This window comes from Dipteris shenzhenensis, chromosome 33 (assembly GCF_047967505.1).
Source record: "Dipteris shenzhenensis isolate YYH24624 ecotype China chromosome 33, Dip_SZ_1.0, whole genome shotgun sequence".
Taxonomy (NCBI): domain Eukaryota; kingdom Viridiplantae; phylum Streptophyta; class Polypodiopsida; order Gleicheniales; family Dipteridaceae; genus Dipteris; species Dipteris shenzhenensis.
Window position 1 is genome coordinate 16977312 of NC_141628.1, and position 72089 is coordinate 17049400.

The 72089-nt window shown below is 41.6% G+C and overlaps 1 protein-coding gene across 3 annotated transcripts; it reads left to right on the forward strand.

Moving 5' to 3' along the window:
• The first annotated feature begins 8582 nt into the window (after positions 1 to 8582).
• Positions 8583 to 53813, forward strand: LOC147879760 (uncharacterized). 3 transcript variants are annotated; one of them, XM_087372141.1, is made up of 15 exons: positions 8583 to 8950; positions 9288 to 9676; positions 18464 to 18524; positions 18637 to 18723; positions 39720 to 39844; positions 40142 to 40174; positions 41221 to 41316; positions 41420 to 41513; positions 49109 to 49203; positions 49367 to 49507; positions 52381 to 52471; positions 52577 to 52687; positions 52796 to 52956; positions 53050 to 53142; positions 53280 to 53813. In XM_087372141.1, the coding sequence occupies exons 1-13, from the start codon at positions 8669 to 8671 to the stop codon at positions 52910 to 52912; spliced, it is 1722 nt and encodes a 573-aa protein (XP_087228267.1). In that variant the 5' UTR covers positions 8583 to 8668; the 3' UTR covers positions 52913 to 52956; positions 53050 to 53142; positions 53280 to 53813. The 3 variants fall into 3 exon arrangements, with proteins under 3 accessions (XP_087228267.1, XP_087228266.1, XP_087228268.1); XM_087372140.1 differs by having other exon boundaries at positions 52796 to 53142; XM_087372142.1 differs by having other exon boundaries at positions 41420 to 41507; positions 52796 to 53142.
• Positions 53814 to 72089: the final 18276 nt, after the last annotated feature.

Consider the following 72089-nt stretch of genomic DNA (forward strand, 5'->3'; position numbering starts at 1 on the left):
AAGAACATCCAAATAGGATCACACCCTCAATTTCAATCTGCAAAGATAGCTCATACACTTGTGTGGAGATTTGGCCAATGTGTTCACATGGACTTACCAAAATCTTAAGGGAGTCCACCCATCAATAGTTGTTCATAGTACTTCACTAAGACCTAGTGCAAAGCCAGCTTATCAGTATCAAACACTAGAAGAAAAGCTTCAACCAATATATTATGCTAAGATAATGAAGCTATTAGAAGTTGGCCTCATTTCTCTTGTCCAATTGTCTAAATAGTGTTTGCCTATTGTGGTAGTTGTTCCCAAGAGGTTCCCAAGAAGAGATTTAGGGAGTTGAACAACTACTACATCATTTTAGGGAGCTGAACAACAACTTCAGGACAATGATGTGGCCTTAAATCTTGAGCCCAATACAATGGTAGCTATGGTGCTAGAGCCACAACCTCTAGAGCCAATGATGGATGGAGGTCATGGGCATTTAAAGTTTTTAGCAACAATTGAGGAAATCCATAAACAAGGAAGAACATCAATGGGGGATACATAGTAAATGCAATAGGGGATACCACAGTGGTGGAGCCTCATCTAGAGATTGATCCAATTTGTGGCCCTTTTAGACTAGGCCAATGCTTGGTGTGCAATCATTCCATTTTTTTCCTTGTTGGTACATTTTATTCGATAGAACTACTACATCATTTTAAAATTTTGCTTGTTGATACATTTTATTCAATACAACTACTACATCATTTCAATTTTTTTTGCTTATTGTTGGTATATTTCATTCAACACAAATACTACATTAAGTATAATTGGTATAGTTGGTACAGGGCTGCGAAGGCCCGGAGATAGAGAGTGTAGAGGTTAGAAGATCGATTTGCGAGACATGGGGAGGACTCAAAACAAGGACAGATACTACTAAAGGAATGCAAAGAAGGGGGTCTTAGATAGGAAAAGATGATCGAAGCCCAACAGACTTAGATATAAGTCAGGGAATGGTGTGGGTAGGAAAGGGTGACCGAGCCAATCATGACATGCCAGAAGTCTCAGGAAAAAAACATGCATAGGAGGTCTTGGACAAGCTAATCATCAAGGACTCGGTGATCACGAACAATAAGATAATCATGCAGAAGGTTGCTTCACATTTCCAACACATTTTGGGCTCTCTAGAGGTATTAACCACAGAGAAGATTAGAGTGAGGGATAGATGCAGCTCAGCCAAAACCAGAATAGTCTCTTCATTTGATTCCCTTTATCTAGAAAGGTACCTAACCTTAGAAGAATTCAAAGAGGCAGTAGATAATAAGGCCAAGGGGAAAACTCTAAGGGAAGATCGCTTGCCGATAGAATTCTACCAAACCTTTTGGAGCTTTGTGGGACCCTACCTGTTGTTATTGTGAAAGGATCCCTTGAAAGGGGCTTTCTTGACTTTGAGGGGTGCAGAGAGAAGACGTCAAGCCATGCTTAATACCTACTCTATAAGATCTTTGCAAAAGCACTGGTGTTGAGACTTAAGCTGGAAATGTAGAGCTGGATTAGGGAGGAACATAAATGCTTCATCAAAGGCCGACACGTATTGGAGGTAATTAGACTCTAAGGGAAGGGCTATAATTTGCAAAGGCAAAAGGGGAAGACATTTGCTTCTTAAAGTTTGATTTTGATAAGGCCTATGATAGAAGGAAATAGGGGTTCATTCAGAATTCACTCTCAGATATGGGCACAGGGCCAAGGTTCCAAAAGTTCATAGAGATTCTTCTGACACAAGCCAAAGCCAAGGTTGAAATTAATGGCCAAACCTCTAAAGCCTCCTCTCTGGAAAAGTCAATTAGGCAGAGCTGTCCTCTATCACCTCTTCTTTTTGCAATAGGAGCAGATGCTTTGGGCTGGCTTATACAGGGAGCAGTAGACAAGGGTAGGATCAAGGGCATTTAGCTCCTACCAAGTGGGTGAAAAATCATGAGTCAACAATTTTCAGATGATACCAACCTCACCCCCCAGAATGATACAGAGTTAGTACGGTAGTTATCCAGTGTTTGGACACTTACTACGAGGCTTTTGGCTCAAAGATCAACCTTAGTAAGACATGGATTTTTGGTACAAAGCACCCACCTCCAGACTTACTCCTCGAGAAGGTCTAAAAATGCATATAGGAAGGGGAAGTATTTTGAGTATTAGGCATACCCATGGGGTTTAGATTCTCAAACAAAGATAGATGGGATTGGGTAGTGTAGTAGATTAAAGGAAAGATGGAAAAGTGACAGGGCCTTCAACCCACGCTTACAAGCAGGAAGCTTGTGTTAAAGCAATATATTTACCTGACATTATCTATTTCATATCTTGCTAGTTACCCTCTAGGAAGGCCAAGGTTGATCAAATCAATGTGCTCTTTAGAACCTTTTGTGGGGAGGAGATTTGGATCATAGATAAGTGGTTAAGGTTCAATGGAGATTTTACACTATGCCCAAATAGTTTGGTGAGCTGGGAATAGTAGATAGTGAGAAATCTTCAATAAGTTTCATGGAACAATGGATCTTAAAGGCCCTCCTCAACCCGAATATGACATGGGTCGAGTTGGTTAGGTGGAATATAACCAAGGTCAAACCGACGTGGTGCAAACACTGGAAGTCCTTGCGTAAAGGAGTTGCTATTTTTGGAAATGGACATTTTAGGACTAAGGGGTTGGATCTTTGGAAAGGTATTGGGAAAGCCTGTGAGGACCTTTGACATGCTTTGGTGTGGAAAGGTTTCTCTCAAAGGATAGGCACGTTTTATAGCAAGGACTCGCTTTGGTTCTCAGCAATTTGGAGGGATGCACCAATTAGAGGAGCACTTCATCTTAACAAGAAGGGAATCAGAATATGGCAAGACTTGTGGGACAGGGCTACAAGGATAATCAATCTTTGATACGTGAATACAACGATGTAATTCTCATCCAAGAGAGACTGGATCTTTGGGATAGAGACACCCTCACCTAGATGGGGGGGAGGCTCAACCCTTCCTTTAGAGATTTCACGTGGATAGGTACAAACAAGATCCTCCTTGTACTCGTTCTTCCAGAAGGATAGGAAGAGTTGGTGGCCATTGTCAATAGAAGGTGCAGGGGAGCGATGCACCTAAATGGTGGTTTAATAGATTTGAGAGAATCTAGGGCAAAACCATCCCCAAAACACTAATGTTTACTGTGGTTAAATTTTTCTGAGGCAGTCAGGACAGCCAAAAAAGCTAGATCCATTGGTATTGGGGATGGAAAGTGTTGCAGATGCAAGCAAGCTTTGGAGGATATGTCCCATTTACTCATGAATTGCCCCCTCTCCATGTCCGTTTAGAACTTGGTTTGTAACTAGGTGTTTGATTTCCCTTTTAACTATGCTTATCTCCTTCTAGGGATTATTCAAATAGGTAAAGGAGAACTGGGTGGAAATTTGTAGTCAACCCCTTTGGTGTATTTGGTTTCAAAGATGTTCTAATCTCTTTTGAAATGAGTTTGATCATGCATGCTAAGTATACAGACTTAGAACGTGAACATCTTGCACAAGCTTTCCAACTAGCTTCACGAGTGTCTAGAAAAAGAAGTGGCAATGGACAACACCCAGGACAATATGATAGCCCAAACTTTGAATCTACTATCTAAGTTATTCTCGACAAAACAAGAGCTGAAAAGCGGTCTGATGATGAGCAAACCAAGAAGAACCAAGAACGAACCCATGCTAGCCCAAGGAGACAGAGCGTGGGAGGAATCTTCAAGCTAGGCGGGGTGGACTCTGGACAGCCAGAGCCAAGAAAACACCAATCAAGTATAAGAGACAAGGTCATCACAGGTAGGTGCAGAAAGAAGCGGCTACTCAGAAAGAAAGCACAGCTAAAGATAGGAGCGAAGGCATATCAACACCTCAACCAATTATTAGAATAGAAGCTATTTGCCCGGGCGCCAAAGTCACACATCCAACCCTTCCAATTGTTGCACAAGATGCCAAGCTAGGTATTCTCATCAGTGTGGTGTATCACCCCTAGCTCCATTACAAGAAGGAGCAATAATGACAGGACTCTTGATATCTTACGAGTTGTCATGATACTTAGTGCTCTATTATGATGTTGCCTCACCTGTTGTCATCCATTATGTTGCTATTGGTTAATCTCCCCTATATTGGATGTTAATGGGCATAGTGTTACCTTGTAAAAACCGTACTTGAAGTAATATAATCAACTCTCTCTTCTCTAGAAACTCTATGATAGCATGTTCAAAGTATTAGAGATATTGTCCGTCTTCCAGTATGTGAGACCAACATGTTTTTAAAGCAATCTCTTTTTAAAATAATTAGATAATGAAACATTATGATAACATATAGAAAACTTGTATAGAGATGTTATTCATCTTGCAATATGTGGAATTTATATTTATAAATGAAGCATGTGAAATATACCATTTTCAAACATTATTGAGATGAATAAATTAGTCATATTTGCATATGCATTACTGTTTTTTTTGGATGAAATGAAAATAGTATTACTTAATGTCTAAGTTATAGTGATTGGGTTTACACATTTACATGTGCATGGGTCGTCTCCAATCTGGAAGGTATTAAGAATCTATACTAGTGACTTTATTGGAGAAAATGGCTTCAAAGACATTTTTTAATCAAATGTTTATGAAAATGTATGAAAAAAAATGTCTCCATATAAAGTCACCGTCAATAGGCATTCCAAAAGATTAAAATAGAATTTGTGTATCAAGTGGGTCAAAGCTATAAAAATTCAATGTCCTAACTACAAAGATAAGAAGCAACCATGAATCAATGTGTATATGTATTATAAATGGTCGAATTCCAAAGAAAGAAAAAAGATTTGCTAAATAAACACTGAAAAAATACACTGCATTGTATGAAATAGCAAAACTAAAATTCCTTGAGAAAATATATGTAGACTATATATGATTACATTAAATGTTCCCTCTTTCATGCTCATAGATAGCCATAGCTTTTCATATACATGCATGGGTTGGTGTGCTTTCATTTTGGAGTGTGAAGTATATGAATAGGAAAAAAGGATCTCAAGTACATGGGACCATCTAAAGTTTATCCATTGATCCAAAAGTTCATAAGTGTGAAATTTAGTGGTCTTTGAATGCTAAGATACGGGAAATTTTGGGTTTTTGCAAAAATGATACAAGTTCTTAGTTCTTAAAGAAAAAAGCTGAAACAAGAATTGCATAATGATTCCGTTTCAAGTGTAGTACTATTCTTAGCCTTTGATTTACAATATGTGCCTCGTGAGCTTCTTGGATTTATCACTCTAAAAATTAATCTAATCATATTGCAATACTCAAGACTTATGAGTTGCTCAATATTGTCATTGACTTATCCATGTAGCACAAAGGTAGGTCCCCGGATTCTTGGAAATCCCTTTTATCCATTAACTAATATGGGGCACTTTAAAAGATAGATAAAGGGGGAGTAAAGTACATGCTATTACATAAATTAATGTTGTTATTTTACAAATATATAACTTCATTTATGCCAAGGATGCAAAAAACACTTAAATATCTATACTTCTTTGATAGCCAAAGCAATTCTTAGTATAATATTGCCAATAAATTTTAAGAAATTTGAATATAACAAAAAATATCATACTTTATATGACAAGCTACAATGCTACAAAAGTGTGAAAATGTAATTAACAAAAGACCATACATGTCAATATGTCTTAATGGATAACTAAAGACCTTACAATACTCAAGAAATCGATAGAAGGGGTATTAATGGTGTGTTATACTTTATGGCTTTTGGATTGTACAATTAGGATCATCGTATATATGATCCATGGTTAGACATTACTTGTGTTTGTGCATGAAGAAGAATGGGTCAAATTTTTAATGGCTTACCAAACCCTTACATGCATCCATGCATGCATGCACACATACATACATACATATGGTGTGTGTGTGTGTGTGTGTGCATGTGTGTGTGTGCGTGAGAGAGAGAGAGAGAGAGAGAGAGAGAGAGAGTTCATACATGAAGGTATACTGGATGATTTCATGGATGTAGAAATCCACTATTTGATTTGATTAGCTTTATATGTTAATATTATTGAAGCACTATAGCTAAAGTGTTTGAGTCATCATGGTTTCTAGCTATTGTAAGGATGATGGTAGGTTATGTCTCTCTCTTTGGCTTAAAAATTAAACTGTACTGCATTCAACATTCTTACTTCTCTTGAATGCATTTCTTTTGATTTATTGTTGGTGCATGGTCCACCTCAATATTTTATGTATTACAATAAAAATTGGAAATTTTTTATAGGGATTTTGGGAATATTGCTACTTTTCTATGCTATTAACGGTAAACACTTATGCTATTGGAGGCAATATCACTCTTTCACATCAACATATTTCATATGATGCTCTCTTTGTTGAAATCTAATATTCCAATTGTTACTGGTGGTGGGTGTGCATGAATTGATAGCACTTCTTTTCTCTTCTAAATTGAGCACTTTTATCATTGCAATGTTTGAATTTGTTTTGCCATGTACCATAAGTACAAGGAGTCTTGCAATGAGAGAGGGACGGATGCTTTTGTACATTAAATGTAGGTTTAGAGGGAAAGGTGGTATGCACATGCCATATAAGAGACAAGGTTGAGGCCATGGCGCTTGAGAGATATCAATATGCAAAGAGACAAAAGAGTGTAAAGATGGCAATGCATAAATTCACCAAAACTAGCAAATTATGTGCTAGGGCTACCTAACAAAAGGAAAGTACTACTTGAAGAGAGATAATACTAGATGCCTTACATCCCCTCAACCACCCACTTTCCATTCTTATTGAATTCAATTTGTGATTTTGCAAAGCATGGGAGATATTAAAGCTCTCGTGGCTTTTTGTTCTTTGATACACACACAAACACATAGATTATTGTGCCTTAGAATATGTATGATATGGGAAGTGATAGGAAACAATATGAATTTAAAAAGTTATCTTCAAGTATCTTTATAGGAAAATAAAAAGACAATCTTAAAAGGAATTTCTTAACAATGCTAACTATCTCTCAATTTGATGTTCCTCGTTATTATAAATAGGCAATTGGATAAGTTGTTTGTCAATACCTACAGAGTCTATGCCCTACTTTCGAGCCCTTCTTGTCCATATAGCTGTGTGGTTTTCCAAGTGATTTGGTTGTTGTGAATCGTTATTTCTTACTCTCTTATAGTCTTTTAAAGAATGGAATCTCTCAAGAAACGCTCTAACTTTTCATTAAGAGTGTTGCTACATAATTCCCACTTTTAACAAAGTCTCAATAAAACACTTAGATAGTGCCTTGCTAGAAGCCAAAATAGCAACACGTGCTTTAACAACACATTTCCTACTCATAAATTAAGTGGCAAAAAGAAAGGACATACTAACTACTTTTTGGTGACATATTTCCCTTTAGGGGGAATGTGCTTAAAGGGTGTTTATTGACTACCCCACTATGAACATGCCCATGGATCATAAACATGCAAGATTGCCTGGCCGTGTCCAACCCACAACCTAGGTGCATTTAATGTACCATGGGCAGGCATGGACGAATGTAGTCTGAGTGTTTACACATTAGGGTTGAAGCACAAGTCTTTTAAAAAAATAGCGAACGAGTGTCCAAGTTAAGGTTGGCCACATGAAAATTGGTTGCAGACTGGTTCCATGCCTAAAATTGTAAATACCCATGTCGATGTTTGGAGCCCAAATGCACACTTTATTTTTATGGGATTAGCCGCCCGTCTAAATGATGGGCACCAACACCAACTGCTTCGAATTGTGACTGTTTTGTGTGGTAGGATCTTGAGCTGAAGAGTAGCCACCATAGGGCCTGGGTTCACACCACATGGCGCTCCGGTCCATGAAGGCCGCCCGCCAACTCCTCCAATCGATACATGATCGCCCTATTCCATCTCCTTCAAGTGCTACACGGATCACACGTTGGTGGTAGCCTAGCCTCAAAGATAGCCTTAAATAGCCAGGTAATCACCGTCTTGGAGGGGATACTTCTCTACTAGCTCGGGACATATGGATTAATAAATTACTCTTGAGATTTTTCCAATGGTCTATTTGTGTGAAACGCTCAACCATTCTTTGTGATGACTCAATGAGGCAGATTTGGTGAAGGGCTAAAGATGGCCGAGAAGGGGAAGAGGGTACTTCTTACTCTTACAAGGCAATTTTTTTTTCACTCGACAATGACCATCCTCTAATTTTATTTCCTCCTCCATGGGCAGGCGGGTGGCTCTAATTCTATGGTTGTCCTCTAATTCTATGTCCTCCTCCATGGGCAGGCAGTTGACAACCATTCTTTAATTCTATGGTTGTCCCCTAATTCTATTTCCTCCTCCATGGACAGGTGGGTGGCTCTAATTCTATGGTTGTCCTCTAATTCTCTGTCGTCCTCCATGGGCAGGCCGGAGACGACCATCCTCTAATTCTTTGGTTGTCCTCTAATTCTATTTCCTCCTCCATGGGCAGACGGTAATTCTATGGTTGTCCTCTAATTCTATTTCCTCCTCCATGGGCAGGCGGGGTGATCGAGCACGATTTTCGAGGGAGGCAAGGAGACCCCAAGGCTACCTGAGTGTGGCTTTTGTTTCTTGCACGTTTAAGCTTTTGAGCCCTTGACTTGCTCCTTCCTTCTGAGAATCCAAGTCTTCTCCCATCATGAAACGCCTCAAGCCTCTCCCCCTCCTTGGCCTCGACACCATCCGCATCGATGAGGAGCCCCCCGATTTGGAAATCGTCCCGCACCACCGCAATTCTACCTCCCTCGATTCCTCCTTTGTCGAGAATTTCTCCGCCTTGACCGATTATGACCTTGACGATGAGCTCTCTAAGTATCAGACCCTCGTACTCACGATGAAGATGCCTGATGGCAACGCCAAGCTCAGGCTTCACCTGGAGAAACTTGAGCACGAGAAAGCTCGCAGACAGTCGCTGCAGCAGGTTGGTTTTCCGACGAGCTCATGACACCATTTGTTTTTTACATGGGATTGCACTCTTGTTACTTGTTTATGGTGTTCTTATGAGGTAGGAGTAGTTGTCCACCTGAATTTTGTTCACTTGAAGTTGTTTATGGTGTTCTTATGAGGTAAGACTAGTTGTCCGCCTGAATTTGCCCACTTGAAGTTGTTTATGGTGTTCTTATGAGGTAAAACTAGTTGTCCACCTAAAGGTGCCTTTTTTCTTGACGTCTTTGAATGACAAGTCTGGCATTTTTGGTCACCTAAAGTTGCCTTTTTTCTTGACGTCTTTGAATGACAAGTCTGGCATTTGTGGTCAGACAGGAAGCCAGGTGCTTGTGATCGATGACGCTAATGCATCATCTCGTTTGTCCTCGGAGTTCCCATCAACCTTCTTGGAACCAAATGTGACAAAGAGTCAGCTAGGCGTGGATTGTGACGTGATTGCTTCTCAGATCAGACTACCCAGTCAATTCTCGGATGAAGACTGTAGTCTGCTATCACCTGAATCTAACAATGGCGAGTCCATGTCCAAGTCATGTTTACGAGCTGATGGCAAAGGGAATCAAATGGACGACCCTGATCTCGATGAAAGTTCCCCTGGTGTCAGGCATGAATTTTGCCATTCATGTCAAAAGATGTTGCCCGATTCAAATAGATCATTTGACGCTAAAAGAAGCCCGATTAAGAGGCTTTGTACCCAATGCAAGTAAGTCTCCTTGATACGTTTCGCCTCGCATATTCATATTGTGGTTGTAATAATATGGATTATACAACATTCCAGAACTATAGACATGATTCCAGGGCAGCCAAAGGAAAAAGTTTCTTCGCATGCCTCATTAAACACATTTCTGTGATTACTATTTTTATTTGTGGCTGTGTTTTGGGGCTTGGGGGGGAGGAGAATTGAATTGAATTGGAAGTCTATGTGTGAAACAACACCTATGTGTGAAACAACACCGTCTGTGAGTGTGAATTTCCTGAGACCAACAAGTCTTTTGTTTGATGAGTACTACTTTCATGTGTGTTTGTGGGAAGAGAGAATTGAATCGAAATGGAAGCTTATCCGAAACTGACAGAAACTATGGACCTAAAGCATTTTACGAGAAGCTGCCATAGGGCCTGCCTTTGAGACTTGGGTTGGAGGATCTAATGCACTAATTGTAAAAAAGCAGAGAGAGAGAGAGAGAGAGATCCATCGTTAATGTTTATGCAAGACCTGGTCTGCCAACATCTGTGATGTACAACGACCGAAGGAGCTCTAAAACACTGCTCATCCCCATATACAAATAGTAGATATAAAACATACTATTAAATGGCAGGATCAAGTCCCCAGCACCTTCTCCAATGTAAGGAAGAGGAGGGACGCAGACTGATGATTTGATTAGTGGCATCAAGGCTTGGGTGGTGTGGGAACAAATGCCCTATGGTGTCTAATTTCTGCTGGAGTTGTAAAATTGAAATCAGAGCATTTAGTAAGGAAATTGTGAGTGCTGGTCACCAAAAGTAAATGCAGCAGTTGGAGAACCCTGTCAATGTCAATGATGAGCCTACTTTTGTCCTACCTACGCATCACAAGATAAATGACAAGTCAGTGTCAATATAGTGTCATGCATATTTATTTAAAATTTGCATTGTTAAAGAGTTGAAACTACCATAAACTCCTTGCGCCGACACCAATTTGGTGTCTTTGCTCTGTGGTTTGGGTCCTTCTGCTCTTTGCAGAGAGGCTTTATGGATAACTCCATCACTCATCCTTATGAGTGAACCACCAACTCTAAGGGAACCATGATGTAGCGAATTCTCTTGTAGTATCTCCTATGGAGTTGGACTGCTATATCGATATTCGAGAGGATGAGGTAGAGATCTTCCCTTTTGTTATGATGGTTCCTGTTGAAAACTGAAAAGGAAGTGAACTTTTGGCTGTGTTTGAAGATGTCTTTCCTGTTGATTTGCTTGAAGAATTACGACCTTCTAGGGAAATAAATCATAGTATACACTTTCTCCTTATACAACTATGTCCTTAAGCTTTGTATTGAGTGTGTTCAGTAGAAGCACAAGAGGTAGCAGAGCTGAGTATGCAAGGAAATGTCAAATTCAGCTCAATAGTGCACCATGGGCTTCTCTGTCATCTTGGTAAAAGAGAAAGATGGGTCTATGTGACTCCCATAGTTGCCAGGGAACGGAATATTTGGGACATTGAACCCCTGGGAATGGGAATACCTTCAGGATCAGGGAATGGGCTCGTCTAGGGAACGCCAAGTCATCATATACGTCATCATAGTAAGCATATCTTCAGTAAATTTCAGTGTAGCATGCTCTCTATTCTGGCTTTTCTTTTGCTTAATATTAGTTAGCTTTGAGAGCTTGCAGTAAGGAATATTGCCCCACCTTTAGCAGGGAATACCTGTCTAGGAATGTTCCCTAGCTAAAGCTGAGCAAAAACACATGTTTTGAAGGGAATGTCTAGGGAATGGCCAGGGAACGTCAGTTCCACAGGCCTGGTATGAGCATTCCGGTGCTACTATGACTCCCTATAGGCTATAGAGGTTTAAATAAACTTATAGTGTAAAGAAAGTTGCTGGTGCCTTGTATCAATGAGCTCCTTGATCGAAGTACCATCTCAATAATTCTCTCTTTTTCACTAGGGTCTTCTCAGGCGGCTCAGGCTCCTTGGAATCAGATTCAGAGTCTTCCATCTTGGTAACGTTCTCCTCTCTTTCTCTTTTTTGGATTAATCTGGGTGCACTTGGGGTTGCAGTTAGAATCTCTGGTACAACGATTTTAGGCTGATAGAAGATGTTGTCCCAACTCACCACCAGTTACTACCTTTCTTGGTCATACAAATCAATCAGCCTTAAACTCTTCGCTATAATCCACGAAGGTACATTTTTTCCTCTTGGGACCAAACGCTGACCCATCTTTTTCCAGCCTGTCCTTCCATTCCAAGAATTTGCGAAAGCATAGGTATTTTTGCATTGCGATACACCCATTTATTCTGTAAAGTCTGCATATGACTTTGTATACATCTGTCTGCATATATGGGAGTGCCTCAACTGTAGCAGAGATGTGTGTTAGAATTATCATTATATTCTAGCAGTGACCAATGTAATGTAATAAGTAGGTTAGGGGCACTTTTCCCTCTTTAGAGGTTTTCCCCCCTAACCACAGTTAGTTCACTAACTACGGTTAGTGAAGGATAAGGTTTTGTCTCTTAGACAAAACCTTTCCCTCTTCTTGTATTCCACACTTCATCTATTGCAAACTTAAATTCAACTCTCTGCTCTCTCATTCTCTCTTTATCTAACATTTGGTATCAGAGCAGCAAGACCCTGCTCCTAGCTCCCTGCTCCTTGCTTGCAAGCTCTTCTTGCTCCTAGCACCCTGCTTGTAGCTCCCGTCCATACAATCTGTATGGACTGATTCCATACAGCCGTACAGCCCACGCTTCAGCTCCCGCTCCCGCTGTTCGTACAGTACCTGCGTCAGCCCGTACATCTGCGCCACTACTCCGTAAAGCGCCGCTAGCATTCCGTACAACATCTGTTGGAGCGCCATACTTTCGCCCGTATTGTCTGCACTCCGTATTGCACCACCGTACATTCGCCGTACAGCCACACGTGCAGAACTACCTGCCATCCGTACAATATCTGCGCTGACTGTCCATACAGTCCTGCTCCGTACTGTGCCAGCCAGCCGTACAGAGCCAGCTCCAGCCGTACAGAGCCGTACAGCTCCAGTCAGCTGCACCATACAGCTGTACGGCTGTTTTCTTGTCACTTGTTCTTGCGGGTGCATTGCGCAGGAAGCTATTGTTTGGCTGTGACTTATAGCAGGTGGGTGGTCAACAGTGACCACATTTGGTGAAATTTGGGGGCTTCCGTTGAATTTTCCCTCTTCTAGTTGCAATTTCTAGTAAGAAATTGGGGCTTTTGCAAGTAGATTGCAATTTGGCAGAAGAAGAGCAATTTTGGAGCTTTGCAGGCTGTTCTGGACTTAGTTTGAGTCACATTTGAGGACTTGGGAATTTTCATTGGCAGTAGAATGTACTCCTTTTGCAGATAAATTGCAAATTGGGGCTTTCAGTCAATATGCCCCTTTTCTAGTTGCAATTTCCTGCAAAAATTTGGGTTTTGTTTTTTGCTTTACACAGCAATTTCTTGCATTTTTGGGGCTTTCAGGCAATCTGCCCTCTTTTGGATGCAATTTCCCTGAAGAAATTGGGGCTTTTGGCATTCTGATGCAATTTGGCAGTGTACAAGCATTTTGGGACTGTTGCAGGTATTTTTGAGTGACATTGGAGAGCATTTGCAGGATAATTGAAGTGCATTCAGAGCCTTTGATAGGCTGTGACAATATTTGTCATTGTGGGCAGATTTTTCTTTGTAGATTTTACTTGTGCATTTTATATCCCAGGAAGGGTCAGTCTGCTGTATTTTTTGAGATTATCTGGTGAAAATGGCTCAGAACAACTCAAATGAGGTGTTCGGGGTTCTCACATAGGAGGATAAGTTGGATGGCACCAACTACTCCTTGTGGAGTTTCATGGTGTGCAATATCTTGGTTGGCAGACATCTTTGGGATTATGTCAATGGAGATGAAGCAAGACCAGGTACAATGACTACACCTGTTACTCCTATAGCTAGAGGCAGGGGTAGAGGTACAAATGCAGCACAGGTGGTTGGAGCAGCCGCTCCAGGAGCTCCCACAGCAGAGCAGAAAAGATGGGACTCTAGAGATGCACAAGCTCTTTCAGTAATTTCTCTTTCTGTCAAGAGGTTCATTATACCTCATATTCGGTCATGCAAGACATCTATGGCAGCTTGGGAGATACTAGAGAGTATGTTTGTAGCAAGAAATGATGCCAGGGTTTTGTTTCTTTCTAGGACATGTTTGCATTTCTTGGTTGAGCAAGAAACAATCTATAGTGGCGACCTCCTCATGTGAAGCTGAGTACAGGGCAGCTTTCACAGCGATAGTTGAATGTGTTTGGCTGCGTCGTTTGTTTGCTGATCTTCATCTTTCATTGGAGGGTGCTTCTCCGATTCTCACTGATAGTCAAAGTGCTATAGCAGTGGCAAAGAATCCTGTGTTTCATGCTCGCACGAAGCACCTTGAGGTTCACTATCACTATGTCAGAGAGAAGTTGCATGCAGGAGAGATCAGTATGACCATGTGTCAACACATGACAATGTTGCAGACATCGTCACCAAAGCACTTCCACGTGAAAAGTTTGAGGCATTTCACAGTGCCCTGAACTTATCTCCTTTTGGTGATTGATCATTTCCTTGTACATGACATTGGCACTGCATGGGGGTGTTAGAATTATTATTATATTCTAGGAGTGACCAATGTAATGTAATAAGTAGGTTAGGGGCACTTTTCCCTCTTTAGAGGTTTTTCCCCCCTAACCACAGTTAGTTCACTAACTACGGTTAGTGAAGGATAAGGTTTCGTCACTTAGACAAAACCTTTCCCTCTTCTTGTATTCCTCACTTCATCTATTGCAAACTTACGTTCAACTCTCTGCTCTCTCATTCTCTCTTTATCTAACAATGTGGCCCTGCATGTGGCTTCCTTCAGGAATGGCTCCTAGTGTTGCTTCCTTCATGCACTCTTGGCAGACTTTTGAGCTGTCTATATTATGTAGGAGTCCATCCACCATGCTGGTTGTTTTCCCTTGTGCAATACACCCATTTATTCTGTAAAGTCTGCATATGACTTTGTATACATCTGTCTGCATATATGGGAGTGCGTCAACTGTAGCAGAGATGTGGCCCTGCATGTGGCTTCCTTCAGGAATGGCTACTAGTGTTGCTCCCTTCATGCAATCCTGGTAGACTTTTGATTATGTAGGAGTCCATCTACCATGCCGGTTGTTTTCCCTTGTGACAATACATTCAATGGGAAACTCTGCCTTCATCCTGTTCTTTGTAATCTTCGTAATTTGGATTGTCACTGAATCGACAAGCTTGCTGATTATAATAGAGGTTGCCTGTGCATGTTTTTGCACCCAAACAGTTTTCCATTCTTACCAAAGTCAGGGATTGGCATACGAGAACTATTGACAAGAGCTAAAGAAACTTGGAAGAGAGAGCTTTAAATAAACAATTGGTAGGAACCTTACAATGCATTGAAATTTGGAAGCTAGCCATTCTTAGTAGCTGTTGTTGTTGTACTAGTAAAAAGTTTTTTTCTTTCATTGATAATTCTTTAGGATATGCTGTTACTGTTGATGGTGTTAGATGTGTCATCTCCTAGTTCCCTGAGTGAGGGCCTTGGTTGTGGGTCTGCCTGCTCATGTGAGGGAGAGTGAGGGCCATGTTTGTGGGTTTGCCCGCCTAAGAGAGGCACAGAGAGAGAGAGAGAGAGAGAGAGAGATGGATGCTGCCCAGTCCATGGTACTATGGAGGAGCATATGGGGAAGGTATGGGCCTGTTTTTGCCCTGTTGTGGTGCCTACCTGCTGCCACTAGGCTGCCCTCATGGCGCCTAGTAGATGCCCTGGTTGGGGGCCTTTTATAGCCCCTAAACCCCCAGTTGGCTGGCCCTCTCGGGCCCTCTTGGTGCACCTAGTGTTAGAAAATACCCAACAGAGGGTACACGCAGCGGAAGACTTATAGTAATGCCTAGGAGCTCACACAGTGTGCGGTGTGGGTGTGGAATCACAGAGTTCTTTACTTGTGTGCATACAATAGGTGTGCAAACTCATCAATAGACAATGAACCAACCAGATAGAGAAACCACCAAAATATATATTTCTGTCCACAACTATGGACACAATACAAAAGAGACAGATCCAGAGTCCCACCAATGGTGTGGTCCACTGAGTGCCTCATGCTAGGCCTGATCCAAGACACTGTGTCCTCGCCATCTTCCTGCACATGAGCTGCTCCTGATGCAGCCTTTCATCCTTGGGATACCCCAGCAACCATGAATGCTCCAGATCTGTCCCAGATCCACACATCCAGGTTATCTCTCTTTGGGCACATCCTGCCCTAGGTCTCCCTCCCCCACCCTCTCCTCATTTGGGGGCTTACAGATGGGGAGGTGACCTTTCCAGCACCTAGCTGCTCAGCGACTGCCCCTACCCTTGCCAGTTGGTTTTCTTGGGCTGGGGAGGGGGGGAGCCTATAACATACAATGGTATTGAGCATCCTTGCTCTTCCACTCATCGAAGTCGCAGTGGGCCAAATAGTCTCTTCAGGAGGGGGGCGTTCTGACCCCAACATGCATTGTGTGCTATTTTCACATGTGTTTGAAGTTGAGCTGGTGTATTATCCTTCCAATGTGTTTGAACGGAAAGGCTCTACCGAAAGAGTAAATGGAGCACCTTATTAGATAGAGAGTTGGTATGTTTAATTGCCCAGTCATCATTAGTATCAAAGACAAACCCTACTACAATCAAGTTCTCTCTTTCCACCATAGTAATTGAGATCATCAATGCAACCTTCCACACAAGTGGGGCATTTCCAAGGACTCCTTGAATGGATTAGTCTACATTCCATGCATATGTAAATGCTAGCTTTTTTAACTTTATTCACTCTTGAAACAAAACCCATGTTTCTTTGTTAAAGCAAAAACAAATTCATACTTTGGTGCATGAAATTTTACTAGATGGTGCAAAAATGCGTGATTATCATCTAAATCATGCCTTGCTATTTGATTTGATATGTAACATGACCATTTGGACGTGTAAATCAAAAGATACAGGGATGTGAAAATGTCATCTGTTGGGCCAAAACAGGGAACGCGCTACCTGTTTTGGCCCAACAGATGATCTTTTCACATCCCTGTGTCTTTGCAAGTTGTCAAAATTTGCTTGTTTTGGCCCAAAAGACAAGTTTTTGACATCCCTATATCTTTTGATTGTCAAATTCAAGTGGCATAATGTTACATATCAAATCAAATGACAAGGCATGACTTAGATGAATATCATGCCTTTTTGCACCATTTGAAACATTGTGTGCATTAGAATATGAATTTTGTGAATTTTTGGCCGATTTGCACTAAATTTAAAGCAAGGTTTCCCATAATAGGGAGCGAGAAGACACTATCTATTTTGGCCAAAAAATAGCCAAATTTTAATATCCTCTATCTTTTAATTGCGCTCGGGCAGTCACTTCATACAGCCATAAAGCATGTGCTAAAAATTACTCATATTCTTGCATTTTTATATTTTCTCATGTAATTGGTTAAACCCCTAGAGGTGTTTACTTAAAATTGTGACACCCCTTCATAAATCTACATATATAAATTAAGATAAGTTGCCATCTCATGCAAGTGCCCCCATTAAAAGAATGCTCCTAATTGCACTAAAGTGCTATGTTACATGTTATGAATGACCCCTCGGGTAATTGCCAAACCCAAATGGTGTCATGTTATTATAGTATCTAACTTTGGACTACTCAATTTCAAGAAATGTGACACATAACCCCCCTTTTGAATACTTTCTACTTCAAGCAATTATTTTATGAGACACTTAGATTCTTTCTTGGTTGCTTGATTTTCCTACCGCTTCAACGAATTCTCGCTTGCTTTTTTGGGCTTGCTCGCTTTTTCTCGCTCGCTCTGTCGACTGCCTAAGTGGTACATAAATGTAAGAGATTCTTTTAGTTTTTAATGTTTTAAATAATTCATTTATTCCGTAATTTTTTTTTTCATTCCTACATGAGAGAGAGAGAAAGAGAGAGAGAGAGAGATAGAGAGAGATTTTATCCTTGTTTAAAAACCCAATATAGCTGCTTATGCTTGGGCACTGATGACTACATAAGTGTTGCTTTGCTTGCTAAGTATGTCTTCCTTTTGTTTTTTGTTACCTCTTTTTTCTTCTCTTTCGTTTTCTCTTTTATTTTCTGTGAACAAGAAATCTAAATTTATATTCTAGTCTTACAAATGTATTTATATTTTTTTTGTAGAATAGAATTAAAAAAAATTTAAATTCGTATGATTGGATAGGAGCTACAATGGGTTGATGACGGCCCTTACACTTGGTGGATCATAAAGTAATTCTGCCCATATGGCAGCCAATGGGCTGTCCATGTGGCAGTCTCTTTCTCCCTCATCAATTGCCCTATCTTTCTCCAAGTGTCAAGGTCCCATTCTCTCCTCATATGGGGCTTATGTGTGGGGAGTCTCTCATTCTCCAAATCATTGACTTAAAAGTTTGCAGATTGGCACCCAGTCCTTTTCATGCTTTTGTCTTGCATTTCAGTGAGTTATCTTTAAAAGTTTTCAAGGTTCAAGCAACATATACTTCACTTGCTTTCTTCTATCTTTTGTTTAAAGACTATTGAAATGATTTAGCTTGTCAAAATCAATAAAAGTAACGAGGTACAACAATGCACAGCATGATAAACATCAAATCATCAAACATAAGGATAAAAGACTGCATATATGGATGATTCACATCGAATGATTTAACACTTCTGGTGATTTGAGCACTATCAAATTATCACTTTAGATTTATTGATTAATGAGGAGTTTGTTTGATGCAGGAAAGAAACCATTTGTTCCCCTGCTACTATTTCAACTCCAATCAATTCTATTAATTCGGAGGTGCATGCGTAGCACCTTATTATTATAACTTGCAGTTGTATTTGCTGTTGTGTGTCGCTTGGGTTAGTTGCAATTGAAATCTCTTATGCGTTATTCATGTTTGATTATGCAGTTATCTTTGCATGAATCTCCTGGAGAGCCATCTAGTAGGAGGTTAGGCACACCGAAACAAGGGCATGGAGCTATTGGCGGAACGCCTGTATGTAGGCTAGCAATATCAAGCATTTTGTCTATGCATTTGTCAAAGCTTTATTATCAAGCTCAAACTGGCTGCTTCTGCTTAAATTACATGAATTTGAGACATTCTGTACACTCCATAGTTCAATTCAGATCACGTTGGTTCTTATCGTTCATTGTCATGCATGCATGCATACATTTTTGTCCTTACATTCATAGACGAATGGGTGTGCACGTGCTTGCGGATGGAAGTAGAAACCATTTGCTAAGGACTATATGAACATAGATACATTTTCTTGATGCATTCTCTCCATCCATACCAGCAGTTTTAAAATTTTTTTTGTACAAATAAAATATGCATTCAAGTACATTAAAAGAGAGTAGTTTATTGAACACAAAAAGATACATAATTTGAGACATGCTTCCCTATACTAAACAACCATCACTTCTAGAACATCTCTAACTTTGATTCATTTTGGATGTGGGATGGTAAAGGTGCGGATCAAGAGATAGTGATCTTATGCTGTAACATCAGCCCATAGAAAAAAGAAAAAGAAAGAAAGAAATAATAGTTTATTTAGACCTCGTGAATAGTCAAAAGTCTTTGAGGTGATGTACACTACATGGGATGAAATGCAAGAGGGAGAAATCCAATGAGATTTTTATAGATGGGGGTGTAGTGCAATGTATATAAGGCTGGCTGTATGTGTCACCAGCAGTTGGTAGTATTGTCATGATCTTTGACGTATTCCTTTCTCTATACCTTAGACTTATGGATGGTTTGATGAATGGACACTTGTGGAAAGGTATGTGTCATGTGCACGGATTGGTATCCGACGTGTACTGGGTACACAAGACTAGCTCAGGTAGCCTGGGGGGGGCTTAGAGCTAGGCAGGCTTGATTCTCGGGTTGAGTGGCAAGGGTACGAATTAGTTAGAGGTCTTCGCTATTTTTGGCGCTTGGGACCCGAGTCTATATAAGGGGCCCAGAGGTTCAATTCTCAGAGAGCTGATGGGAGCAAGTTTCGTTCCCAGGTGCTAGGTCTGATCCTGGATTGAGTCGCGGACGCGCGCCTGCATCATAGCGTAGCCCAAGGCCCAACAGCAGATCCCAGGCTTCACAGCGCCACCTGGTGGTATGGGACACCAGGTTGGTTAGGATCTGGTTGGGAGTTCGTGCCAGTAGCTCAGCTCGTGGCTCGGAGGGGACATCTCTTGATTCGGGATCACATCCTGTAGATGTCGTGGTTGGGTGGTGAGCAGCCTGCTCAGTTTTCTCACATTGTGTGTGTTCTTGTGTTTGCTTGCAGATCAGAGGTTTCAGGAGTGCTGGGATGTGTCAGTTGGTATCAGAGCCAACTCCTGAGGTAGAAACTTCTGTTCCAAGAATTTTGGACGATTTGTTCCTCTAGGTATGCCCTAATTTCGAAATTCATGTTTATTACCCTGCACGTGCTTTATTGGTTCAAGGTTAAGGGTGGCGGTTAGATGGTGGAAAGAAGGAAGGAGAGACAGAGAGAAAAGGTGAATTCGCAAGAAGCAAGGTGGAGTGGAAGAGAGGCTATGAGAAAGGTAGTCTGTAAGGGGAAGAGTTTGGGAGCAGTTCGTTAGTTATAGGAGTTGGCGCAGGAAAGAAGTAGGAGCGAGTTTTAGAATAAAAGCAGAGAGCAAGGACGTGATGGAAGGCCGTGGGCAACCTTCAGGATGAGAGTTAGGGAGCGGGTATTGATGGCTGGAGTGAGGATGGAGGTACGCAACAGATGACAGTCTGGAGGGATTGGTTGGTTGACTAGCACTGTTCAGGTGCTCACGCATGTGGATGCCATGGCTTCAATGTTAGGTCCAAACATCACTCCAGATCCTTTTTCCGGAGACTAGAAGTTTCGTACCAAGGAGGTTGTTGACACTTGGTTGCAGAAGTGGCAAGTACACTTCCAGTTTCACCCTTATCCAGATGACAAGAAAATACAGCTTGCAGCTGGGTTTATGTTAGGAAAGGCTTTATTGTGGTGGAAGGAACTCCAACCCAAGCCTGCAACATGGATCGAATTCGAAGGGGTCTTCAGGAAAGAGTTTCTGAGAAGGAGGAAGATTACGATATCATAGGTAAGCTTAAAGCCCTCGATATGTCCAAGCTGAATTTGACTTTTGAGGTTTATCTTTAGAGGTTTCGGGATTTGCAGACCAGAGCTACAAAGATGGATCCAGTGACCTTGTTAGGTTTCTTTGTGGATGGTTTGCCTGACTTCTACAAGTTACTGATCAAGAACAAGTGTATCACGTTCCAAGAGGCCATGAATTACACGCGTATTTATGATGATGCCATGGCCAGTGCAAAGGGAACCACAGTTGCCGACACGGGTGGAAAGAACAAGCGGAAGTTCTTCCATTCTATCACTGGTACCGGGGAGACGAAGTCTATAGACAACGCCTCCAAGAAACATTTGACTCAGGCGAAGAATGGTTGTGCTCGTTTCCTTCGTACCTTGAGGCTCAAGAAGGAAGGACGTTGCTTCTTCTGGGAGGAGCGGGGCCATACTAAGAATGATTGTCCTAAGCGTAAGAACCAGAAGCAAGTGTCGAGACCGAAGCTCTAGGCGGGTCCGGGTACCAAAGCCAAGGGAGCTAATCAAGTTGCGATGACATGTATTTGTGTAAATGTCATTACCTGCCCACTTTCTTAGATGGAGAGAATGAGCGTTAAAATTCTTAGCGCCAACCCCACCTAAGTCATCAGTGGCCTCTCTATCTTCCTCACATCACGAGTTGATGTGAATGGACACGACAAAAATCATGTCTTTTGATGTGCTTGGGCTGTCCCAAAACCAAGGGACGCACCTTTTTCACCATCAGACACACCCCATCGTGGAAAAAAGGACACACCTTTTGATGAAGAGTTTGTGACTCCTCACCCGAGGGACACACCTCATCGTGGAAAAAAGGACACATCTTTTCATGTGGGGACACCCCTCTTTAGAACATGGTTACACCCCTTCATGAAAAGGGACACCTATTCCAAGGGTCATACCCCTTAGAATCGACACACCTTGTGGCACCAAGCACTAACCTACAAAAGGGTGCCTAGAGGGCCTAAAAAGCGCAATCAGCCCTACACCCAAGGCCTAACCCTAGACTACCCAAGGGTTCTCTAAACCTTCGTTTTAATTTTTGGTAACCACCACCCAGCAATAGGCGCACGAATCAAAACGCGAATTCCTGAAATATGTTTCGACTGATGATGACTGCCTTCATGCTTTCATCTCAGGCCTAAATTCTTCGTTACGCATTGATGTTCTCAAAGCAAACATCACCACCACAGCTGGCGCTATTGCTTACGCAGAGCGCATTACCGATTTCTAAAACACAAGGAAGCAGAGTTGTAATAGAACACAGAACTCTACTATGGCCAAGGGTGCTCGCCCTTAAGATAACTCGAAGTTCAGAAAAAACTCGAGTAATCAAGGTCAGCAACAGTCTCAAGATCCCCACGAGTCTCAGAAATCGTATGCTGGATCCCAATAGAAGCACTCCTGCAAGGATCACGCCTTTTCCTCTTCACAAAGTCATGACCGTCATCACTAACATAAAGGGGCGGCCATAGACAAGAAGAACAACTCCAGCACAAAAGGACTTTGTACCATCTGCACGGGCGACCATAGATGGTTCGATTGTCCAAAGCGACCAAAGCAAAATTCCAATATGGAACCTAGCACTTTCCAAAGAGAAGATGCTATCCCAACACAAGACAAGAAAGGCAAAGCTGTTCGAATGGCAAATACCATCCACACGAGCCTTACCAGCAACCCCGAACCTTCCTTGGCCACTCTAGTACTTTGCGTCCAAGGATCGATTCGTGGAACAATAGTCACTATCCTCATCGACAGTGGCTGCTCTCATAACTTCCCAGCTAGCTCTATGGTCGAAAAACGTCGGTTGACCATCAGTCCTAGTCCCATGGACTATCAGATTGAACTCGCAAATGGAACTACATTCTTGTGCAACACTAGGATAAAAAACTTGTCTTTTCACATCCAACATTATACGGACAAGTTGAACTTCGATATCATGCCTCTTTCTCGGTACGATGTCATCCTCGGACAACAGTGGCTCTACGACTATGATCCCTCAATCAGTTTTCGCAGCCATACTATCCAGATTGTCCACCAGGTAAAACTTATTGAGCTAACTGGTTCTAGGGACTCTTCTACAACCCCAGTTGCCTCTGCCCTACAAGTAAAGAAGTGGGTTCGTAAACGTCAAGTAAAGACTTCACTTCTGTTGGTTACGGCAGTAGAGGAGACACCAACAAAGGATACTCGAGTACCTCAACCAACCTTTCTTCCAACCTTACCTGGATATTTTTCCACAGGAATTGCCAAAGCAGTTACCACCTCGACGACCAGTGGATCACCTAATCGGGCTTATTCATGGCAGTAATCCATCGTCGAAACCTCCTTATCGGGTTTCTTACACTCAAAATGAAGAAATCCAAAAACAGGGACCGAACTACTCGACAAAGGACACATTCGGCCCAGTCGCAGTCCTTTTGGATCTCTTGTACTATTTGTGAAAAAAACGAATAAGTCAATGCGCCTCTGCATCGACTACCGAGCCCTCAACAAGCTCACTATCAAAAACAAGTATCCATTGCCTCGCATCGATGACCTCTTCGATCAACTTCTACACGCAACACAATTTTCAAAGATTGATCTTCGTTCAGGTTATCATTAAATTTACATACGAGAAGGCGATGAATACAAGACAGCTTTTCGAACAAAGTATGGACACTATGAATGTTTGGTCATGCCTTTTGGGTTAAACAATGCCCCGGCCACATTCATGACACTAATGAACGGCATCTTCAGGCCTTTCCTCGATAAGTTCGTCATCGTTTACCTCGATGACATCCTCGTTTTCAGCAGATTTCTACATGAGCACAAACAACATCTTCACCAAGTTTTTGAAGTTCTCCGCGCAAATTCTCTCTACATCAACGTTGAGAAAAGTGAGTTCTTCAAAACCCAACTCGAATATTTGGGACATGTTATTTCAGCTCAAGGCATCTCTGTGGATCCCAAGAAAGTCGAGGTAATCCGAAACTGGCCTACTTCTATGAATGTTCATGATGTCCACTCTTTTCTCGGATTGACAAACTTCTACCATACAAAGGTCTATCAGTTTTCTGAGATTGCAGCTCCTATGTCCGAATTATGGAAAAGCACTGCAGTTTTTCAGTGGCTTTTCGAAACAGAGTATAGTTTCCAACAACTCAAGCAAGCACTCACTACCACACCAATTATGGCTATTGCTGACCCAAACCTTCCGTTTGAGGTCATGACCGACGCTTTCGACATCGCTACAGAAGCAGTCTTGATGCAAGAAGGCAGAGTTATTGCTTTTGACAGCCATAAACATTCTGATATCCAAACCTGATACCCGGTTTATGATAAGGAATTTCTTGCCATTGTACATGCTTATCGCTCTTGGAAGCATTATCTCATGGGAGCTGACTCGGTGGTAAAATTAGATCATCACTCTTTAATGTATATCTTTACTCAGCCAGTCTTGAACGCTCGACAAGCATGCTGGGTTGAGTTTCTGGCCAACTTTCACATGACCATTGAGTACATTCCAGCATTACGCAATGTAGTTGCAGATGCTCTCAGCAGCTTAACTCTAGCATCAGCTATGGTGATCTCTATATTATCTGTGAATGTACTGAATTCATTCAAAGGAAAGTACCTCAATGATAAAGACTTCGGCACAGCAGTACAAGTTCTTTCAAAAGATCGACCTTTGACTTCTGAACAGAAGATTTTCTCATCCTATTCTTATACGGACGACCTTCTGTATTATCAAGATGGCGTCTGTGTACCACATGACAAGGATGTTCGACGTCTTTTGTTAAAAGAGCATCATGTAGTTTCTTATGCTGCCCATCCAGGCATCAACAAGACTTACATGTTACTTAGTGCAACATACTACTGGCCTCAGATGAAAAGTGACGTCATCGAAATGGTTACATCTTGCTTATCTTTTCAACAAATGAAAGCAAGCCGACGACTTCCAACAGGACTTCTTCAGCCTCTTCCAGTTCCAACTGAAAGGTGGGAAAGTATTTCCATGGATTTTATTACAACACTACCACAATCCTCCAGAGGTAACACTCAAATTATAGTAATTGTTGATCGATTGTCCAAAATGGCACACTTTGTTGCTTGCAAAAGAAGTGCACAGGCTCCGGACATCGCCAAACTCTTCATACAACACATTTTCCGACACCATAGATTGCCCAAGAATATCGTATCCGACATAGATCTGAAAGAGTCAACCAAGTTCTGGAAGAAATGCTTCGACATTATATTCAGTCATGCCTAGCAGCTTGGGAAGAGTATCTACTACTCCTTGAGTTTGCTTATAATAACTCTTTCCATAGCGCCATCAGCATGACTCCATTCCAAGCAGCTTATGGACACACTCCGATTGTACCAACGAATTTTGTACTTCAACCCTAGCTTATTAACTGGTTCAAGAAATGCAAGGCATTCTACTCCAAGTCAGGGATCATATGCGAAAAGGGCAAGAGCGGTATCAACGGTCCACTAACAAACATAGACGTCACCTGGAATTTGAAACTGGTCACATGGTGCTATTATTTGTAGCCCCACATCGCTATAAGACGGTCAAGTCCGTGTTTCCTAAGTTGCGACCAAGATACTATGGACCTTTCCGGATCGTCCAGAAAAATTCACCTTTAAGTTAAAAAATGGAATTACCACCATCATGGGGTAAAATCCACCCGACATTTCATATTTCTTGGCTAAAGACGTACATTCCAAGCGATGAGGCAGTTCCTCCTGCAGGTGATTATGTCCCAGAAATCGAAGACGATTATGTTCTGCTTATTCCTGAGCGTATTGTGGACCATCGACAGCGAGAGACTCGACATCAACTTATCACGGAATTTCTTGTTCTTTGGCGAGATCTAGACAACTCCGACGCTACTTGGCAATCTGATGAAGACTTACAGCAGTACACTAACATTTTACAGCAGTATTTTCAGAATTTACCGTGATATTTTCTACGCCATTTCATTATCTCCACCAGGGTCTTATTTTGAGTGGGAGGGGATGTCACGATCTGTGACATATTCCTTTCTCTATACCTTAGACTTATGGATGGTTTGATGAATGGACACTTGTGGAAGGGTATGCCCTTCCGACGGGACACTTCCTATGAGGCACAACCCTTCACAAGAGACATTCTATTGAAGAGACACTACCATTGTAATGTACCCTCTCATCAAGGGTCACACCCTTCACAAGGGGTACACACCTCTTCATGCACATACACTTTGGAGTACACACCTTTTCATGTGTGACTCTTCACTCTCTATATAAGAGAGGCCCAATTGTATGGATGACACACTACAAACACTCAAGCAATACAAATATTCCTTGTTTACTGCTATTTCAGTCTCCTTTCTGTTCCTTAGCACATTTCTAAATATAGTAAATCTAGGATTTCTTACAAGTATCATGATCAACATGAAAACAGATTTTGAGGGGGGTGAAAACGTTCAAAAGCTTTTCTCGTGAAATGTTTGCCCAAATATGCGAAACGCCTCCCTTATAGGTGGAACATCCTAGAAGAGAAATAAGGGCTCGACCCAAGATCGGGACACATGTAGCTGCAAGAGATCTAATATGACAATTTGGTTTCGCTCCTACACAAGAAGAGAAAAGGGACAAAGCGCACAGCTGAACAACACAAAAAGGATTGCAGAAACTTCCACACACAAGGAAAGTGGGGATTTTGTAAGTCCTAAAATTTGTATTGGCTTCTAATTAAGAGGCCCTCTAATCAAGAGGACCTTAGATACCTCAATTTAACTAACCTCATATTCTAAATTAGCTAGAGGACCCTAGATATCTTAGCTTAACTGACATCATATTCTAAATCAAGCACTTCGGCGTAGAGCTATGGGATCTTGATCATTGGTTACACAAGTCTTCATCCAAATGACCAAAGCAACCTAGTGTTTGATACACAAATATAATGATGATTAGGACCAATGAGGAACATTCCCCCTCACGATGTAATGGGTTGCTACTTTTCTTAAATCAGAATTAATTTGTCCTTAATACCAAGAGAAAGAATCAACTTTTTGGTATTGAGTCAGTGAAAATATCCCTTAGATTGCCCTTTGTAGGACAGAAGATAATTTGAATGTGGCTACCCTCCCACTTCCTCTTTAATGAAGTGGTACTTGCTGTCCATGTGCTTGGTTCTAATGTGATCTACAAGCACCTTGGACAAAGCAATGCAAGATTGATTGTCACAACCAATGGGAATTGAAGTCCACTCTGATTTGCCAAGATCATCAAGCAACCTTTGAAGCCAGATGGCTTTGCTCATTGCTGCAATAGCAGCCATACATTCAACTTCTGTGGAAGAAAGAGCTGTTGGAAAGGTCACCTCCCCATCTGCAAGCCCCCATATGAGGCGAGCATGGGGGGGTGGACCTGGGAATTGATGGAAGGCCACATGGGCAGCACAATGGCTGCCATGGGGGTAGAGATCAGAGAGAGAAAGATCAAGTACCTGGAGCTCCAGAGGCTGCATCAGATGGTGAAAAAGATCAAGTATCTGGAGCTCCAGAGGCTGCATCAGATGGTGCCTTTGTGCAGAGAGGCATCATGCCCCTGGATCTGACCTGGCAGGAGTCTATTGATGAGCAGCAAGATGGCGGGGTTATCCCGGGTACAGGCGGCCATGTGGTGAGGAGCTTGCCAAGGTGTGTGGGCAGGCTGAGGGCCTGCAACATGCTCTGGCAGATGGCGCAGTGGCGGTACAGAGCGTGTGAAAATCCACACTTTTCAAGAATGCAAATGTGTGCAATGCATGCAGAATTTGAATGCCGATTGGCCCTCCAATGGGGAAGAGCGCCCTCGTGAGAGTACTTGTTTCTATTTTGACCTACATGCAAGGTGGGAGAGAGATGACGGATGAATGCAATGTGGTAGAGAGAATGCAACGTGAGATTCACAATGAAAGGGTGATACCCTTTCATTAATGTCCCTTGAGATCACTCAAGTTCCATCTTCCCAGTTACACCTATCCTTAGCCTATGACCCATGCATCTACCATTCAATGCACCTTAATGCACCCTTCCCTTCCTATTGCCCCTAGGACCTAGACACGTGTGTGCACATTTTTATTAATAGAATAAGTATCACATGTCCGAATTCGATGCCGTCTGAAGCTGTGGCTCGAGCTCGACTAGTCCTATCTACTCAGATGATCCACCGCCATAACAAATCGGTCAGTGTCCATCATAAATACAAATACATGTTACACCGTTGGCGTATAACATAATAATAATGTTTTAATGTCTACTAATCACAGATTAGTGATTTCTCTTGTCATGACACTCCCTCCTGCTTGAATGGGCAGAAGTCCTCTTCTGGATCCTCTCTTGTCTCTTTCTCTTGCGTACGCTTCTCTTTTACTTCTGCATTTGCATCTCCTCTTCATAATCTGCAAATAATTCATAATCTGCAAATACTCTTCTCCTGGTAGTACACGATCTCTTCTGAATCCAAACTTAAATCTCATCTTCTAGTTCTGGTTCCTCTTGATGCTGAATATTCAAAATGCAGAAGTACCACTGCAGTGCCTCTTCAGTATCTCTTCATGCTCAGAATCCTATTATGAATACTTAGCTGCTGAAATCTCTTTACAGTAACCTGCTCAATAAGCTTAAACACATTCTCAACAAATTGGTCAGTATTAAAATGATTCTCTCACCCAAATGTTTTCATTGAACTAGTTAGACCTTGGCTATGGATGATTTTGAGATGGAGAGCTACTTAGTCTATAGAAACTATAGACCTTCAATCTCTTTTTCCAACTCTTCTATTTCAGCCCTATTTATCTTATCAGATGCTCTACACGGAGGAGAAAAATATTTATTCTCTGTCCATACTCTACAATGAATATGCCTACTCTCTATTCAGTTCACACATTCATACACCAGTGTTGGCTGAATGGATAGCATTCACTCTTGGTTCTATGTTCATCGTAGAGTCTTGGGATGAGGAGGTAGAAGCCTCACCCTCCTGCTTGGATGCTTTGCCTTTCCCTTTTACAGAATTGGTTTTGACAATTTCGGCTAATAGAGTAGGACATTTATGCCATGGATGCCTTGGCTTATGTTTCTTACATCCGAAACATTTTCCCTCCTTAATTAGCTTTTTCTTCTCATCGTCAGTCATGGAAGGAAATGGTATCCATCCAAGACGTGATTGGCTGTTAACATTTTGTACAATAGCTTTCTCATTTCCTTTGTTGAAGGGTTTACGCGGATTCAATTTCCTCTCGGCTATTTCAGCCAGCTTAGTGAGGTCCTTAAGCGTGGTCGGGTTAAACATTTCAACCTCGTACCTTACTTTTGGGCTTAAGGCTGCTAAATACTTCTTTCTCCTATCTTCCTCACTCTTTTCGGGTAACTTTAGAGAGTTTCCAAAATTTGGCTGTAAAATCTGCATTACTCTCATTATCAAACTACCTAAACCTCTCCTAACGAAAGGTTAGGTTCTCTTCATGCCTCGGTGGCATGAAAGTGGCTTTCAGTCGCTCCACGAACTTAGCCCATTCATGAATAGGCTCTTTTCCTGTTTGTGACAAGTACCACCACATTAGAGCATCCTTTTGCAGATGCAAGAGCAAGCTTCTCTTGCTCGGTCTTGTCTTGATGGGCAAAGAATGACGAATCCAATTGAGGATTTTGTCAGCCTCCCTTGCCCCATCATATTTGGGGAACTCAATTCTCTCTCGTGGTTGGAATTTGGACCTCTTAGAAGGGGTACTCAACTCTTCATCCCCGAAGTTTAAAGTCCTCTTAGTCCCTAATCTTGTCATAATGGACTGCTCAATCATATTGCTAAGCTGGAAAATCAGCTTATCAACAGGAGTCTCCTCTCTTCCTCTTGCTCTTGGATTATAATCCATGTGTACTGGGCTTTGAGTTGAAGGCGTGAACTCATCACCTTGTTCTTGGCTGGTCTCATTTCTTCTTTCCTTACGAAAGGAGAACTCCTTGTCAAGAGGTTCTTGAAGGAGAGATTGTTGTAAATCTATTTGTGGGTTATCATACTCAAGATGTGTATAACTCTCACCTAATCCATCCTCTTCAAGAGGGGGTGAAGGTGTTCTTTCTCTCTCTCCTTGGGGTAATGGAGGAAAAGGAGAAAGTTCATTGTTATATGTCCCTTCCCCTTCCATTCTTTCCTTTTAGTAATACAAGAGAGAAAATGTCTTGCTGTAATTTCAAAAAAAAGAGGTTTATTTTACAGCAAAAGTCAAGTGTTGTAGAGTTGGTGGTACTTATCCGACTCCCGCTTCGTTTGTGTTGAGAAGACACTTAAAATGACCTCCTTTCCCTTCTCTTTCAAGCTTTTCTTCTTGTATTTCTGCTGTAAACTGGTACGCTCCGTTTGGGCTACTTATTTTGAGCGGATTGGAGCTCTAGATACCGTTATAGGGGGTACTTGATGGGTGGATCGCCCCCTTAAAATCTTATTCCGATCCGACTTTCCGTTGGGGAGAACAGGGATCCCTTTTCCTCATGGTTTAAGGCTTTTAAGGGTACATTCACATTGGGGGGGGGGCAATTCACCTCGTGAGGACACCCCGTTTACCGTTCAAGACCAGAAATTTTCCAAAAAATCCCTTGTCCCAGAACCTCGGAGATCGGTCGGTCGTGATCCTCTTCCGCAACTTCTCTTGCGACTTCCGTCGTCTGCAACTGTCGCCCTCTTCTCGTCCCGCTCGTGGATCGTCACCGCTCTGATACCAAATGTGAAAATCCACACTTTTCGAGAATGCAAATGTGTGCAATGCATGCAGAATTTGAATGCCGACGATTGGCCCTCCAATGGGAAAGAGCGCCCTCGTGAGAGTACTTGTTTCTATTTCGACCTACATGCAAGGTGGGAGAGAGATGACGGATGAATGCAATGTGGTAGAGAGAATGCAACGTGAGATTCACAATGAAAGGGTGATACCCTTTCATTAATGTCCCTTGAGATCACTCAAGTTCCATCCTCCCATTTACACCTACCCTTAGCCTATGACCCATGCATCTACCATTCAATGCACCTTAATGCACCCTTCCCTTCCTATTGCCCCTAGGACCTAGACACGTGTGTGCACATTTTTATTAATAGAATAAGTATCACATGTCCAAATTTGATGCCGTCTGAAGCTGTGGCTCCAGCTTGACTAGTCATATCTACTCAGATGATCCACCGCCATAACAAATCGGTCGGTGTCCATCATAAATACAAATACATGTTACACCATTGGCGTATAACATAATAATAATGTTTTAATGTCTACTAATCACAGATTAGTGATTTCTCTTGTCATGACAGAGCGCAGTGGCTATTGGCTGACTGGTTGGGCTGGTTGGAGCCAGCCAACCAGGTCAGATTAGGGCAGACCAAGTGGATCAGCCCTGCAGGAAAGTAAGGGCCAGGTGCCCTAGTTGTGTGGGCCAACAGGCCCTTGTTTTGAACCTCAGAAGGGGCACATTATATAGGCCAGAGGGGGCAGGTTGACCGACCAGCAGGTTAGCCATTTTGGGCCTGCTGGGTTGGTTGGTTGGCCAGCCCTCTGGGCCTATAAAAGGGAGGGCCTTGTGCCCTCATAATTTATCACTTGGAGCAGCACATCCCCAGCAGTTTGGAGCAGCCAAAGAGACCTTCCTTGAGCCTCATCACTGGAGGTGAAGGAGAGAACCTTGGAGCTGCAGACCTAGCTTGGAAGGCTGCCTACGTAGGATGTACACAGGCAGTAAGGTAGAAGGATCTGGACGAAGAGTCTACATACGCTCGAGGTGGAGCACGCGGGCTCAAGTCTAGTGATATGTGGTAGATAGTAGAAGTACCTTGTGGTAAGATCAAAGGACCACGCTCTGGTGGGACTTTGGATCTATCTCTTTTGTATTGTGTCCATAGCCTTGGACGGAAATATATTGTTTTGGTGGTTTCTATATTTGGTTGGATCATTGTCTATTTTATTTGTCTGCACATCTATTTGATGCGCATAAGTTTAAGAAGTTTGTGATTCCACTCTCCACACACTGTGTGAGCTCTTGGGCTATTCTATCGGTCTTCCGCTGTACGTACCCTCTGTTGGTCGATTTCTAACAAGAGCACTAATGTTCTACTTCTTGCTCCCCCATGAAATTCTCCCAAAAAACTTTTCTAGTACTGGACATATTGTCCTTGAGGCTTGAACATGCCTAATCTTTGTCACAAAACCTTGGCAGCTGTAGGGTTTTGTATTTGCCATAAAAGATCCCAAAGGCATGGTACCTTTATATGGACTTGAGGATCCTTTTAGTTGCCTTCCAAATTCCGATGGCTGGCTTTGGGTTATGTTGTTGTAGTGGTTGAGACACTCAACAACATAAAAATTATCTAGCCTAAAGGTCATCAAATGAATGAGGCTACGTAGTACCCTCTTGCAATGAGCGGCATCCACATGTGGCTGCTTCAAATCAGCATCCAATTTCAGCCATGCCTCATGGGTGTGGAAGTGGGCTTGCTGTCCAGCAGATAAAACTTGTCTAATGACCTTGACGTACTTCACTTGGCTCACAAAGATGCCACCTTTCTTTGCCATACTTTTACGTCCAAGAAAGAGTGTAGGTACTCCTAGTTTGTCATCTCAAACTACCCGAGAACATAAGAAATACTTGGCCTCTAGGCTATCAAATCAGGCTACCCACTACCCTTCTTTAAAGCGTAGCATCTGTATATGGCTGCTCTAAGTCAGCATCCAATGTCAGCCATGTCTTCGTGGGTTTGCGAATTTTCTAGTTAGCCCTTAGCACATTGTGCTTGGCTTAGAAAGATGTTATATGCCATGCTCTACAACGAATAGTGCACAAAGAGAGGGCTGTTTGATTCACTAGTGAGACCGACAACCATGTATGCTGCACCCTTCTGGGGGAGTGATCTCTTGGTGCCCGATTGGTGGATATTTTAGAGGCTACAAGTGATTATGGGGTCCAGGATGATTTGGAGTAAGCCCTCAGGTCCTCACCAGATAGTACATGCAGAGTTCATCATGACACCACTCCAGATGGATGCCATCTTTCCACTAGTGACATATCTTCATAGGGTTTGGGATTTGCCTAGTTAGAGACCGTTGAGATTGGCATTAGAGTCATCTAGACAACTAGTTGAAAGAGGGGTGAGAGGGTTTGCCAGTTAGGGTAGCTTGGATGCCCCATCTTGTCATGCCCTCACAAGGTTAAATTTGTGTGAGACTTCAAAATGACGTTTTGAAACAGGTAGTTACTATGCGCCACAATCAGCACATGCTACAAAAAACAGTCACAATCAGTATATGCATTTTGCACGATAAGTGGAAAATAAAGATTAAAGCTGAGAGAGCATCAGCCACTTGGTCATGAAGAAACAAAACCCAAAGCAGCAACACTTAGATAAGCAGATGGTCGAGTCCATCCGACCAATTGGACAGTCCGGCTAGTGAATCCGACCTTCTCACCAACCTGCAAGATACATGACAATAGAAATCAACAAATTGGTGACGTATACTTTTACAGTTTTGAGCTAAGCTGTGAAAGGCCCTTTACTTTGCAACCCGGGTCAGTTACGACCAACTGGTCCAATTCCGACCAGAGGTCCATTTCCAATAGAGATCCGCTTCTGACCCGACTAGTCCGCTCTAATTTTGGACATTCCGGGTTTTTGACACTCTGACATTGCGGTGATTCTAACATTCTGAGTTCAGATAGTTTTTCCTACATTTTTTCTGTTTACAACTGCCACGAATGTGTTGCTACTGTGCATTTGATGGTCACCGATCAAAAGAATGTCCGTTTTGTTCATTTTGTAAGCAATTTGGTCACGAAAAGAAATATTGTCCGCTTCAACTTTGCATGCTTTGCAACCAACTTGGTACTGCCCAACCAACTTCGAGCTGCATTACCACAATTTGTTGACACTCAAATTTACTGCAATTTTGGGAGGAATTCCAAGAAGAGATTATGCGTGTCCTTGAGTGGTAGACGTGGAATGGCAAGGCATATCATGCCGAATGTATTCAGCGACTCCACAAGGTAGATTCATGGATTGCTACGCATTCCAAAACGCTACGTACGCATGAAGCACCCAAGGAAGAGGATGTGAGATTTGGGGGGGAGAGAGAGCAACAGAGTGAGCTGAGAGCTGAAAGCTTGAAAGCTTAGTTGCAATAGAAGAGTGTGAGAGTACAACTGAAAGAGTGAGAGATAAGGTTTTGTCCTAGTGACAAAACCTTAGTAGTCACTAACCATAGTTAGTGAACTAACTGCGGTTATGGGGAAAAACCTCTTAAAGAGGGAAAAGTGCCCCTAACTAGCTTATTAAATTACATTGGTCACTGCTGAATTATATCTATAATTCTAACACCCCCCTGTAGTGCCAATGTCATGTACAAGGCTGATCAATCACCAAACGGATATAAGTTCAGGGCACTGCGAAATGCCTCAAACTTTTCACGTGGTAGTGCTTTGGTGAAAATATCTGCAACGTTGTCATGTGTGGACACAAAGATCATACTGATCTCTCCTACATGAAACTTCTCTCTGACGTAGTGATAGTGAACCTCAATGTGCTTCGTGCGAGCATGAAACACTAGATTCTTTGCCACTGCAATGGCACTCTGACTATCAGTGAGAATTGGAGAAGGACCCTCCAATGACAGATGAAGATCAGCAAATAGATGTCGCAGCCAGACACATTCAACTGTTGCTGTGAAAGCTGCCCTGTACTCAGCTTCACATGATGAGGTAGCCACTGTAGATTGTTTCTTGCTCAGCCAGGAAATGCAAGATTTACCCAAAAAGAAACAATTGCCACTAGTGGACTGCCTAGTGTCATAATCACCAGCCCAATCTGAATCACTGTAGGCATGCATTTGCAAGTCACCCCCCCTGGGAAATAACAAGCCAAAAGACTTCGTGCCTTGCAAATAATGGAAGATGTGCTTAACTGCCTGCCAATGCGTAGTTTTTGGGCTGTGCATATACCTGCTCACCTGAGATACTGCAAACTGAATATCAGGTCTAGTGTTGCAGAGATATATGAGGCATCCAACAGCCTGACTGTAAAGTGTGGCATCAACTAATTCTCTTGCATCATGCATTGTGAGTTTCAGCCCCGGCTCCATGGGAGTGGCTATGGGCTTACAATCATGCATGTTAAATCTGTCCAAGAGTTTCTGCACATGCTTGGACTGAGACATAACAGTGCCACGTCTCTCTTGAGAGAACTGGATCCCCAAATAAAAGTGAAGCAGCCCCAAATCTGACATGTCAAAGTTGGTCTGCAAATCAGCTTTGAAATCTGCAATATTATCTTCATTGGACCCTGTGAGCAGTAAGTCATCGACATAAAGAAGGATGACTAAAATTTCCCCCCCATCCATCTTGATGTAGAGTGTGCTCTCAGTAGGACTATTGTGCAGCCCCTTGCTGGTCCAAAAAGCATGAATCTTGGCATACCATGCACGAGGGGCCTGTTTCAGCCCATACAAAGCTTTGTTTAGCTTGCATACCTGAAGTGCATTTGCTGTAATTTCAAAGCTTGGAGGTTGTTTGACTTAAACCTCTTCCAGCAAGTCTCCATTTAAGAAGGCTGTTTTTATGTCCAACTGATGAACATTCCACTCAAAATGTGCAGCCATTGCAATATCAGATCGGATGGTGGTCATCCGGGATGTAGGAGCAAAAGTCTCCTCATAATCTATGCCCTTTTTCTGAGCATAGCCTTTAGCAACCAGCCTTGCCGTGTATCTGTCAATGGAGCCATCTGGCTTCCGTTTCACCTTGAAAACCCATCGTGTGGCAATGGCATGTTTACCTGGTGGCAAGTCTACAACATCCCAAGTCTGATTTTTCTTAATGGACTGCAACTCATCGTGCATGGCATTCATCCAATGCACATTGTCCTTCGCTTCTTCGAATGTTGCAGGCTCCTCCTCATCGAGAAGAGTACCTGCATATGTTGATTCCACTGAATTAGCACCTTCCATGTGCCTTGCTGCACTGCGAGTCCTGCCAGGTAATGGAACATCAATCTTACTCTCCCTGAGAGTTTGTAACAGCCAGTTTGGGACTGTTTTTGCTGCATGTATGTCTGCAATTTCTTGCTGAACCACCTGTTCCACTGTCTGTGGAGGTGGCAAGACATCTTGTGGCTGAACTGGAGCATCGGGAGGTGGCTGTAAATTCTGATTTGCATAAGAAATATCAGTAGGGGAACCCAAAGCAATGGGTAGTAACCCCTCAAAAACATCCTCTGAAGAAGAAGGCATATGAAATTCAGCCTGAGTGTGAGCTGAATTTTCTGCAAATATCACATCTCTACTGACAATGATCTTGCGTGTAACAGGATTGTAGAGATGGTACCCCTTGCTTTCTGCACTGTACCCAACAAATATGCACTTAATTGCCTTATTTGACAACTTATGCCGAAATTCAACTGGCACATGAGCATATGCAAGGCATCCAAAGACTCGGAAATGATCCACTGAAGGCTTTCTCCCATTCCAGACCTCATAGGGAGTTTTTGTTTTCAAAGCCTTAGTGGGAGCCCGATTTAAGATGTAGTTGGCACACATCAGACCTTCAAGCCAAAATTTGTGAGGCATATGTTTGCTTTTCAGCATACATCTGTCCATATCCATAAGAGTTCTATTTTTCCTCTCAGCTTTGCCATTTTGCTGAGGGGTCAGCCTCACTGTGAGCTGATGCACAATACCCTTGCCTTTCAGAAAAGCATCAAAATCTGCAGACAAGTATTCCCCACCTCTATCTGTGCGCAATGTCTGTATCTTGAGTCCAGTTTCATTTTCAACCATGGCTGAAAAGTGTTTAAACACCATGAACACTTCTGATTTGCGCTTCAGCCCAAAGACCCAAGTGAAATTGGAGTAATCATCAATAAAAGTAACAAAGTAGAGATGACCACCCAATGATGGAGTCCTCATAGGACCACAGACATCACTGTGTATAAGCTGCAATTTTCGGACAGCTTTAACTGAACCATCCTTTTTGAAGGGGAATCTATGCATCTTGCCTAAAATGCACCCTTCACAGGCATGTGGAGGAGGTATCTCAAGAGGTGGCAATGCATCAACCATAGAGTGCTTCTGAAGCGTCATCAAGCTGTTGTAATGCATGTGGCCATATCGGGCATGCCATAATTCTGCATTCTGCATGGCAGCAGTAGGAGTAGAAACTGCAAGAGCATGGGCTGCTCTTTTCTAAAAAAGATCAAGCTGAAAAAGCCCACGCAGCAGAGTATTAGATAATCTCAAGGCATAATCATTTTCTCTGTCTCGGACAGCACATTTGTCATCCTCAAAGATGACCTGAAATCCAGCCCTGTTAAGAGTGGACACTGAAAGAAGATTCTTGGTGATACCAGGAGGATTACCAAAAAGCGAGCAACAAAAAGCGAGTGAGCCAAAAAAAGCGAGCGATAAAAAACAATAAAAGATTTATAAATCCCTCATTTTAGTAGCAAAAAATAATAACTTATTCAAAAGTGCATATGTTCCCTCAATCCTAGAAGGTTAAACATGCTAATAACTTTAAAGCCATTAACACTAATTTCACATCATCCATGAGACAGTTTGTATGTTTAATTTCCAAGTCATTGTTTGTATCAAAGACAAACGCTATTGCAATCAAGTTCTCTCTTTCCACTAGAGTAATTGAGATCATTTTTCCAAGGACCCCTTGCATAGATTAGTATAGATGTCATGCATATGTAAATGCTTAGCTTTTTTAACTTTGTTCACTCTTGGAACAAAACCCATGTTTCTTTGTTACTGCAAAAATATCCTTCCCTAATGATTTATTCTTACTTCCCACTAATCTTACAATGCAGCAAATTAACCACAAATTGGTGCATTAAATTTTACTAGATGGTGCACAAAGACATGATAATGATCTAAAGTACGCCTTGCCATTTGATTTGATATGTAACATGACCATGTTTGGACTTGTAAATCAAAAGATACAGGGATGTGAAAATGTCCTCTTTTGGGCCAAAACATGGAGCGCGTTAACGCGCTCCCTGTTTTGGCCCAAAAGAGGACATTTTCACATCCTTATATTTTGGCAAAATGTCAACATTTGATTGTTTTGGCCCAAAAGATGAGTTTTTGAAATCCTTGCATCTTTTGATTATAAAATATAGATGGCATAATGTTACATATCAGATCAAATGACAAGGCATGATTTAGATGAATATCATGCCTTTTTGCACCATCTAAAAAACCTATGTGCATCAGAATATAAATTTTGTGACACATAACCACCTTTTTGAATACTTTGTACTTCAAGCAATTATTTTATAAAAAACTTAGATTCTTTCTTTGCTTGCTTAATTTTCCAACCACTTCAACTAATTGTCGCTCGCTTTTTTGGGCTCGCTCGCTTTTTCTCGCTCGCTCTATTGACTGCCTCTGATACCAGGCACATATAAGACATCTGAAAGTGTGAAAACTGAGCCATCAATGGCAGTAAGCTCAACTTCTCCTGTGCCACGTACTGAATATGACGAGTTATTGGCACAAGTGACTTTCTTACCAACGGGAGGTGGATGCAAGGAAGTAAAGAGACACTTCCTAGAAGTGATATGCTTGGATGCACCGCTGTCAAAATACCAAGTATTCAGTGTTTCATTGACACTGAAAGCAGATGCATCCGTAGAAGAGTCATAACTGCAAGTCAAAAAGGCATATGTATCATCATTACAAGTGGCCGTACTATCCCGAGCATCTGGAGCAGCCAGCCTAGAATCTGAAATGCAAGATAAAAAGGCATAATCCTGTCCAACAAAGTTGGCTGCAGCATCCCCACTGTCAGATGCATGAGGAGCTGAATCTGAAACAGCCATACCGGAGTTGTTTTTCTTCTCTTTTGCAAGCCTTTTCCTGCATTCTGCAATGTGATGACCTAGCTTTTTGCAGTAATGACAAAAACCCTTCTTCTTGGGCTTACTTGCATCATTTTTAGCCTTTTGTGAAGGCTGTCCTGACCCACTGGAAGACTGATTTACTGATGTCTTTGCCTGTCTCTTTGTTTTTGACTTGAACTTTGAGAGCATAGCTTGTTCACCTGCACGTGAAGCCAAGTTTTTCCTGGTCTGCTCTTCCTGAAGCAGAAGTCCTATTAACTCATGAAAAGTGAGAGGATTTGCACCCCCCCTCAATGATAAGTTCAGCGAGGTATGAAAGCTGAGATAAGACTCAGGAAGAGAATTCAGAGTGGTGGTAATCATATCTGAATCATGAATAATCTCATCTATGTTCAATAATTGCTCTCTGAGATCTTGTAGCTTTGTGAGGTGGACTGACATGGAGTCACCCTCTTCCATATGTGTATTACTTAACTCTCTTTTCAAGAAAGATACCCTTGCATCATTCCGGGCTGCATACATGCTTTCTAAGATATCCCACGCTGCCTTCGAGGGCTTACACGACCGGATATGCGGAATGATAAATCTTTTCACTGAAAGAGAGATGCATGACAAAGCTAAGGCACCCCGTGAATCCCATCTCTTTTGCTCTGGAGTAGTGGCTATAGCTGCACCAACAACTTGTTCTGCAGGTGCACCCTGTGCACGACCTCTTCCACCTCCTTGCTGGGGTGGTCGTATCTCACCCCCATTCACATAATCCCATAAATTGCGAGAAATCATGCAATGAGTCTTTGCATCCTTCTAGCCTTTATATGCATACATTGACACGTGCCCTTGCCATATTAGATGACGTCAGTTGGGATGCCATAGTAGCTAGTCCAAGCTACGCGTGGTAGAGTGTATGCTTTTGAACCTTATGATTGACTATCATTATTATGTTTTTAGACGATGGATATGTACTGTTACTATATTAGATGCTCGTTAATCCAATGCAATTTGTATATAGGATACGGCTATGGAACTTTCCGACGACGAAGAGAACCAAAGGGAAGTAAGTCTTGCATTTGTTTCCCAAACTTGTGGCAGCAGTCACACATCAAGGCGACAAGGTTTGCGAAGTGCTTTCAAAAGGTACAATCAACTTTTTTGTATTGGCTATGCTTTGAAACTATCATTTTATCTTTGTTTTCTGTGTGTTTTTTCAAGATTGATTGCATGACCTTGCATGGTTTTTGTGGATAAGGACAGCAAAAAAATACATTTATGGTTAAAGGATAGAGAAGCAATATGCATTCAGTGTTTTTCCCTGAAGTATAAGGCCGACATAGTGTCTGATTTTCTGAAGTACAGCGTCTCATGTGTATGCTTTGATAGATGCTGTAATTCCACCTATCTAATAAGATGTTATTGTGATTTGCACGGCTTCAGGAAAGCACGCTTGAAAGTTGCATACCCTTCAAGGTATTCATTTTCTTCTTTCTTACTCAAAATTTTACATGCGCATGCATATGCACATGCAATGCACACACCCACGTGCACATGTGCGCACAAAAAATGCTGTTTCTGTCGAGCATTTTTCAAGTTTCCCCAACAGAAGTAGTCTTTCCCTCGACGCAAATCTAACCGAAGGGCAGCTCTAAACATGAGATGGACAGAAAATCGTTCATCATGCAGGCTGTTAAAAGTTCACGAATTTGTCGTTGCTACAAGAAGGAGTAATTTAAATTGTAAAGTAGAAGCTTTAGCTGTATGTTGGGGCAGGTTTCTGAGCCAGAACTTGCACTTGATAGCACCATGCGCATTTGCCCATTTTGTAGCAGCACTACACAACCTTGAGTGCCCACATTTAACATGTGCAAGTGTGTTACATGGGATGTATATTGTAAATTTTGGATTTGGTACTTGTTTTTTAATTTTGTTGATGAGTCTGGTTTCCTTTTGACTTTAATCTTCAAATGCATGGGAATAATGAGACGGTAAACAAAAGACCATATTCGAATATGGTGATCATGATAGTAAGTTTACCAGTAATTCTTTGCATGCATTGTATAATAATTTGGGTATCAAGTTAGAATCTTTCTTTCCTCCAAAAGCTGATGGGCAAAGTGAGGCAGCAAAGAATGTTATGTGGTTATGTTCACGATTATCTCCAGTCATGGGAGCTATATCTTCCAACAGTAGAGTTTGCCTATACCCAATACCGTCCACTCACTTGCAAGTAAGGATCCATTCGAGATCATTTATTGGAAGCCTTTACCACTTCCAACTATGCGTACAAAGGTGAGGTTTTCGTAGCTCATGAAATCATAGAAGAGCTTATTAGTATATACATGAGCACATAATCTGACACACGATGGCCTTCAAACTCCATCCTATACATCCATACATACAGGCATACATACATACATACAAACATATGGTGTGTAGGCAGGGAGGGGGGGGGGGGGGGAGAGAGAGAGAGAGAGAGAGAGATCAATTGCATGAATTTGTATGTGGTCTGCTTGCAGTGATGATCCTGAGGCAGTTGAGGTTCAATACACAGATCTTCAACATCTTGCTCCATGCGAGTTTCTCAATGACACAGTTATTGACTTCTATATTAAGTATGCTATTTTGTAGTGGTTCTTCAATGTGGCTAGAACTCTTTTGAGTTCTTTGCTATAGTGTGGAATTCCTCATTTTGATATTGTATGTGTTCTTTTGCAGGTATATCCAACTAGAGAGATTTTCAAGCCCTGAGAAAGCACAACATTTTCATTTCTTCAACAGTTTCTTCTACAAGAAACTTACAACTGTAAAGGTTTTTGCTACATTAAAATACTTTTTACTTCTTAAAAAATCTGAAGGAATGAAGTTTGAAATAGTGACTTGAGTTTTGGATAAGTTTTCTTTATATTTGCTTTGAAATAGTCTACTTTGCTATTAAGGTCACTATATAAGCACCTTCATTGAGATTGTGCAAATCATGATATCTCAATGCACTTGAACTGTAGGAAATGCAATAGAGTTGCCTTAGAAGCTTAGACAATCATACTCTTTCTTTGCCTGGGTGACTATCATGAGGGCAGAATTGTTTTATTACTTGTGTTTTTACATGAGGACGTTCAGCTGGTTCTTGGATATGTGTGCGTGTGTTTGGGGGGGGGGGAGACACATACATACATGTATGCATTCACCTTCTCTCTCTCACTCGTTCACTCATACACAGGCATGTACTCACACATGGGTATGTATTTAGGTTTTGAGCATTTTACTGCAGAGAACATATAACCTTTTTGCTGACAGTATTTGGAGGAAGGGCTCTCAACAGCCTAGGCCCTGGCTCCTTCTACCTTTGTATTTGTGACATGTTTAAGTATTTCAATCATGGCTAGAGGTGCACTCACCTCTTTGAGGTGTTGTTAGGGGTTGCTTGGGCAAGAAGAGAAAATGGTAAGACAATAATGCCAATGAGCTTGCTTTTTTTTCAAGGGGCAAAGATGTTCGAGGTCCACACCCTTTGTTACCCTTCCCTGTAGCTTAGTTGCTCATCTGTAAGGACTCTCCATATGAGGAGAAGCCATGGGAATGGTAGCATAAGTGAACATGAGATGCAGATGCATCATGAGGCAGGGAGGGGTAGCCCCAAGCTGTCCATATACAGACGAGGACGTGGTATATGAGCCACATGGCATTCATAGGTGGCCTGTAGTAGTGGCAGATAGCCTTGATATGCAGCGTCACAGTGGCAGCAGTACAGCAGCATGTTGGTAGTAGGCACCTTGTCGGGTCTAGGGTCAGCCCTACGTTGGCCTACTGGTTGGCTGGTTGCCTTGTGGGCTAATTACGCGAGGATCCACTCTCACTTTCCACAGCTGCAGATTTCACTCCCTCAGCTCCTAAAGAGTGCAGGAGCACCATGCCTTGTGCATTCTAGCACATTGTTCCTTAGTTGTGCAGGAAGGCAATGACATCTAGTAGGGAGAGCGTGGTTTCTAGATATTGTACCTGTGGTGGAGCTTCAGTTTACAGCCTGATTAGGCTGTGTTTATATAGATCTGGTACGTCTATCACACTCTCATGTGTGAGCTATTCTTGGTTAAAGATTGCTTCTGTTGTTGTGCATCGCATGCATGGTGAATTGTCCTAATGGTATCAAAGCAAAGTGGGTTCTTTTGAGCAGATACTTGAAGGAGACCATAGATCAGTCCACCCAAGTGGGTTCTTTTGAGAAGATAACTTGAAAGAGACTATGGATCAGTCCGCCCACAATTTACTCCTCTCCATGTCTAAAAGAAGATGATCTACATCAGCCCGATCGAAGGAGTCTACAGTTGAAGTCCTGCGTGTAATTGATCTCAACATGCAATCCACAGAGAATTTCAAAAGATATACAATCAAATTCCTGCTTGTAATTGATCTCAGCAAGCTATCCACACAGAATTTCCTGATGCAACGATTTCAAAAGATCTCTCCTTCTCTCTTCTATCTCTGCACAGCACAAGGGCCCATAATCAACTTGGGCTTCAGGCCCCCTGTAGGGCTTTTATTTCACAATGAAAAATCACAGTACACAGTTGCAGCCTGAAGGCTGATCCTTTACATTTGTGAAATTCAGATTACATGGGAGAGATGAGCTTTCCACTCTTGGCAAGTGCCACGTGTCAACTTCCTAGCTACTAACTATACTCATACTAGGAGTGGGTCTCTCTGGGGCCTTCCAACATCCATGGTCAGTCCCTTTGGTGAGGTTCTCCCTTAGCTCCGTAAGTATAGGGAATTTTACCCCTCTTGGTACCTGCAACAATTTAACGAAGCACTCTGCCATAGCACCCATGAATTGTTATGCAAAAATATCCTAGTCTCTATGGGCGTCCCCACCAAGCAAACCAATGCGCCTGCACATACATTAATTTCTTTGGTTGACCAGGGTCAACCCTTCTTGAATAGTCAAGGTAGGTTGGAATATCTTGTTTGACTAAAGTCAACCCTCTTGGTCTAAACCAAGTCTCCTTGACTGGAAGTCAGGCCTTCTTGATCAAAGCGAATGCTTTGACCAATGAAAAGGACTCTTTGACGATAATTATAAATAAATAAGGAACTCTTTAACTATGGTCAAATAAAAGGTCAACTCTGTATTTTACTTGGAGTATTTACAATTTGGTGACATCCCCTCAGCTTCTAATCAGTTGACATCAACTGAAAAGATTCTTTGTAAATTTCTAGAACTTGTGGATAATCAGACAACATGTCTTGATCCATCCACTTGGCATTCAATGCTGAATAATTGTTGAACTCGACAAGGTACCTGCAAAATACCTTGCCCTGAGGTCCCTTGCGTACCTTATGATACATAATTTGGTTTGGCTGAAGGTTCTCCTCTAGTTCTTCCACGTCTGGTGGATCTTCCTTCTATGTAGGCTTCGGTCCTTGATATTTCTTCAAAAAACTCAAATGAAAGGCCTTACGAATCTTCCAATGCTCTGGCAACCTGAATTTGTTTGCCACCTCATTGATTTCATCTGTGACCTGGAAAGGGCTATAGTACTTGGTAGACAGCTTGGCATACACTTTCTCTTTGCCCTTAAGCTTGCGGAGCCTAGCTTCTCAAATTTTAAATGTACCCAATCCCCTCTCGAGGTCTAGCTGGCTTCTATGTTTATCTGCAACTTTCTTTTGTTTCTCCTGTGATCTCTCAATCACTGTCCGCACTTTGTCGGAATGCTGTCTGGAGGTTTTTGGCATATTGATCAGCTGCAAATATCTCATCTTTGGTCCTCAGAATTGGTGGCAGAATCAGGTTTCCATAAATGACCTCAAATGGGGCTTTACCAGTGGAACTGTGAACTATATTATTGTATGCAAACTCTACAAGCGGAAGGTACTTTTCCCAATCTGATTTTATCAGCCACATAGCATTTCAAAAGGTCTAGTGCAATTGAGTTTGCTACTTCACTTTGACCATCTGTTTGCGGATGGAGAGAAGAAGAAAAGTCCTTGTTTGTCCCCATATTGTCAAATAAAGCTCTCCGGGTCTCGGTCACTAACAATGCACTTAGGCATACCGTGGTGCTTGAAGATTTGAGCTAGAAAAACTTTGGCCATATGATCTGCCTTGATTGTCTTCCATACATGAATGAAATGGGTCTTCTTGCTGAATCTGTCTATAACAGTCCATTTCCCACCATTCCCATCTTTGATCGTGGCAAGTCAAAGATAAAGGCCATGTCTATGCTTTCCCATGGTGCTTGAGGCACAAGAAGAGGCATCAGTAGGCTAGGTGCCTTCCGTCCATCATATTTGACTGTGTGACAACTGAGGCATCCTGTAACAAACTTGTGTATATTCTTATGGATGGATGGCCAATTCAAATACCTCTCCAAAGGTTGAGTAGTAGCTGCAATTCCTCTATGCCTAGCATATGGAGGTGCATGGCATTCCTCCAAAATCTTCTACCTCGTATCTCGGGTGATGCATAGGCAGTCACCTTTCATTAAATAGCCATCTATCATGGAATACTGATGTGTCGATTGCCCTCCTGCATTTGCTGCATTATCTCTCCAAAGTGAGGGGCACTGACATATTGCTCTCTCATCTCTTCGAGATCTATATGGTATGCAATGGTAACAATATTGACCTGGGCTCTTTGAGACAAGGCATCTACCACTCTATTCTAAGTTCCTGGTGTATGCACAATCTAAAAATGATACATTGAGTACGAGCAAAGATCCAAAAAGCTACACACTTCATGAACAATTTTCAGCTTAGGTCATTCCTGAATCTTAGCGGGATCCATTTGAATTCCATTATTGGAAATTATATGCCCAAGATAATGGCTTGAATCTTAGTAGAATGGCTTGAATCTTAGCAGATCCATACTCCGAAACTCACTTGGATATAGTGACTAGGCCTACAAAGAGGGAATTTATAGTAATAAATGGGTCTTCAAAGTGAAGTACAAGTCCGATGGTAGACTGGGCAAGTACAAGGCTAGGTTAGCATCCCAATGATACTCTCTGATGAAAGGATTCGACTATCAGGAGACTTTTGTTCCAACATTAGAAACGCTACCATTAGAACTGTTCTTGCTATGCTACAAATCATAGATGGCCATTACCTTAGATGGACGTGAAGTCGATCTTCTCAAATGGAGAACTTGAGGAAGAAGTTTACATGGAACAGCCTCTGGGATGTCAACTTCTAGGGAACACGGTGTGTAGACTCGAAACGACACTCCACGGGCTGAAATAGGCCACAAGGTTATGTTACACATGCATTGACTAGTACTTTAACAATGAGATTATTTGAAAGTCCAACTTATATTTGGGAAAGAGGTAAGAGAGTCACGCTTATTTTTTATGTTGATGATCTAATCCTTACAGATGATCACAAGGAAACGATTAGACAAATCTAGAGAATATTGAAGAAAGAGTTTGAGATGATGGATCACTACTTTTTGAGATGACGGATCATTACTTTTTGAGAATTGAGGTGCATCAAGATGAAGATGGCATCTTTTTATCTCATAGATTAAGCTCATTAGAGGGATTCATTAGATGAAAAAATGCATATCCAATAACTCCAATGGAGGTGAATACAAGGCTATCCATGGAAGACTTATCTCCACATCATAGAGTACCGGAGGTTGGTTGGTAGCTTCATCTCTCTCTCATATACAAGGTCCGACTTCAGTCATGCAGCTAGGGTATGGAGTCACTTCTTATCAGACCAAGGAAGAATAATTTGCTTGTTGCCATACAATTCTTAGGCACATCAAAGGTACTTAGGGATACGACATCCAATATAGCTCAGGTGATATTCTCAGTATTTTTTGTGACTTAAATGGGGGACTAGATATAGACACTTGGGAGTTCTACTTTTGGGTGTTGTTGTATACTGGCAGGTAGCTGTGTCTCATGGTTGAGTAAGAAGCAACTCGTAGTTGCACTCTCTTTGACGAAGGTAGATTATTGGGCTGCTTGCATTGCAACATAACACAAAGAAATATGGCTTAGATGGATCCTAGATGACATGTTTTCAAGCAGGACGATTCGACCATCCTATATTGCAAAAGCATATTGAAGCTCAGTACCATGTAGTTCTAGGGGAGATCATCACCAAAGAGATTAATCTTTTGTATTGTTTGACCAAGGAGAACACTTCAGATATCTTTACAATGGCACTCAGTTGAGAGACTCACGAGTACATGTTGAAGCTTCCGCGCGTTGGACCAAAGCAATAGTCCATAGTGTGAACATTTGCGGGAAGGTGTTGGAGGTCAATTGTACACCCTTTGCTACACTCATTTGTAAGGCCCCCATAAGAGGAGAAGCCATGTGCATGTAGCATAGCTGAAGATGAGATGTAGATGCATTGTGAAGAAGCCACCTGTATGTTGAAGACAACTCTTGGTTGTCCAGGATAGCTCTAGGCTGTCCATAAGGATGGGAATATGGCTTCCGCTGTTGTGCATTACATGCATGGATAAGTCTCTCTCAAAAGTTACATGCCAAAAAAGGAGAAAGAGAATGATGCACAACCAAAAGCTCAAATATGTAAATCTATTAAGTCAGAATCAAGGCAAGCCTGGCTCTAAGAAATAAATGCATCTACTACCATAAGTATAAGCATGCTGAATGGAGGGAAGAAAACTGCAAATTAATCCCCATAAAAGCATTAGTAAGGGTGTTTTATTTTGGAATGAGACCTAAGAGTAGTGGGCAACAAGCAATCGCTCTGGCTATAAGCTAGCATGGGTGATCTAAATCCAAGTGCTTGGAGGTGACTAAGAGTGAAAACACCGAAGAAACTTGTGTCCTTAGTTGTTGGACATGCCTAGTCCAAGGCTGGTCGTTGGGCATGGGAGATCTGACTTAGTAGCTACCTATGGCTCTGGAGTCTTCTCCCATGTGGGAGAAGTATGGAGTCAGTTGAGTCTACCCTTCCCAACGTGCTATGTGTCAGGAGATCTCACATCGGTATGAGATCCAAGGCAATTGGGCATTTGGCTGGCACTTAGAGAGCAATGCAAATTGATGTTGATGTATTGTAAGACTGGTGTTGATTGTGTGTTTGTCAACAAATGGTTTGTGCATTCATCAATTGTTGTCGCTTGTCCATTAAATTGATGAAGCTTGTTTTGTAGCGTGCACCAAAGTTTGCAAAAAAACTAAGTGATTATTCAATGCATATGAAGTTGGCATCCTCTAAGGCTATTTTAGGTTCTAGCCTCAGTCATGGTTGAGTCTACCCTGCAGCTCTGAAGTGCTGAAAGAAAGTCACTATAAAGACCCTTGTACAACTAAATGCTTGTGTGTGTATGAGCGTGGATATGTGTGTGTAAACATTGAAATCCCTTCCTCAAGGTATTTCTGCATTCCATAGCTGTTCATCAGATTGATTTCCTCTTTGTAAGACTGCATTTTTGCCCCCAGGTCTTTCCATGATTTCCGTATCATTTTCTATGTCACTCAATCAGGTTTTTTCCCCCTTGTGATTGTTCGATTTGTCAATGCTTGTTAAAACAAGGCTTTCTTACTACCATGTATATCAACAGCTGTTATGCCCCATAATTCCATCCATTTCATCCCCTCTCATGCCAATGAGTGTGAACTCATGCCCAGCTGAACGCACATATTGTTGACATCTTCAAATACTCTTTATTGCCTGTTAGACTTGAGACGGTCTGATAAGCAACTCCCTTTCGACTTCTCCTAGCTTTTCATCCGTGTCTATTGGAAGAACTACATCTCTATTCACAATGTGCATAAAACTAAAAGTTTTGTATCACACATGCACATGCGCATGAGCACAAAAACATGCCCACAGTCATCCTCTACGACAATGCCTCTTCAACCTCATGACAGTCACCCCACAAAGTTGGACTCTTAAACTCCATGCATAGCATGGACTGCCTACTATGACATCCCATTGATGTCACCTCCAATGGTTGGGGTAGACCTTATTATAATTACATTGTCTCTAACATACACACTTCTTTCCAACATCTCCAGTTTATGTGAGAACTTCACTATAGTGGTAATAGGAGCAGGAACTTCAGCTGGGCATTTGGGAGAGCCATGACCATTAGTCAAGAGAACTCGTGTTATGGTAGGGGATTTTAGCCTACAAGACTGCATGTGTGTATTTGAGAGGAATTGGAGCACATGATTGTTATTCCAAAACGTCTCTTTACATCTTAGTTTGAGGGGCTTATGCTTGTTTAGAAGAACCTGCATTTGGAACAGTTTAACGTCCTTGATAAAGCAAGGGGAAGAGATGAATAAAGAGGTGAACTTGATTACATGGTTTCTAAAGAGAATCGGTTTGCTTTTTGTTTGAGATTCTTCTCACCAATCATTAGTATATGTTTCAGGAGACTTACAGAAATTGATATTCTGTGTGTTTGTGAAATAGGCAAAAGGAGGTGATTGGTTCTTGAAGCTGCACAAGTGGACGAAGGGAACAAACATATTTGAAAAGACATATTTGCTTGTGCCAATACATGACAGGTACCTTTTTGTGGCTACATGCTTCTCTCTCATTTTTTAAATAAATAAACCTGATATATATGATTCGCTACTGCTCTGCAGTATAGTTTGAAAACATAAACTACAACCAAATGCAATATTTGGGCATTGTCAGAATTCCTCTATGTCCTTACTTTGCATGCAGTGCTCACTGGAGTCTGGCTATTGTTTGCTTTCAAAGAAGAGAGAATTTAAATCATTCCGTGGAACCTGTTATCTTGCATCTGGATTCTATGACTCCTACGTCTGGTCATGCAAGCCAAGACATCTTCAAGGTGCTGAAAAGGTATGGGTAGGCATGCCTTTATGGTTTGGCTACCTTAAGGAAAAACATCTTGCTGCTTGACGTTGACTTTGTGTAAAAATGTTGATGGACTTTATCTCATTTAGGGTTATCAGGGTGTGGATGGATTTGCAGGTAATCAGGTTAGAAAAACTGACATTTTAATACATTTGTATAGAGTTCCTTGGTTTGTTTACCGCAGGGCATTCTTTGGATGTCTCTAAATGCCAATATGCTCAAATGTGTGGCCCCTGGATGATTTAGTTTTGTGTATTTAGATTGCGAAACCTTATGTTGTCTAGACATTGCAAACCTCTTTCCAGAATGGCATAGGTTAGATTTCAAATGGATCATGAAACTGAATGCTCAATAGGCAATCCTGAATCAGCTGGTCGACTCTCGGAAGATGTGCTGTGATCTATTTCAAATTTAGCATCAATGACTTGTGAATTAGTACTCTGGAGCTCTCTTCTTTAATGCTAGCCATTATCATGCCTGAACCTGCCTTTCATTTCAGAGATCTGACAGGAACCCAGCACATATACTTTTGAATAAATAGATGCTATATGCATGGGTGTGTGAGATAGGCGTGTGTGAGAGGCTAGAGCATGTGTGTATAAAATGGTAAAGACCCACCATTGTTCTTGAATGATGTCGGTAGGGATGCCATAGTAGCTTATCCCTGCTATGTGATGGTTTTGACCTTGTGTATGGTCATCAAATTACTGTTATGGTATGAATTTAAAACATACGTGCACACTCATATTTCTGCGTGCTTGCATGTTCATGTGTGGGTGGCCCTTTTTTGAGCAAAAACCTCTAGCGTCCGAGCAAACAAAAATTTCATATTTCTACTTTAAAAAAGGCATATTAGGGTATGTTACTAAAACCATGTTTCTCAGAGAAACTATATTTTTATAGTTAATCACAAAAAATACATTTTCATTTCAAATGAGAATGTCCATTGTGTTGGCTCAAAGATGGAGAACATCTAAGGATGACAAGGATGTTAGGCATGGTGGAAAGGATTTTGAAAAAACCCACGTGTAGAGTGGTTTCTCATAGAAAATCCCCTCATAACTCCATAACTTCTATTGGATAGGGGAGTATACTTGTAGAAAACCTCTCATAACCCCTCTTCATGGGGATTTCTCCAAAGAAACTCATTTGAAGGAAGTTTCATCGTGAAACTACCTTGGACTTTGGAGAAACGATCTCATCACCCCTCTTCATGGGGGGTTTCTTCAAAGAAAGCCATTTGTAGGAAGTCTTTCAGGTAGTACTATCTTGGACAACTTTTTCAAAATGTCGTGGCTTTCACATCCAATGTCCAAATAGTCATTTAGCCAGCACATTTACAAGGTTGTAAGTTATAAATTATATCATTAAGAGTCTTAAATTCTGAATTTAATTTTTAAGAGTATAAAAATAGTCATAATATTTATATTTAGTCTTAGTAGATTTTCAACTTTTAGTGAAATAATCATTAATTCTCATTGATGAAGCCTTTGATGAGAGCCACAAAAAGTGATAAGAAAACTCTGTGGAGAGGAGGTATAACGAGCTATGGTTTGATGGAAGCATGGTATTTAATTATTGGTTCATTCTTTCTTTCTTGGTTTTTCATGCTTTCTAATTGTGCTTACTTAATAGAATAGACAATCTATAAAATTTGTTCTACAAAACACTCACTCCTAAACACTCTAGAAATAGCCCACAAATGGCGTTCTACTAAACACTCCTACAAAGTCCAGAAGGAAAATGAAGAGATAGAACTGATTTCCAAGGTAGTTTCTTTGCTAAGCACTCCTTGAGTGTGTTGCTAATCTTGAATCGCTCATAAAACCTTGCTCATACAATTTTGCTCATAGTAAGTGCCACTCCATTCATGTGGATATGCTGAGAGGTTAATGCTTATTTGATGGCCTCTCGGTACTACTACTATGGAAACATATAGGTCTCACGACATGGGACCATGTGCTTTTGGGGGTGGCTCCGACAATCTTGCTTTGTGTTCAAGTGTGAGAGATTTAAAAGTTGACACATGAGGAACCACTATTTACTGATGGCGATTGGTAATAGAAAGTAAGGGATGTTTTTTTTTTTGGGAGGCTCATCTTTAGTCATCAACAAATGACAGTTGAAGCATATTGAAGATTTCAAATACCCACTTTATGGGAGTTGGGACAGCCATTAATTTTATGTGAGATAGCTTGCAAATTAAGCAAGGGCATGTGCAAGGAGAGACAACCTGGTACAGGGACTCATTTTCCTCTGGTGGTTGGATCTGTGCATTATGAGGTAGTGCCCTTTGGTGGTACAATGCAGCAGTAGCATGTCGAAGCACTTCTGGGATCTTACATTGAAAGCTTTCACACACAAGATATTCATGTGCATTTGGAAACTCACCTGAGGACAGATTCAACGTTACTGGGGCACTCTGGCATATAGTTTCAAGTCACTTTACACTGACATTGGTGGGATTTTTGTGCATTACATGCATCAATGCCTGACTTTTCATGGTGCATTTGGAAATCCTCAGATGACAGATTCAAGGTTACTTGGGAGGGTCACACTCTGACATATAGTGTCAAGTCAGTTTACACTGATGGTGGATTTTTTGTGGATTACATGTATCCATCAATGCCTGAATTTTCAAGCAGGAAAGTTGTCCCTAGGATTCAGCCAATTGGGTGTCCAGGGGGAACAAATTTAGGCGTGTTGGAGTGCAAAAACTTTTAATTGCAGATCGGTGCTTTTATTGGATCTCTCAATGGATTTCTGTATTTTCAAAGGATTTAAAGGAGAAAAATTAGACGTTTGGTTTGATGTCTATTACTGCTTCTGACTAACGTCAATGATTTTGTTTCAACCAGCTATTTGGAGGCGGAGTGGAGATATGAAAATAATGCTGCTCAGGGAACTTTGAAAGTGGTGCCTTCAAGGAGTATTCATAAAAGAATCCAGGTATACAAAAGAGGATGCTTGCTTTTCAAAGGCAAATGACTCATACTTTCTCATTTATCTCAAGGAGATAACGACCTGGTAACTGTGATGTCTTTTGTGAGTCAGGTTCCATTGCAAGATAATGAATGGGACTGTGGGCTATTCATGCTCTATTACATTGAGCGGTTTGTACAGGAAGCACCTGTGTACTGCAGCTCCCGTGATCTTGATGAAATGGCAAGTGCATATGTCAAAGCTTGTAGCTTGACTGTGCATATGCTCTTTAAAATTAAGTTGCATTGTGGCCTGCATCTCTGATTTGCTTTCGTCTTGTCTTTGTTTCAGTTTGGTCGATCTTGGTTTAAACCCAATGAAGCCTCCCAGCTGAGAGACATTATTTTTAAGCTTCTCGAAAGTCTTTTTGATCAGGCATCGCATATGGTTCAAATTAAGACTGCATAAAGTCCATTGGAGACCTACAGTGAAGAATGAAGACCTGGCTAGTTGTGCTAAGCTAAATACTCATGCTGGGTTATGGCTAATTGCTGGAGTTTAAAGCGCCTTTACCTTTATCATAAGCATCAGTATCATTCTTGCAGAATGGAGATTGGAAGCAAGGTTTGAGAAGTGTTGATAGCTCAAGCAGGACAGCACAAAGCATTGAAAGAGGCATTTCAACATACAGCCAAAGGGTTGGATGCCTTATTTTGACTCGCTTAAATTCTATCATCACATTTCAAACCAAACATCATTTGAGGCAGGACTAGGTGTGAGATAGCTCTGAGAAATATACTGAAAAGCGTTTTTTGTTTGCAAATGATTTTAACAGGTGTATGCAATGAGATTTGTATTGTCAAGGGCAAAATGCACAGTCAAACATGAATTGTGGCGAAGTGGCCTGGATGCTGTGCGAATGGATTTGGTGAAAGTTTTAGATTCGGCTGGATTTACTATGAGGCCATCGAGCAATGGGGTTGAACAGATGCAACACTGGAGCTGCCCTTTTTGTTTGTTTCAAGCCCAATAGGCACAATGTTCATTTGCCTTCTGGCAGGGGTAAAGTTCCTCCTCACATATAACATATGAAAAGAGTTTTTGCTGTGCACTCCTCCTTTAACCCAAGGCTGAATTATTTCCCCCCACCTCCTTCCACCCCTTGCCCGCCAGTATTTGTTTCTTTCTGCAGCTTCTCTCTTGTGCATAGCAAGCGCTCGAATGTTAAGCCACAAGTAAACTGAAGTGTTTCTTTTGCTTTCGGTGGGAGTAAAATTGTTCCCCATATGTAATTTATAATGGAGCACTCTTTTGGCAAATATTCTGCCCCACCCACACAGAGGTACATGCACATGCATATATGAAGTATCTAATATAATAAGAGCTGTTTCTCTTTGTGCATATGTTGTTGTGGGATCTATGTGATTTTGCATTGGCGTACATGAGTTGATGACTTTTTTGGCATAGTGAGTGAGCGACGAAAATAACTTATGTTTTAGGGATAAAATGGGATAGAGACCTCAAAAACTTTGTTACTAGGTGGTTAGCCTAAAAAGAAAGACCAAAGTGCAAAAATCCGCTCTTGGAAGTCACCACTATAGCGCTCTACCAATTGATTTTGAGCCTTCTACAAGAGCCATTTGAGCCTATCATTGATTTATTTCCATGTTCAAAATCCAACTCATTAAATGGCCATCAATCCAATTGTTGTAAGTTGTATCCATAGGTTTCTATGGAATTTCCTTGGTGGTTGGTTGCCTGTCATAGCACTAGTTTGGGTCCCCCATTCACTATAGATTGATCAAGGAGACTTGCCAGTGTATCAATGTGCTAATACACTTCTGTAGCCCAAAAATGCCCAAAAGAGATGGATTATTGACTCCTTATCCTTTGTGTAAGAGAAAGTACGGATTTGCCTCTTCTACTTTAGCTAGTGTCTCTTATCTAGAATCCACATGTGAGCTACTTCGCAAAAAAGAAATTTCAAACTTGCAATAACTAGATCCTTCTAGATTGCCATCATCACCATAGATTACCAATTCACATAAAAGCTTAGTTCAAAAACCCTTTCTTGGAAGTCACTACTACATGCGTTTGGTGCATTCATGGATTCGTTGGACTATGAGCAACTAGACCCACCATGATGGGTTCTAAACTGCTCTCCCTCTATTGCAGACATCACTCCTACCAATTGATTTTGAGCCTTCTACAAGATCCATTTGAGCTTACAACTCATTTATTTCCCTTTTCAAAATCCATCTCATTAATTGGCCATCAATCCAATTATTGTAAGTCGTATCCATAGGTTTCCCCTTGGTTGTTGGTTGTCTTTTACAGCCCCAGTTTGGGTCCCCCCTTCACTTTATATTTATCAAGGAGACTTGCTAGGTGTATCGGTTCATTAATACACTTCTTCAACCAAAAAATGCTCAAATTGGCTCCTTATCCTTTGTGTAAAAGATAGAGCTTGTAACAAGGAGATCCTTCTAGATCGTCATCATCACCTTAGATTACCATTCATGTGAAAGCTTAGTGTCCCATTGAGAACTTGCTTAGGAGACCCTTATTAGGCATCAAGGCTCCATAGGCAATAGCCACTGAGATTCTGTTCAAGGTTTGGGCCTTGTAAGACTCTCTAATTCCTAACTCTTCATAAGGTGCTACGGATTACATTGGCCACTCTTTGCCGACGGTACTCAAGATTCTGGAGGTAAGGATAGAGTCAATATCTTGCAGATGGAATTTCATCTTGAGATATTCATACATCTTCCAATTACGCGATCATGCATCCCAAAGCTAGCTTTATCGAAAGAGGTCCATACATTATAATTTTCGCCACACTCTTGAGATAAATTCATACTAGAGGTTTACCATCACCATTTTGCATAGGTTTTCAACTAAATTTGGCATCTCCCCTTAGCCTTGTCCTTCCAACCCATAGGAATTGCTCAATACCTCCCTATACGTTAGTAACAACCCTCTACCAAGGTGCAAGCCTTTAATCTCAATGAGAAAGATTTATTTTTTTCAACCATATCATGTAACACCCTTCCAACACTCGACTCATTGTCCCTGACTTGTGTTTAGGAACCACTTGAGAATTTGAATCCAACTTTATTGGTCATTAAGTCTTTTTGCCATCGAAACATTGAGAATATTCTCAAAGATGCTTCTATTGAAAACAAAACCATATTCTTCTTTCTCGTACTACCTTGTACTATGTGTAAGGCTATTTCTCTTGCTAGTTTTTTGTATGATAGATTGAGCATTGTGATAGGACTCTTGTATACTATTGTCACATGATTTGGAACCTTGGGCAGTAACTTTGTAAACTCAACATATACATAGGTAGGTCTTGTCTCTCAATACTACATTAATCTTTTTTGTGTACTCTCTCTAGAACAAGTATCAAAAGGTCCTGCAAAATTCCACAAATAGCCCACTGGAACTCGGTGAGTTCTCTAGCTTAGATGTACATCACATCAATGTGCACGTAGTTGGGTGTAGAAAGGTAGCACTTGGACAAACACTTCTCTAAATGACCTGCATGCTCACTCATGCTTAGTGCCAAGCACATTCAAATCATTGAAGAACATCTGCATAAATATTCATCAAGGACCTCCTAAACCATTGATTGAAATGTGGCAAGTGTTCCTTGTGCAAAAGATCTTACTCAAGTTGGTGTCATGGACATTGAAGCCTTTGTCTACAATTGTCTGTGATTTGAAGACCATAGGTGAAGTTGAGAGGTCAAGTGGGAATCCACAACATTGGAGGGACCCCGCTACTTCATTGGTTCTGTGAAGATTATAAGATGACTCCACCTAGCCCATTCCCATCTACGGTTTTGTAAATACAACTATCAACATACTTTGCAATAATCTTCATCATTGTCCCCAAGTTATTCAAAGAGAAAGTTTTGTAGTGCTAGAATTTGGAATAAGATGGCCTTATCATTTTTTGGCTTTGAGGTAAAACAAAAAAAATAGATATTGTTCTCTTAGATGGAAAAATGCCAAGGTTGAGGGGTTAACCCTATATATAAAATTTTCTCAATGGTCTAAAAACCAAGGTATTTTTTCTCTTGGAGGGGAAAAATGAACAAATATGGAGAGGGCGAGGAGAAGAGGGGAGATGAGGAGAGAGGGCACAGTTAAAGACCACACCACAGATTACTAATTGTACACTGGTATTAGTTGAAAACAATGAATGTATACAAACCCCTTTATGGTTAGGGTTAGGGTAGCCATTAAGCACTCTTTTGTGTTAGTCCTATGCACATATAATCATATGATGTTGAGATGAATCCTCAACACATTCCCTCAAGATCAACATCATGAAGTAGGTCCTCCCTCAAGATGATGGTTATGGGGAATGGAAGAAGGATTGAACATTACATTCCATCACATCCCTTTAATGGGAATGTTCTTCCTCTACGTCAAACCAAGAGCTTTTCGGTGTTCTTAAAAAAACTATTTCCCGAGTGGTTTGGTAATTATGTTGTCAGGATGTTACAATGCTATGTCACCAAGTAACACTCTATCTTTGATGTTCTCTCTGACATCAAAGTGCTTTGTCCTAGAGTGGTATACTAGATTGTTTGCTAATGCTTGAGCTGATTGATTATCATAGTATATTGTTGTTGGCTTTGACTCATCTCATCAAAGTAATTTGCTTTTGACAAAAGTATTTTGAGCCATATAGCCTCACATGCACATGTTGTGAGTGCCCTATATTCTGCTTAGTTGAAGACAGAAATAGTTTCTGGCTAATATCAGAACCATGATATAGCACCTTGATCAAAGAAAAATGCATATCAGACTATCCACACATTTTTACTGGCTCATAAAGGTGCTATCTGAGTCTCTCTAGAACTCAATTCCAAGAAAATAGTGCATAAGTCCAAGATCTTTCATGTCAAACTCTGTTATATAAGTCTTGTTTCAACTTCTTAATGAAGTTCTCATTGCTTCCTGTCACAATCATATCATCTACATATACAAAAGTGCAATAGTAATATCTTCCCCTTGAGATTTGTAGTAGAGAGTATGATCTGCATTGGAATTCATGTATCCTAGATTAGCAAATGCTTGGCGATTTTGCTGTACCAACTTTTGGGTGCTTGCATTAGGCCGTACATACTTTTCTTGAGATGGCAAACCTAATGCTCTTTCCCCGGCTCAACATACCCTGCTAGTTGCTACATGTAGACTTCCTCGTCTAGGTAACCATTGAGAAAAGCATTTTTGACATCTAGTTGATACACATTCCATTTGCTGAGGATCGCTAGTGATATAAAAAATCTTAGGGAATCCATCTTTGTTGCTGCTGGAGCATATGTCTCCAATTTTTTTGCAATTTCCTTCTTTCTTGGTGGAATGTCACATAAATCCCTAGTGTTCTTTGTATATAAATATTCCATCTCTTCATTCATAACAGTTTGCCATTTTGGCTTGTCAACTACATCCTCAAGGTACACTGGATCTTCTATAGCCATGATGCTAGTAGTCATAAGCGAATAATTAGTGGTTTCAATCTGAATTGCTTTTCCTTTTTGAGCTTATGTCAATCTGGCTGTGGTCTACTTTTTCCCATAAACCGTCTGAGTTGTTGCTCTTCTCATGGATTCTCTAGCAATTCTTGCAGCAATTCTTGCTCAACCTTCTCTGTAGGTGATTGTGTAATCAGTGTGCCTATCTCGTGTGTATTTGATGTTTTTCAGTTTGATTCTTTACACAATCCGCCCCAGATGAGTGGCTTACTCTTTCTTATCTAGAGTACTAGAGATCTTTAATTAAAGCATAAGGAGCCAAATTTGGAGATCTTCCTTATCTAGAGTATCAGAGATCTTCAATTAAACCATTAGAAGCCAAAATTATCCCTTTCCTCGACTAAGGTAAGGGATGGTTTTTATATAATAAAAAATTATATCTCTAGAGATTATGACCTTTCGGTTGATGGGATCATACAACTTGTATGCTTTGCTCTCTTCACTGTAGCCAACCATGATGGTGTTAGAAAAGACCCAACAGAGCGTACACGCAGCGAAAGACTTATAGTAATGCCCAGGAGCTCACATAGTGTGCGGTGTGGGTGTGGAATCACAAACTTCTTTACTTGTGTGCATACAATAGGTGTGCAGACTCATCAATAGACAATGAACCAACCAGATAGAGAAACCACCAAAATATATATTTCCGTCCACAACTATGGACACAATACAAAAGAGACAGATTCAGAGTCCCACCAATGGTGTGGTCCTCTGATCTTACCACAAGGTACTTCTCCTATCTGCTGGCTATCTCTAGACTCGAGTCCGTGTGCTCCACCTCGAGCGTAAGTAGAATTTCCATCTAGAATGATCCTCTCCACCTTGCTGTCTGGAAACCAGCCTAGGTGGGCAGCCTCCTGCAAGCTAGGTGTGCAGCATAAGGTACTTCTTTCTCCTCCTGACTATAGGCCCAAAGGTAGCCCTGCTGCTGCTCCTTCTGCTGGTGGATTGGCCTACTCCAAAAAACTGACCAGCAGCATCATTCTGGCCGACCCAAGCAGGCCGACCAGTCTGCTGGAAAACCGCCCTTAAAGGGCTCTCATTACAAGGGCCCTTGGCCCACAACACTAGGGCTTTGGCCCTCCTTTCAAGGGCAGATGCCCTACTATATATTCAAGGTCCAGGCCCCCCAAAACTTACTGCAAACAGTGTGCCTCCATGTCCTAGATCCATCGCAATCTATCCCAGACTGTCTTGCCTCTGCTCCAGGCTTGTTTCAGCTCTAGGGCTCCGTACGTGTCCCTGAAACCAGCCGTACAGCAGGCGTCTGTAATCCGTACAGATCTGCCATGCTTCCGCACTATCCTGGCCCTCTGTCCTGCCCATAACAGCTCTAGATGTGCTACCCACATGATAGCCATGATGCTGTCTATGTGGCAGCCCCTTTCTCTCTTTTTCTGTTGGATACTGCCCTAGGTCTCCCTCCCCCATGCTCTCCTCATATGGGGGCTTACAGATGGGGAGGTGACCTTTCCAACAGATGCATTTATGTAACTTGACATCCAACTTTCTGCGATGATTGTTATGTATGTGGGAATATGCTATGTAACCAAATATGTGGAGTTTTCCAATATATGCCTTGTATCCAGTGAATGCCTCATATGGTGTCATACCTTGAATCGGTTCGATTGTAAGCCAATTAAGCAAGTAGTTTTTGCAGTGTGAAGTGCCTGTGTCCAATACTAATTCAGAAGATGCTCCTTATTGAGCATTGCTTTAGCACTGTTTGCTAAATTCTCATTCTTCCTTTAATTATTGCATTCTGCTGAGGAGTATTTGCATATGTGAATTACCTTTGAATGCCATTACTTCTGCAAGTGTTCATGAATGCTGAAGACATGTATCCACCTCCTCTGTTTAATCTTATGACTTTGATTTTTCTACCTATCTGATTTTCTACCATGGCTTTGAATTCTTGAAATCTGAAAAAGACTTCAGATTTCTCTTTGAGAAAATAGACCCAATGATATCTGCTGCAATAGTTGATGAAAGTCAAATAGTAATGTGAGCCCTTTGTGCTACGGGTCTATGAATAACTCCATACATCTGTATGTATCAAATCAATAATACCTCTTGCTTGAGAGGTGCTTCTCCCAAAATTGGTTCTCTTTTGTTTACAAAAGCAACATGCTTTGCAAACATTTTCTAAACACTGTAGTTTTGGAATGCCAAGCGTCATATTTTGGTTTCTCAATTGCATCAAGCTTTTGAAATTGACATGTTCATCTCTTGTGCCATATTGCATAAAGTGGCATCAGTTTCCATTAAGCTGACACGGCATGCAAGTCTGGTACTGAAGCTAGCATCCTGAACAAGAGTCCTACCTTGACTACTTTTCCTACTAGCTGATATCCTATGGATTTGTCTCAGATTTTGTAATCATCTCCATTAAAAATGACTCAATGGTTGTGTTCTGTCATTTGTCCAACTGACAAGAGGTCCTTGTTGAGATGCTTTGGAACATAGAGTGCATCTTTACCAATCCTTCCGTATAGTAAAATTATTCATATGGACAAGGCAATTCCTGATGCTTTGTCATGTGAGATGATGTACCAAGGATATTGATCAGTATGGTTAACTTGATAATTGCAATCCCTTTTTGAATCACAGCCAATGTCAAGATACACTATTTTAGTCTTTTGCATATCCTCGCTTGCAAGATACATTGTTTGAGGTTCATTGACATAATGACTGCGACTTGGATGTCCACCACCATGATGATTTCTCTTCCATGGAAGTTCCATCTATTGCTGCTAGGTTGAACTTCTTGGTCATACTATTTCTTGCGGCAATCTCTTGTATAATGTTCAAAATTATGATAGCAGCTGTACTGAATGTTTGACATGTTGGTGGGTGCATTCCCTCTTCCTTGAAATCTCCCTCCATTGGAATGATTTTCTCTTGGATGCTAATGCTGATGCTACTGTTGATGCTGATGTCCACTTCTTTGAGATGATCTACCTTTGACTCTACCTCTATCTCTACCTTTGTCTGAGGCTATGAATGATTGATCATCGGAATGACCTTTCCATGCTTGAATGGCACGAGGAGTCCATTTTTCAGTAACATTGATTGAAATGCTTCCAATGTTGGAATTTTGCCTTTGGTTGGAAATACTCTAGACTAGATTCTTGTATCCCTCTCCTACTCCATTCAGGATGACTTGAATCATCTATGCAAGATTCATAGTCTCTCTTGCTACTACTACAAGTTGGTTGTTATAATCCTTGATCCTGAGTACATAAGCATGACCAGTTTAATTACTATTTGTGGAAATTTTGGTTGATGTAGTTTCTCACTTCTGTGAGAATTTTGGATGTGTTCTTAGACTCATAAAGAGCTATGAACATATCCCATGCTTCTTTGGATTTCTTGATAGTATTGAGCCGTCCAAGCAAAATATTGTACATTTTGCTTAATCAAATGATATGCATATTTGTCTTTCTTTCCCATCCTACATGTGCTCGGGCAATGGCAGGGTTTAGTGTAGGTATGAACACTGTTGGTGTGGGTGTAGATGATTCTGCTTGTGCTGTGGCAATGGTGCGAGTTGCTGCTGGTTCACTAGAAGGTTTAAGTGTAAACCCATCTACATACTCCCATCTAGGTCTAGGCCATCTATGGTCTATCCTTCTACATACTCTGTCTTGAATTACAAGAATAGTCTCCATGCGTATTTCCATGTGTTGTGGTTGGTGTTGTCTAACTTAGCTGATGCCTTCAAATTGAGGTTGCTAGTGGTAGACATGATGAAAGAAATGCACTCAAAGTGCTTGTGAAAAACACTGTTTAAATGAACTACAATTTGAACTATTGGTGAAGATTAATTGCAATATATCCTAATCTATTACAAGGCTTATGTGGCAAATGATGCCAAGAATAGCCGAGAGGCTTTACAAGTCTCAAATTGTGAAGATAGTGGGAGAGAGGGAAGGAGTCTCACTTGCGGCTTTCTCACATGCACAATGGGGGAATACACACACAGGTGGAGGCTGAAAACAGTTTTCCTCTTCTTAGTTGTGTAAGCCAAAAGAACTCTAGTACAAAGAAAATAGAAGAACCCTATATGTGGGTCTCAAACCAAACTCAACTAACTAAGGTGGCATACTAACTGAGCCACGAACTAGAGTAGATAAGGATAGCTGTCATCCAGCTATTATTCGTGGGCGGTGTACCAACCACATCTCCAGCTCACAAGTCGGTGACAAATGCACAACGGTCACCCTGGCATATCGCGAGTGGAGCTCGATATCTCAACACTCCCCCTCGAGCTCAATCCCAATTCTTGCACACCAAGCAGGTCTTTGAACTTGCACAGTTTCTCTGCGCCCAACGCCTTCGTGAATATGTCAGCGACTTGATCCTCTGTGCTGACATAAACTAGATCAATAAGACCTAGTAAAACCTTCTCCTGCACATAGTGATAATGCATCTCAATGTGCTTTGTCCTAGCATGATAGACTGGGTTATTTGCCAAGTGTATACTGCTCATGTTGTCACAATAAATGACAACTGGCCCATCTGTAGACTGATGCATATCATAAAGTAGCTTATGTAACCAAGCTACCTCACATGCAGCCATTGCTGCACCCCTGTACTCAGCCTCTGTACTCGACAAGGCAACTGTAGGTTGTTTGTTGCTGCTCCAGGTGACTGCAACGCTCCCAAAAGAGAACACATATCCACTGGTAGATCGTTTGTCAGAAGTACTACCAACCCAATCAGCATCAGTGTATCCATGCAACTGTATCTGAACCCCAGCCTCATAAAATAGTCCATACTGCAATGTGGACTTCACATACCTGAGTATGTGTCTAGCCACATCCAAATGCGGTTTCCTTGGAGCCTGCATAAACTGACTTACCAATCCAACAGCATAGCTTAACTCTGGCCTGGTAATAGTCATATAAATCAAACTTCCTACTATGCGTCTGTACATAGTAGGGTCTTCTAGAAGCTCACCTGCATCTGTGCTCAGCTTCACATTTTGCTCCAAAGGAACTGAAATAGGCTTACAGCCTGTCATCCCATATTTGGACAGCATGTCCAATCCATACTGCCTCTGCAAGAGCTATATCCCACTTGGTGATCTAATCACCTCAATGCCCAAGAAATAACGCAGCTCTCCCGAATCCTTCATCTCAAACTTCTGCTTCAATAGCATTTTCACGTGAAGGATATCTTCATCACTATCACCTGTGATGATCAAATCAACATAAATGACAAGCAGCATAATCCCTTTCTCTTTTTTTCTCACATAGAGTGAGAAGTCTGCCTTGGAAATGTGAAAGCCAATAGTGACAAGATATTGTCCTATCTTATCAGACCATGCTCTAGGTGCTTGCTTCAAGCCATACAAGGCTTTCTTCAACCTGCAAACAAACTCAGGATGAATGGCATGAACATAACCTGGTGGCTGCAGCCATAGCAATGACTACTCTTACAGTTGCCATCCTTGCAACTGGACTGAATGTTTCTTCATAATCAATGCCATATGTCTGTGCATACCCCTTGACAACTAATCTTGCCTTGTATCTGTTCACAGAACCATCTGCATTGTGCTTGATCTTATAAACCCACTTACAGCCAATTGCATTCTTGTCTTTAGGCAAAGGCACGAATTCCCATGTAGCATTTGCTTCCAAGGATCCATTTCTTCATCCATGGCTTTCTCCCATTTTTCATTTTCCATGGCTTACTCAAAAGAAGTGGGTTCTGGTTCCTGTATCACTTTGATCATATAGGCATAGTGAATGGCTGTAAATCCATCATATTTCAGCCTATCCACAGGATACCTAACTCTGGTAGACCTGCGCAAAATAGGCTCACTTCCAGGTGCTCTCAGAACATCCTTGGTCTTCCTTACTCCAGGTGTAACAACAGAAGGAATACCCAACTCATCATCAATGCTCTGTTCTGAGCCACTGGATTCACCATCCACATAAGAGTGACCTGCATTCACATCAAACATGGGCTGATCTACCTTCTCTTTTCCTTTTCGTGATACCTGCGTACCACTATCTGCATTACTTTGAGGATATTCTCCTGATCTCAATCTACCTGTCCATGGTGAAGTATGTGAACCACTGCTAGAGGACACTGTAGGTCCACTGATATTTTGTGATTGCTGCTATGAATTCTGTGCAGCATTACCATTTTGTGCATCTACATCAATCATCACATTTACTGGTTTATACCAGCTGCTCATCTCATCAAAAACATCTCTGCTCACTGTAAACTTACGAGTAGAAGGGTTATAGCATGTATACCCTTTCTGCTGCAGAGAATAACCAATCATTAAGAAAAAAGGGAGCTCATTTTGGGGCCTTTTAGAAGAAAGAGAAAATAGGCTCTCAACCAATTAGGAGTGGGCCAACGTAATGTTGAAAATTCAACAAAAGAAGATGAAAATAAGAAAAAGAAATAGTACTATATGTTCGTAGAAGCATGTCACATTAATGAGGTGATCTAATTTGAATCTTTCAAAAATTTATTTTATGTGCAGAATTTGGTGATTCTGACACCGCAGACGCGTCCGGAACGGCCCAAAATCCCAAGAACGGCACTGGAAACGCTAGAATCGGACATATGGAAGGCCCGGAAATGGCCAAAAAAGGCCGAAAAATGCGATTTGCAGAAAAACGCGATTTGGTACTTTTGAGGGGTTTTGGGCCGTTCTGGACGCGTCTGCGGTGTCAGAATCACCAAATTCTGCACAGAAAAGTGTTGCTCTTATATGAACATTGAATATAAAGCATGTGAAAGAATATATTTATTCCTTTTCACACTGACATTTCTCATGCAAGTATCCATATTTTCTTGCTTTTGTAGAGAGAGAAAAGAGAAAATAGTGAATTTCTTACAGGGCCCCAAAATGAGCTCCCTTTTTTCCTAATGAAAGACGCACTTCTCAGCTTTTGGATCCAACTTGGACCTCAACTCATCTGGCACATGAACATAGGTAATGCAACAAAAAATTTTCAAATGAGAAATGTCTGGTTTCCTACCAGTATACATCTCCTCTGGCGTCATGCCATGTATTGCTGCAGTGGGAGCTCTGTTCATTATGTAAACTGCTGTAGCAACTGCTTCAGCCCAATAATAATCTGGTAGATCTTTCTCATTTAGCATGGCCCGAGATACCTCTCCAATATGCCTGTTTTTCCTTTCTGCAAGTCCATTTTGCTATGGGGTATGACTGCATGAATATTGCTGCTTTATGCCATGCTCCTGTAGGAACCTTGCAAACTCATTTGAGAGGTACTCTCCCCCTCCATCTAACCTTAGGCATTTTATTTACAGGCCTGTTTCTTTTTCAACCATAGCTTTAAAAGCTTTGAAGTGCCCAAACACTTCACTTTTCTTTTTCATAAAATACACCCACACTTTTCTACTGAAGTCATCAATAAAAGTGACAAAATAGTGACAGCCTCCAATAGATGCAGCTTTAGTAGTCCACACATCAGAGTGGATTAATTTCAATGGCTTTTTACTCTCTTGAACATGCCTAGGAAATGGTTTCCTTGCATATAAAACAAAGTTAACAAATATCATTTATTTCAAGATGGTTTTCAGAACAATGTCACAAAACTGAGGATTCAACAATACTTACATCTTGGAAAGCTTTTGCTTGCTGTGCACAGGAATTTGTCCCAAAACTGGAGACTGGAGAGGCTACTGGTACTGTAGCAGGAACATCCACGGATGTATGTTCGTGTTGAACTACCCGTGGTCCCATTACTGCATCTACTGCTCTGTGTGCCATAGCACTTCCAGTACCAAAAGCCATTCCTGGAACCAGGAAGACATTTTAAAATAGATGATGATTCGTACATATGGACGCAGAGATGCATTTTAAATCATCTCTATGTATGCTCCAGATCTCTCTTTTTATGTCAAGGTACTCAGCCTGGATAGTCCTCCAAAATGAATGAAATAAACTATTATGTTTTGTGTGTTTTGTAAACACCTCTGGTCACCTTATGATGTAGGCCATGTGTATGTTTTGCTCCATGGTACCTCCTGCAGACATTGTGTGCATGTACATGCAGGGGAGATAACCTTTCGAAGGTCTTTTTGTATCCCTTTTTGTTTACCTTACACCCATGGGAACGCTTGCTAGCATGAGAACCTAGCCATAGATTTATCCTTGACCACCATGAGATGGCATAAGAAACTATGAGACCTATCAACAACTTGCACCCCATGAATTCAATGCAACTGCAAAATAAATGCAAAGGCGTTTTGCAATTAAAAGAAAGTACTATGAGGACATAAATAAATGGAGTTGCACTTCCTCTGAGCAAAATAGTATGAGCAAGTTTTTATGAGTGATTCAAGCACCACCATTTTTCTGCTCTTCAAAAATTAGAAGAGCAAACAACTCCTCAAAATTTTTCTAGGGTAGCAGACATTTGTTCCTTGTCATCTTTATCAGCAAATATGACTATATTACATTGTCCCACTCTACCAATGGTGGTATTTGCTGTGATGCACTGTAAAACAAAGGTGAGTCATAGCACCCTGAGGACGAGTATGGAAACAAGTAGTTCGTGGCTCAGTTAGTATGCCACCTTAGTTAGTTGAGTTTGGTTTGAGACCCACATATAGGGTTCTTCTATTTTCTTTGTACTAGAGTTCTTTTGGCTTACACAACTAAGAAGAGGAAAACTATTTTCAGCCTCCAGTTGTGTGTGTATTCCCCCATTGTGCATGTGAGAAAGCCGCATTGTGTATGTTTTGAATGGTCTAGGAAAGGATTATGCATAGTTCCGGACATCCATTGCCGTCCGTGAAAAATTTCCTGATTTTGAAGAGTTGTTTGCTCTTCTAATTTCTGAAGAGCAGAGAAATGGGGGTGCATCTTCTTCAGGAGGAACTTCAAAAGAAACTGTCTTCTACTCAAATGCTGGAAGAGGTAGAGGCAGAGGTAGAGGAGGCCGATCTGCAGGCCGTGGTAGAAATCAGAATATGCAGCAAACTCAAGAAAACTAGTCCTATGGAGAAGGACGTGGTAACTCTAGAGGCAAGGGGAGCCAAAGAGGTCGTGGTGGATGGCAGAGAGGCCAAAATGCAAACAACAATGTTGAATGCTCCTACTGTGGTAAAATGGGTCATATGGCTAAGGACTGCTACAAAAAGCAGAATGACATTATGAATGGAAAATTGCAGCAAGGCAATATATTCTGTCAAGGAGTGGATGGATGTCATCCGGTGATATTTCATAGACAAAGAAAAGCTGAGGTCTCTCCCAAGCAGTGTCGTCGGACAAAAAATCACTCAATGAAACTCCCTTGCACTCAACACTCTTTCCAGACTCTGAAATGATTTCATGTATGAAATAAAAGCCCTTGTTCAAAGTTTTTTCTTTTCTGAGAGTGTGGTTATTGATGACTTTTTGTGCATATGCATACACATTTTCCGGAATGTCACTTCTCATAGAGGGAGTAATTTCAGATCCATCATCTTCTACCTTCACCCATTTATGCGCCCAAGCCTTCTGTTTAGCTGACGGTAAAGCTGATGCCACCTGATGGCAAAGGGGGTAAACACTCTTCTCATGTTCTTTATGTTCCGTCTCTCGGCTTTCATCTCGCGGATGGTAACAGAGGCCGCTTCAAACTCAACCTTCATATTGTTTTGACAAATCTGATGAACCAATCAGGAAATCTCCGGAGCATTTCCTCTTTGTATGCAATAAAAGCTTTTAAGCCTTCTATTTCACCTTTGGATTTCTTGCTGAATTCTTTTATAGGAGCCCATGTTGGATGCATTTCTTTGCTCGGGATTGAAGTTAAGAGAGAGTAAGGTTCTTCAGGTTCCCATTTTGTATCAAGAGAATAGTGTTGCCATTGCATCACTGGTTTTTCATCCTTTAAGAAAAATCGAAAATAGTGTGGAGCGGATAGCTGTCATCTAGCTATTATTCGTGGGCGGTGTACCAACCACATCTCCAGCTAACAAGTCGGTGACATAAATGCACAACAGTCACCCTGGCATATCGCGAGTGGAGCTCGATATCTCAATACAAATAAGGTGCAAAAATGCTAGAAAATAGCCAATAAGGATTTATAATGAGGTATGTGAGTGCAAAAAGCAAAGGTGTATAATCTAGCTATTGATCCAAGTGCCTATGCCACTGAAAATTCTGTAGTGCTCATGAAACTATGGAAGATTTGGCATTCAATATATGTGATGATGTGAAACCACATGTGAGCATAGGGGTTGAGTAGGAACTACTAGGGAATTTTGGGACATAACTTTGATTAGCTGCTTTGGAGTTATCTCCTCTATGGATAACCTAGTCTACGCTAATCTGAGCTAGACCAACCATTGAGTGGGGTAAAGCAAGAAGTAGTTTCTTTTTCCTTTGTTCTTTTAGGTGTTGGGTCAGATGCATCAATGTAGAGGCTTCAATGAGTGAAAGAATTAGATTTGATGCCAAGGATTAAAAGTGTGATGAAAGTGTCAAAGTCTACGTGTCATGTAACAAGTGCATAGATTATGAAAAAACGAGTGACTTTCTTTTTCAAGCACCCTTAAATTCTTCTTGGATCAAGAGATAAGACTTGATCTAGGTGGAGGGGCAAAAAAGGTCAAAATGATTATTGACGCTCTAGCTCCCTCACTCATCTAACTCAGAGGTGCTCAGTGATAGCCCAACCCAATGCTATGCTTGCTGAAGATGCTCGCTCTTGTAGTCCTAAGGTGACTGTGCTCGGGTGCAAAACAAGTGCCAACATATAAAACACTTAAACGTCAATGCTAGCTATTGTAGGAGAATTGTGTGATAATAGTGAGTCGTGTACACACTTCAAATACTTAACAATGGAGTATACATAACATAATTGAATTGACTATCAATCAATCAATCATTCTCTTTTACTGAATCAAACTTGCTTGATTACAACCAAGCCGCCTCGGGTTGCAGTGAACACACTCCTTATTCGAGCAAACTCAGGTCAAAGGAAGAGTAACTCAGCACACTGCTCTCTTGTTCTCCCCTCTACCTATTTCAATCATATCACTATTTAAAGAACTGCCTTCCAAAAGAGTATGCACTTGGTGCACCAAGCTTCATTTGCTGATGATTGATCGTGACGCTGCGATCAATTGCACCTCTGCTACAAAACTGGTGCTCGGTTGGCTCCACCGCTTCCAATTGAGGTCGACACTCTGTGACCACGCATGACTGCATGTTAGCCTAACCCGGGGGCTAACATCTTGCCTCGACTACCCTTGTAAGTGTCCTCACATACTAGCAGGGATGAGCCGCAACGCGGAAGCTCCAAGGTTAAAGCCATGTGGTCGATGATGCCTTTGACGGAGGGGAGGTCGGGGATGCACTAGTGGCCAGGATGAACTAGCCTCATCTGCATAGAAGTGTGAGGAGGGGAACGTGGTGGCTCAGAATAAAAACGTGCCCTTGGCAACAACAATGGATAAATTTCACTAATATCTATAGGAGACTTGGTGAGCCAATCCATCATCCAGGCTTCGGCTACTAGGTCTTCAGATGGTTCATCAATGTCTAGCATCGTTGCAAAATTGGTCTTGTATCACTAGACCTGCTTGACCCGTTCTTGCCACTTCATGTCAGGATCCTTACATAGGTCATGAATATTGTCACGCATGTACTTGGCTTCTGTCATGTGGCTACTTATTAGTTCTTTGAGCTTTGACAAAGATTGCCATCATAGTAGGTGGGTAGCTTGAGCATAGTCAGCTTCGACACAGCTATGTACTCTAGCGAGAATCAACCTAAGCTTGGTTTTGAAGATGTTATGTTGTCATTGAGAATGCTTCTTGACAAAACAATTGAACGCCCTTATTGCTTGATCGTACATCGAGACTACCAACTGTATGGGTTCTAAAACTCCTTGGTGCATAGAATGGGGGGAGCAAACATCTCTATCTCTTCAGTCTGCCAATATACCCAGTAGTAGAAAATGGGCATCTCTTCCTAACCCCAAACACGGTGCAAACTTTTGTCATTGGAACTGCAATGGGGAGACTTTTGGATGGCAAAATGGGCTTGACCTCAACTATCTACTCCATCTGCACCCCTATATTTGTTGTCTCTACCAAAATTTGGACTTGTCCTGCTATATCTTCAAAATTATAGTCACTCTGGGTAGCTCGCTCGGTGCTCTTTGCTTAGCCTATTGATTGTCACATCAGAAACGCTTGTGCTGAGATCCCTTCTGCCACCTTCCTTTGTGAGGCACCTCCCCGTTCAGTGGAGCATTGTCTTGAGGTTCCAACCTGCTCGTTGGGATTGTATTTATGCACACCAGCTTGGCCGTCTACGCCATCACTATCTAGTCACTGTGGGCAAGGTAGGTTATCCGGATGCTCGTCAGGTACTTGAAGGAGATGGACTAAGTGCTGGAGCTAACTGTATCTCTCCATCTTGGCCTGTAGTCATGCATTATCCTCCTTCAGATCCTGACCCTCTATTGTAGCCTCCCTTAGGCATGTGTTTTTTGCTCCAAGGCCTCGAGTTGAGCTCAAGGTACTTTATGTTGCCGATCCTCTGAGGTCTTCTTTTGCAAGCACTAAAGGGAATGTTGTAGCTTTACATTCTTCTTGGCAATGGTTATGACATTTGCCTGGGCCTTGCTTGAGATTGCCTTCAGCCTACCCACATTGCATTGTGGGTTTCCAAATTCTATCTTCAACTCATTGTGAGCTTGCTACAATTGCAAGTGGGACTAAATCAACTCATTATACACCACGTTTTTGTCCTCATGTTGCTCCTGTAGTGACTTGCACTCTGCTGACAAGTCTTCCTTGGCTTGGCGATGCAGGTTCATAGTCTACTCCTCAAAGAACCTCGTTACCTCCTCTTGGTACTTCATTTGTAAGAATAGGTTGTGCTCTAGTACATGGGGAGGGATCCAATGGTTGGCCAAAAAATTTAAGGCTTGCACTGCATGCACCATGTTTTCCCTAAGCACCTACCATTGGCTCTCATGGATAGTCTAATCCTGATGATTATTCTTTGTGAGGAGGGGGTCTAGAGGAAATGGCTCTACATGGGTGAGGTGCTGAAGAGCCAAAGGATTTGGAGGGCTTGGCATCACTTGCTCGGGCTTCCCTCTACTCCTGAGGCGTGACTTCACTATCCTGATCTAATGTCCTCTCGTCCTCCTCCATTTCATTGTCCTTGAAGGTTCTCTTTTGGCTATTCCCCTTCGGGTTATCACCACTGTTCCCCTTTGGCCCTTGGGTCTTTTCACCCTCATCCTACCCACCAGCCTGCTCTTCTAGCTCTTGTTTATCCTTGGCCTGTTACTTTGATGCCTCCTGCTCAGCTTCCTGATTAGGATGCTCTTCCTCGTCACTTGATCCTTGTTGTCCACCCTGGCTACCTTGCTCTTGTTCATTGTGCCGTGCTCCCGATGGATCTGCTCTGCCTGGAAGAGGAAACGTATCTGCTCTGCCTGGAAGAGGAAACGTATCTGGCCAAGGCACCTGTCCCAACACCAAACAATGGTGCAACATGTAGAGATGTGGGCTGATTTTGTAGCAGTTCACTGCTTGTAGCTGGTTCTCAAGTGCTTTCTCAAAGATGGCAAACTAGTCTACCATCACCTGGTCCTCCACTATAGCAGTGACCACCTGAGCCACATACTACCTTGAGACGTACCCTACACTCTTCTTCAATCTAATGAACTTGGATAGAAATCAGTAGGTGGTCTTCAAACTTTCATTTCTAGCCGTACTGATTGGGTAGCCTTGCGAAAATGAATAACTTCCATCTGGCATCCAACAACTTTGCAAGGGTAGTGCATTGCTTCAACCTAAAGGCTCTCTTCAACAAGTCTGAGGTGATCCTAACATGGGTCTCATTGATGATGAGAATGTGGTCTTCCTCATCATAAGCATCAAGGATCTTCTCTGCCAGCTCCTCATCATCGACCTCTTCCATGGGAGCTACGTGAACTTTAATAGGCGATTAACGAGGCATTTCTCAATCCAAAAGGCATAACTTTAGTTGCATAGGCACCCCATTTTGTAATAAAGGTAGCCTTTGATTGATCCTCTAGAGCCACTGTAATCTGGTTATATCCACTATAACCATCCATAAAT

What these genes read in the sequence shown, in the direction of transcription:
- LOC147879760 (XM_087372140.1), top strand. Translation starts at nt 8,669, where the DNA reads ATGAAACGCCTCAAGCCTCTCCCCCTCCTTGGCCTCGACACCATCCGC. An exon ending in AGGCTTTGTACCCAATGCAA is followed by an intron (nt 9,677 to 18,463) that starts GTAAGTCTCCTT and finishes TGTTTGATGCAG; the next exon opens with GAAAGAAACCATTTGTTCCC. An exon ending in AGAAACTTACAACTGTAAAG is followed by an intron (nt 41,514 to 49,108) that starts GTTTTTGCTACA and finishes TTTGTGAAATAG; the next exon opens with GCAAAAGGAGGTGATTGGTT.